The sequence below is a fragment of the Elaeis guineensis genome, chromosome 1 (assembly GCF_000442705.2).
Source record: "Elaeis guineensis isolate ETL-2024a chromosome 1, EG11, whole genome shotgun sequence".
NCBI classification, from domain to species: Eukaryota; Viridiplantae; Streptophyta; class Magnoliopsida; order Arecales; family Arecaceae; genus Elaeis; species Elaeis guineensis.
Genome location: NC_025993.2, coordinates 97763034 through 97835122, shown reverse-complemented (window position 1 = coordinate 97835122; position 72089 = coordinate 97763034). Strand labels below are relative to the sequence as shown.

General features: G+C 39.1%; 2 protein-coding genes across 2 annotated transcripts; both read right to left on the bottom strand.

The window, feature by feature from the left end:
- Nucleotides 1-48327: 48327 nt before the first annotated feature.
- LOC140856371 (uncharacterized) lies at nt 48328-49314 on the bottom strand. The gene has a single exon (XM_073253488.1). It carries the CDS (start codon nt 49312-49314, stop codon nt 48328-48330), a length of 987 nt encoding a protein of 328 aa, XP_073109589.1.
- Nucleotides 49315-63825: 14511 nt separating this feature from the next.
- LOC105061107 (UDP-glycosyltransferase 89B2-like) lies at nt 63826-65678 on the bottom strand. The gene has a single exon (XM_073257070.1). The coding sequence runs from the start codon at nt 65470-65472 to the stop codon at nt 64081-64083; it is 1392 nt and encodes a 463-aa protein (XP_073113171.1). The 5' UTR covers nt 65473-65678; the 3' UTR covers nt 63826-64080.
- Nucleotides 65679-72089: the final 6411 nt, after the last annotated feature.

Here is a 72089-nt window from a genome sequence, read left to right as displayed (position 1 = left end):
TCTGTGGTGATGATCGAATGCGAGGAGATGGGCTATGCTAGTAGAGGTGGAGCCAGGAGATCTTTGCGATGGAAAGATTGCCCGATGGAGTCGGTGGAGATGCTCTGGGCTCTTATTTTCATCATGATTGGATTCATTCTGCTACTCCTTCTTGGTGTGCCAATCTGTTACGGTCAGTCTCCAAGTGCGCCTGACTCTAGTGAAGAGTAACCTGTAAAAGAAGTCCACTGACTGGAGTTATATCCGACGGAGACCTTTCGATGTCTAAGTCAGTCAGAAGTGATGAACAGAATATTTTAAATAGAATTCGATAGAATATTAGCTCAGTAAAAGTCTCTTACCATCGCTATCCCTTTATCTCTTTTTTATAGGCAACTTAGGTGTAACCGTCAAACACATAGAGTCTCACTTTTTATGGCATTAAAGGGCAGTTAACCTCTATTATCGGGCCATAATCATAGAGTTAGTGGACAGTTTATGCCCACTAACAATCATGGTATATGGTTGTGACCCACGATTGTAGTATCGTGATTGTAAACAGTCGGTCATTAGTCAGTGGGTAATTAGTCAGTCAGTCATTATGATGCTGGTTCGGTCATAAAGATGCTGCTTCGATTATGATAGTCGATCGGCCATGATGGTCAGTCAACCATGATGGTCAGTCGGCCATTAGGCAGTCGGCTATAAAGATGCTACTTCGATCATGATGGTCAATCGGCTATGATGGTCAGTCGGCCATTAGTCAATCGACTATTAAGTAGTCGACCATAAAGATGCTGCTCCGATCATGATGGTCAGTCGGTCATTGGGCAGTCAGTCATGAAGATGCTGCTTTAGCCATGATGGTCAATCGCCATGAAGATGCTGCTTCGACCATGAAGATGCTGTTTCGACCATATCAGTCGGTTGTGGCAGTCGATTATGTCAATCAGTCGTGGCTGTCGGTCATGACAGTCGGTCATGTTAGTCAACTATATCAATTGGCCATGTCAGTCGGTCGTGTCAGTCGGCCATGTCAGTTGGTCATGCGGCAGTCGACCATTTGACAGTTGATAGTTTGACAATCGATAATTTGGCAGTCAGCCATTTAGTAGTCGACCCTTAACCAGTCGGCCGTTTAGCAGTCGATCATTTGGTAGTTGGCCATGATAATGCAGGTTCGGCCATGAAGATGCAAGTTCGACCATGATGACTCTACTTCGGCCATGATGATGCAAGTTCGGCCATGATGATCCAGGTTTGGCTATGATGACTGTGCTTCAGCCATGATGATGCTGGTTCGGTCATGATGATGCACATTCAGCCTTGATGACTCTGGTTTATTCATGATGATGCAGGTTCGGCCATAATGATGAGGTTTGGCCATGATGACTCTGCTTCAGCCCTTAAGCAGTCGATCATTTTGCAATCGATCGTTTGGCGGTTGGCCATGATAATGCAGGTTCGGCCATGATGATGTAGGTTCGGCCATGAAGATGCAGGTTCGGCTATGAAAATACAGGTTCAGCCATGATGATACAGGTTCAGTTATGATGATTGTGCTTCAGCCATGATGATGCTGGTTCGGTCATGATGATGCACGTTCGACCTTGATGACTTTGGTTTAGTCATGATGATGCAGGTTCGGCCATAATGATCAGGTTCGACCATGATGACTCTGCTTTAGCCATGATGACTCTGCTTCGATCATGATGACTCTATTTCGGCCATGACCTGCAGACTTAGAAAAAAAATGGGATGATCGATGAAGGTATTAAAACCTCACTTCATGAAAGCTAAATTATGAAAGTTTCTTCCCTTCCAGAGCCTCCCCTCTTGGGATCTCTTGGCTCTTCTTATATAGGTGTGGAGCAAGAAGCCGATCTCGAATCATGAGAAGCAAATCTGATTATCCCAATAATTCTTGATTTCTAGTTTTATTTTGTCCCAATAGTTCTTGATTTCTAGTTTTATTTTGTTAAGCAATATTTGATTCATCTAATGACGTGTCTGAACTTTGAAAATATGATAAACACTTGGCGTTCTGACATGAACGATCTGGGATATGTGTTTTGTGCAACATTGATGTCATCAGTTGATAGCTGATCATATAAGATCGGTTCTCAGTTGAGGTCAACATTCTGGTATTCTGCCAATCTCATCTCATTTTTACCTGAATTCTCTATGAGCTATGCTACAAATTAGAAGCTATGAAAAGTCATTGGCACGTGGATTATTCTGAATTGGTATTCAGTTGTAATAGCATTGATCTCCCCACACATGGACAGCTGGCTCTGTAACTAATTGCCAATAACCCATTACTCTGAGTCGAGTGGTTGCTAACTATCTAACAAATCTTCTCCTATAAAAAGAGAAGAAAGGAGAAAAAAGGACTCTCTTAAAATACTATCTTTGACTATTGTTCTTATTATCTTCTTCTATTATTCTCTCTCTCCGACTCTTACTAATTTAAGCATTGGAAGATCCTCTGCTGGAGAACCCCCTATTTTCTTCTCTAGCATGTATGGATTTTCTTTGCAAGTGATCGAGATCCTGACTGATACCTCTCTACTCCAAGTAGGCGAGCAATTTGAGCTATTCTGCCCCATCATACCCCATCGAAGAGGTGCAGCAATAATTTTATTGTTCTTTGCATTCTAGAGATGATTCTTCATTTCTAATTGGTTTTGATTTTTGTTTGGATTCTTGATATGCTTCTTGGTTACTTAATTTATTTTGTTGCAGTCAATCTCCTAGAGCGCTTGATGCCAGTGAAGAGCACCTGCAAAAAAAATCCATACCGACCAGAGTTGTTTCCGATGGAGATCCATCGATGTTTAAGTCAGTAGAAAATGATCGAATAAGAAACAGAATATCAAAATTGATAGAGTATCAGCCCAGAAGTGTCTTAACCCTTGTCTATTTCTTACCTCCTCTTTATAGGTGACTCGGGTGTAACCGTCGAGCATGTGATCCCATTTTTTATGGCACTAAGGGATAGTTATCCTGATTATCAGACTATAATTATGGAGTTAGTGAGCAATTTATGAACGATCGTGGCATATAGTTATTACCCACGATTGTAGTATTGTGATTATATATTTGACAGTCGATCATTTAACAGTCGACAATCGATTGTTTGACAGTCGACCGTTATGATTCTGGTTTGGCCATGAAGATGGTCAGTCGGTCATGACATAAAGATAGTCAGTCAATCATAAAGATGGTCAGTCGGCCATGATATGAAGATAGTTAGTCGATCATGAAGATGGTCAGTCGATCATGACATGAAGATGGTCAGTCGATCATGACATAAAGATGGTCAGTCGGCCATGAAGATGTTGCTTCAGCCATGATGACTCAAGTTCAGCTATGATGACTCTGCTTTGATCAGATGACTCTAATTTGACCATAATGACTCTACTTCGGTCAGATGACTCTCATAAGAGCTGAATTCTGAAAGTTTCTTCTCTTCTAGAGCCTCTCCTCTTGGGATCTCTTGGCTATTTTTATATAGCTATGGAACAAAGAACCGATCTCGAATATGGGAGCCGATGTAGAATCGAGGGGAGCAAATTCGATTGTCCCGATAGTTGTCCCCCACTTTCTAGTTCAAGGTGGCTTGATACATTGGATGAGGAGAGTCAGCATATCTTCTGTCATGACTTCGAGTCTCAATTTTATGGTCATTTTAGTTGATAATGATAGAATTTTTATTTTATTATTGGACTTTAGTCTAATTTTATATCCTTCAGTTCGTAGTGAAAAAATTTTTCTGTGTCATCTCTTTGAATGTGATCATCATTTGTCATAGATAACTATTGAATATTTTTTGATTGACTGTAGTCGAGTGGGCATATTCTTTTAATCGATTGTAGTTGAGTCGGTATATTGTTCCATCCGATCATAGTCGAGTTGGTAAATTATTCCGTCCGATCGTAGTCAAGTCGGCATATTGTTCTGTCCGACCGTAGCCAAATCGACATATTATTCTGTCCGATCATAGTCGAGTGGGCATATTATTCTATCCAACCATAGTCAAGTCGGAATGTTGTTCTATCCGACCGCAGCCGAGTCGGCATATTGTTTCATCTAACTGTAATTGAGTCGACATATTGTTTCATCCGACCATACTTGAGTTGGTATGTTGTTTCATCCGATCGTAGTTGAGTCGGTATGTTGTTCCGTCCGATCATAATCGAGTCGGTATATTGTTCCATCTGATCGTAGCTGAGTCGGTATGTTGTTCTATCCGATCGGAGTCGAATTGGCATGTTATTCCATCAGATCGGAGTCAAGTCGGCATGTTGGTCCTCTTGGGACTCATTTCGATTCAAAGATCGATATTTTTCTTCTTTGGCCCTTCGAGGCTTGAGTCAGAGCTTGTATTTATCATCAAATCATCTTTGAGCTGGAGCTCATATTTGTCATCGAATCATCTTGAGTCGGAGCTTATTGTATCATATTTCAGTTAAAAATATGTTGAAAATCAAACATATCGTTCTAATATATTATGTCATAAGGACAACTTTATTGAAGATACAATTATAGATTGTTGGCATTCCATGTTTGAAGGGCAATCATTCCACCATAGAGGAATATTATTGTAGATTGTTCTGTTGATCTGGAATATAATCATAAGTCATTCCATTGTAGAGGAGCATAGTTATTATTTGAAGAAACTTTCTGAATCATCGATCAGGATCGATTCATCATTTGGAGGGAGCTTTTCGTATCATCGATCACGATCTATTCGTTATTTGGAGAATCTTTTTGAATCATCGATCATGATCGATTCATTATTTGGAGAAGTTTTTCGTATTATCGATCACAATCAATTCATCATTTAGAGAAGCTTTTTGAATTGTCGATCACGATTGATTCATCATTTGTAAAAACTTTCTGAATCATCGATCATGATCGATTCATCATTTGGAGAAGCTTTCAGAATCATCGATCATGATCGATTCATCATTTAGAGAAGCTTTCAAAATCATCGATCATGATCGATTCATCATTTGGAGAAGCTTTCTAAATGTACATCGTCATTTTCCCTTATCAATCGTGTGGGGAGAAACAGGTGGCTATTAACACGTTGAGAGTGATGGGCTAAGTGGTGTGGCCAATCCTGCCAATGAGACTATCTTCAAGATTACGCCACCATCGATTATTAGCTATGTCAAAATGAGAAAGCCAATGATTGGCGGCGTCGATCTGAAGGAGCGATCAGTGATGGTGGGGCTCCCTTGATTGTTGCTGTGGAGCATGGGGCTCTATGTTCTAGCTCGGACAGCCTCTTTCCGTGGGAAGATCGCCAGCCATTGTTGATGGATATCTTCTGAGTTTTTTCTCTTACCATTGCTCTTTCAGGGTTTGTTTGCCCCCCTTCATGGTGTACCAATCTATTACGGCCAATCCCTTGGAGCATCTGATGCTGGTAAAAAGCACCTGCAAAAGAAGTCTATACTGACTGGAATTGTATCCGACGGAGACTCTTCGATGCTTAAGTCAGTAAAGAGTGATCGAATAAGAAGTAGAATATCAAAATTGACAGTATCAGGTCAGAAGTATCTTATTCCTTGTCTGTTCTCTTACCTCCCCTTTATAGATAACTCAGATGTAACCGTCGAGCATGTGGTCCCGCTTTTTATGGTACTAAGGGATAGTTACCCGGATTATTAGACCATAATCATGGAGTTAGTAGGTAATTTATGCCCATTAACGATCGTGGGATATAGTTATTACCTACGATTGTAGTATTGTGATTATATATTTGGCAGTCGGTCGTTTGACAGTTGGCAATCGATTGTTTGACAGTCGACCGTTATAATACTGGTTTGGTCATGAAGATGGTCAGTTGGTCATGACATGAAGATGGTCAGCCGACCATGACATGAAGATGGTTAGTCGGTTATGAAGATATTGCTTCAGCCATGATGACTCTGCTTTGGCCAGATGACTCTGATTCGACCATAATGACTCTGCTTCAGCCAGATGACTCCCATGAGAACTGAATTCTGAAAGTTTTTTTTCTTTCTAGAGCCTCTCTTCTTGGGATATCTTGGCTCTTCTTATATAGGTATGGAATAAAAGGCCAATCTCAAATATGAGAACCGACGTAGAATTAAACAGAGCAAATTTGATTGTCCCAACATATTCATTTCTTAGTTTTTTGCCCTTTTTTTGGATTTGACCGGCAGTTCTTGATTTATACTTTCTTTCGGGTGTTCTTTGGATTCTTGATATAGTTCTAGGGTTGTTGATTTCTAGTTTGGCTTCGGTGTCCTTTGGATTTTAGAGATGATTCTTGATTTCTAGTTCGGTTTCAGTTGGTTCTTATTTGTAGTCTGGTTTTAAGGTTATTTGATTTATTAAAATTTTTGAGGTTTTGATCATTTTATTTTCGTTTTTTGAACCCGTGATATGCTGGCTTTAGTTGGTGTACGTGAACATGGCTTTCACGCCGCCTCTCCCTCTCCCCTTACCCCTCTGCCCGAAAAAAGATGGAAATACTACATAAAGTTTCAAATGGACCTGCTAGAGTAAATGGAGGGGGTTGAAAAGTTTCCACTCGTACTTTTTTTTTTTTTTTTTTTTTTTTTTTTTGGCTCCACCGAAACTTTTAAACGTGTTAACTTTTAAACGTGTTAAACTGTGGTTGAAATGGTCCAAAAATAATGTTGTGGACTTGGCTCAACCAATAATTTTCATGGATAAGAAATCGATAACAACTAGAAAAATAAAAACAAAATATGCATGGAGATAAAGAGGCCGAGTTTTTTTTGGCTCCACTGAAACTTTTAAACGTGTTAAACTGTGGTTGAAATGGTCCAAAAATAATGTTGTGGACTTGGCTCAATCAATAATTTTCATGGATGAGAGATCGATAACAACTAGGAAAATAAAAACAAAATATGCATGGAGATAGAGAGACCGAGCAAATGGGCCAGCTTTTGCAAAACAACAAAAAAACGTGCACAAATATCCGACATTTCTTCGACCAGACTGGTGTTTTTCCTTCTCGGCTCAAGGCCGGCTTCAAAAAAAATTAATCTTTGATGGACTCTTCTATATGTTATCTCTAAAATTTTAGCCTAACAGGAGATACTTTTGACAATTGGATGCTAGTTAACAACTTCCTGCAAGTTTTATTTGTTAGACATCGCTTGCTTCACATCATAAGACCCAATTAGGGAATGATTTTGGAAAAAAAATACAGTAGATCATACCTTTTTCCCTTAGTTATAATACTTTATACTTTGTCAGAAACCTCATGTGCTATCTAATTAATTGCTAACATCCATTTCAGTAGTTCTATGAATACTCAAGACATCATCTTATCTAAGGACATCATAGTTTGGAAGAGCCTAACAACACATTTGCTACTAAGCAAGGAATTTCCCAAGCAATATAACATGCTACATTTGTCTCCTTAGTTTACCATCCAAGAGAAGACGGCACATGTCACAAGAATTTTCCGGTTGCTTTTCCCTTCCTTTGGTAGAGCCTGACCCTCTCCTTCTCGGATTTTCTTTTTTAAAAAAAATACTTCCTGTCATTAATCACTATTTTTTTTTTTAATTGACACTTATTGCTCACATTTTTAGCTAATATGCTTCCCAGTTCATCTCCAAATAGCTAAGGAGCTGATTAAGGTCCCTTTAATGATGGAACCAAGATGTCTTGAGGGGCAAGAATAGAGCTCTTTTCCAGAATAATAAAAAAAAAACTTAAATATCAAAATAATTCAAAACCAAACTTATTTACCAAACTAATGCAAAAAGAAAAAACGTCATTTTGAATGGCGTCTTTTTCCCTTCCACATTACCTTGCTTTTCCATGATGGCATCATCCCAAAAAAAAAAGAAGAAATGTCAATTGGAATGGCGTCTTTAAAAACACCATTTTGAATGGCGTTTTTAAAAACGCCATTCGCAATGGCGTTTTCAAATTTTTTCACAAAAAAAAAAGAGAAAAAATCGTGAAATAATGGAAAATTTTTTTTTTAAATTTGAAATTAATAAATAAATTAAAATTTTTAATTTTGATTGAAATTTAAAATATAAAGATTTGAATTTGTAATTCATTAAAAAAATTAATTTAGATTTTTTATTTCAATTTTTTTTTAAAAATGTCAAAAAAATCTTAAGAAATAAAAAAAAATTATCATAGAAAATAAAAAAAATGAGAAAGAAATTTGAAAGAAATAAAAATTTGAAATTTAATTGAAAAACATCATTCGAAATACTTGTCCTAAAAATTTTAAAAAAAAGAATTTTTAAATAATCAAAAAAAAGAATTATAATTTAAAATTTTAAAAAAATAAAATTTTAAAGATTAACTGAAATAAAAATGTTCTGGGATGCCCTGAGTCTGACCAAACTGCCGCAGGACACGATCGGGAAGATGCCACTCTACCACATCAAAACAAATAAGTGGCACCTTAGCAGTCCATATGTCGTGTCCAACTGTACACATCTGCGGCAGTATAGCCAATATCCCATCTGTATATGGCTCCCACAAAAACTGATATAATATAGTTAAAATAAAAAAAATTAGTAAAAAATTATAATAGATTATGAATACTGTAAATTGATATTTGTAAAAAATTCAAAATTTACCCGTCTAGATGTATCAACTAATGTATCCAACTGGCACCTATAAACCCGTGCCACTCTTGTCGATACGTGATGAACGTTGAATGCAACGTTCCATCTGTTTCACAATGTACTAATATTAAATAAATTTAAAATAATAAAATTTAAATAAAAAAAATAATATTTCAATACCTGTATCCTAATGGTCCGTCTAGTCTGAATGGAACATCAGGATCCTGCTGCTCTGATGGCATCTCGAGCAACTGTCGTCGTAATGGACTGATAGTCGGCATACGCTCCCATACCCAAATCTGCAAATTTCAAAAATTAAATAAATGATATATCCAATATAAAATATAATTAAATATTAAAAATAAAAAATTTTAATTCACATACCTGTAATAATACAAGATAACCATCAATCTCGCTCTGATCAGTATAGGAACCCCGACACATAGCTCGGTATAGACAAGCTAGTACTGCACTGCCCCAACTAAGTCGACGAGCGAAGTCTAAATCCTCTAATAATGGCAAAAATATCAACTTCATCTTATTCAATGAAGTATCAGGTAACAGGACACCACCTAACAATCGCAGCACCTGACTCCTAACATACTGCTGCACCATCTCCTCTAGTGCATCATCCGCAATATGAAAATGATGATAACGATCATCCAAACACTCAATCCTGAGTCGTGAATGATCAAAAAAATGTGCGTCGGGCTCAAACCCTAACAATCGCAAGCACAAAGCCTGCCACTCCGGAATGGTAAGTGTGGGATCAACTCTGGTAACTGGATCTCCATCAACTGGTAGTCCAGTAAGGATGCTGACATCCTGTAAATTGATGGTCGCCTCACCAAATGGAAGATGAAATGTGTGTGTCATTGAACGCCATCTCTCAAGCAAAGCAGTAATAAGACCAACGTCCATCTGTATACGACCGATCCGATATACTCCATAAAATCTCAGATATCGTAAATAATCTAACACTCTATCTGGGATGTCCTCTGTCCTCCAGAAATCTGCATCAGATCATCGTAGATGAAGATGTCTGGACTCCTGCAATAAAATATAATAATTAGATAACGTACATGATTTTTAAAATAAAAATTTAAAGAGTAAATAAGATTGTAATGCTTACGCCGCCATCTAAAATAGTCTGTGATCGATGGTGCTCCTGCAATGTAAGAATGCTGCTCTCTCGAGGATCGGGATATCGTGGATCGTAAGCCATAATACGCTGTCTCAAGCAATATTATCACAGATATATTAAAAAAATAAGATAATATATTTTAAATTTTTTTTTAAATATAATATTATCACACAATACAACTTAAACACAAAATTCAGTTCATCCCAACATATTAAACACGTAAATTCAAATACAATCTCACAGTAATTCATAAAACAATGACAAAAATAAATTTTCGAAGCTTTCAATTTCTTCCACTGCTTGAAGTTGAAGTATGTTGAAATATCCTAGGACAGCGACGATGATCATGACCTTGTTCCCTACAAATACCACAGTGGTTCTTATTTCTTATTTGCCTATCATCCATCTCATTTCGTAGTCTCGTTGACTTTGGTCTACCTTTCTGCTTCGGTCTCAAACGATGATGATCAGGCATACATTTGAACATATGTGTATGCATCCAATAATCTTCATGTGGTAGTGGATTGAAATTACCGCTCCAAGCATTCATATATGCTGTAATTGTATATGCATCATCCACAAAACCACTAAAATGTACAGCAATTTCTTGACACACAGCTAAAACATGTGAACATGGATATTTGTACGTGCTCCACTTTCCACAAGAATATTTTCTTTCAGCTAATGTAACAGTATGAGAATTTCCTCCACCTCGTAATCCTCCGCTTGCTCTTCTCGTAAGCACTTCATATATACCTCTTTGAAGGTTGAATGCTGTTACTCGGTGCTGGTTAGCCTTAACTTGATCTTCAGCAATTTTAATTGCAACATGAGGAGTAAAAAGATTATTTGGATTCTCCTCTACATATCTCAAGGCTTGGGCATGCCTCGTATTGAAATATTTGACAAGACGATAAAATGTCAGTTGAACACAAGCTGTAATTGGCACATTTCTAGCTCCTCGTAAAACACTGTTAAAAACCTCCGATAAATTTGTAGTTAAAACACCATAGCATAGGCCATCATCATGTGCCAATGTCCACTTCTCCTTTTCTATCTCGGACAACCAGCTCCAAGCTTCTTCATTCACTGTTCTAATCCTACCCATGATAAAATTGAATTTACGAACTTGATGAGCACTTCCTGCTTGCCAAACTACTCTTTTCAGCTACACATTTTTAAAATGAGTGTTGAAATTACTGCAGATATGTATTAAACAGTATCGATGATAGGCACGTGGTGAACTCCATCCAATAGACTCATCTGCGATGGCATTTAATATACCTGGATGCCTGTCAGAAATTAAGCATATTCCATTTCTATCTTTAACGATATGTGTTTTGAGCTGGAAAAGAAACCAACTCCAACTTGCAGTCGTTTCCTCATCGACAATTGCATATGCTAATGGAAATATCCCATTCTCTGCATCAATGCCTGTTGCAATTAACATCTTACCTTTAAATTTTTCATACAAGTGCGTGTCATCAATGCTAATTACAGGACAGCAGTGCATAAAACCCTGAATAGATGGTTCGAAAGCCCAAAAAATATAATTTAAAATGCGAACATTGGAACTCCCAGCTTGAAAAAAATTCCATGAAACAACTGTACCAGGATTTGCATATTGAAGTGCAGCCATATAATAAGGTAATTTAGCATAAGATGGCTCCCATTCTCCATAAATATCAACCAATGCCTTATGCTTTCCACACCAAGCTTTCCTGTATGATACTGTATATTGAAATTGATCATTAACGGCTGCCACAATAGCTTCAACTTTAACACCGGGATCTTTCTCAACAATATGTCGGACTAATGTGCTAATCATCTTTCCACTGACATGTTTGTGGTCTCGACTCAATCCCGTAAACAAACAAGTGTGAGGACCCTCATATTTTGTGATTTGAAAATATCCATGTTTTTTCAACAATGCAGCACGAAGCCTCCATTTACAATGCTGAACATTATCTGATGATGCGCATCGTACGGACCATAATTTCGAATGCGACTGAACTACATTGTATGTCCGATGCTTCATAATGTGATAAAGATCAACAGCTCTCCTTACATCATTTTTACTCTCAAACATTAAACCTTTAGAAAATTCAGTCATCGAAGAGTCCCAAAATTGATTGTCAGAATTCAATCTTCGACCAGCACTAACATAACCACCATCATCTAAATTTATATCATTAAAATATTGTGGAGGTTCGTGCAAACGAGATTGAGATTCTTCCACATTAATATTAGCTTGAACATCTTCATCATCATTCTCATCTTCATCATCATCATCATTACTGCTACTGTCCTCATCCATCCAACTGTCTTCATCTTCATTTTCATCTGACTCAAAACCCAGACTATCAGAATTTATTCCACCGACTACCCAATCATCATTTTCTATATGAGTGTCGTCTCCCGCACTTACCACTACTTGTATCAAAGGAGAAGTCACCATAGCAGAAGACACAGGAGAAGTCACCACAGCACTTGGAATAATTGGACAACTAGGACCGGCAGTAGTGGAATGTTGTTCTGCAAAATCGGCCTCAACACTATCGATTTGTATCATAGGAGTTACGAAAGATGAGGAAGGCCCAACATTATTATCCGCTTGAGTTAAAAACCGACTATGGTATCCAAAGCTTGGTACATCTTCTTTTTCAATATATAATTCTAAAAATCGATATTCTGAACATTTCAAAGGAAAGGTCAGCACTTCTTCGACATCATCATCGTCATCAATTGGAACCAAGATATATTTACTCTGCATTAACTGTCCCGACAGATTAGGAGATCTCCATTTCAATTTTATTTCATATTTTTTTTTGTCTACAGAAATACTACTGTATAAATGATCCAATAATTCTTGACGTGATAATGATGAAGATATTCTAATCATCCGATTTGCAGGGTGACTATACTGCACACCAGTTTGGTCATTCTGTATCATGCCATCATAATACAATAAAACACGAACTCGAGTACTGGCCATTTTCTCAAAAAAACCTACAATAAAATCAAGATTAAAATATTTAATATTATTAATTATTTTATCATTACAAAAGATTTACATGATACATGCATCATATCATCAACAAATAGGTACAGATAGATCCTATCCCATTCGAAAATTGCATTAATTCTATAGATTAATTACATTAATCAAACGATACGTAAAAAGGACCGAAAGAAATTTTGGCAGCATTTTCCCTTAGTTCTCCCCACATGACTCAAAATGTGTGAGGAGAACTAAAGAAAAATACTGTCCGAAATTTCTCTCGAACCCTCCGCATATCATTCGAATAATGTAATTATCTATAGAATTAAATGCAATTCCCAAACTATCCAAACTGGTCAATCAATTGACCAATGTATGTATTTTACGATATCCATATAAAAATATATATTTCATATATATTTTATACGGATAACGTAGAATATTATACATTGATCAATTGACGGGTCTACGTTTTCATGAAATGCAATATATTTAAAAATTTAAAATACAACTGAATCTAATTAGATAAAGATAAAAATAAAAAAAATTAATGAGATAAAAAAAAATGAGCGTCGGAACCCGTGGGCCCCACCGTCATCGCAGCCCATCGCATCGGGGCCATCGCCACGCAGGGCCGCCGTCAGGGCACGCGGCCCCACCGACCGTCTGGGGCCCACCGTCGAGATGCGGGGCCCACCGCCAGGAGAGGAGGGGGCCGAGGACCGCCGCCGGGGCGCGGGGCCCGCCCCGACCGCGCGAGGCCCACCACCAGGGCGCGGGGCCCGTCGCCGGCCGTCTGTGGCCGGCCAAGGAGAAGGGAGAGAGAGAGAGGAAGAGAGAGAGGAAGAGAGAGAGGAGGGGGCTGGGGCCCGCCGCCGGGACGCGGGGCCCGCCGCCGGCCGTCTGTGGCCGGCGGCCAAGGAGAAGGGAGAGAGAGAGGAAGAAAGAGAGAGAGGGGAAGAGAGAGGAGGGGGCCGGGGGCCACCGCCGGGACGCGGGGCCCACCGTCGGGACCCGCGGCCCGCCGCCGGTCGTCTGTGGCCGGCGGCCAAGGAGAAGGGAGAGAGAGAGGAAGAGAGAGAGAGAGGAAGAGAGAGAGGAAGGGGCCGGGGGCCGCCGCCGGGACGTGGGACCCACCGCCGGGACGCGCGGCCCACCGCCGGCCGTCTGTGGCCGGCGGCCAAGGAGAAGGGAGAGAGAGGAAGAGAGAGAGAGAGAGAGGAAGAGAGAGAGGAGGGGGCCGGGGGCCACCGCCGGGACGCGGGACCCGCCGCCGGCCGTCTGTGGCCGGCAGCCAAGGAGAAGGGAGAGAGAGAGGAAGAGAGAGGAGGGGGCCGGGGGCCACCGACGGGATGCGGGACCCACCGTCGGGACCCGCCGCCAGCCGTCTGTGGCCGGCGGCCAAGGAGAAGGGAGAGAGAGAGGAAGAGAGAGAGAGAGGAAGAGAGAGAGGAGGGGGCCGGGGGCCACCGCCGGGACGCGCGGCCCGCCGTCGGGGTGCGGGGCCCGCCGTCGGGGCGTGCGGCCCGCCGCCGGCCGTCTGTGGCCGGCGGCCAAGGAGAAGGGAGAGAGAGAGGAAGAGAGAGAGAGAGAGGAAGAGAGAGGAGGGGGCCAGGGGCCACCGTCGGGATGCGGGACCCGCCGCCAGGATGCGCGGCCCGCCGCCGGCATGACTAAGAGAAAAAGAGAGAGAGGGGAAGAGGGAGAGAGAAAGAGGAAGAGGGAGAGAGAGGCGGGAAGAGCTCACCGCCGCCGAGACCTCGCCGCCGTGCCGCCGGAGAGACGCCGGAGAAGATCGAGAAGGGAGAAGGAAGAAGGAGAAGAGGGAAAAGGAAGAAGGAGGGGAAAAAGGGATTTGGGGAGGGGAAAACACCATTCTCTATGATATTTTCTCTTTTTTTTAATTTCTTTAATTATCTATTTGTAATCTTCTAATAAATAAATTTAATTAAATAATAAAAATAATAATTTAAATGATAATTTTTAATTTAAATTAAAATTAAATTTATTTAAAATTTATAATTATATTTCCTATTTTATTATTATTTTATTATTTTTTTTATGAATTTTTTTTAAAATTTATTTTAAAATATTTATCATTTGAAATTATAATTTCAGTTTTCTTACATTTTTATCTTTTTAGCATTCTATTACGTATTCTTTTTCTTTAGTTAAAAAAATATTATTTTTTCTAAAGTTTAATTTATAAATTTTTTTTTCACATTTTTTCACATTTTTTAACTTTTTAATGTATTTATTTTTTGATCAAAATTTAATTCAAATTAAAATTTAACTTTTTCTTCCATTTTTTTTTCTTTATTTAAAATATTTTTTAAATAATAATGTTTAAATTAATTTAGTTATTTAAAATATTATTTTTAATTTCAATTACAATTTTAATTCTTATTTCTTAAAATTAAAAATTATAAACTTTGTTATTCAATTACAATTAGAATTTCTATTTTTTTTCAATTCTTTATCTTTTTATGAAATTTTTTTAGGCGATTTTTAAATTTTATTTGGAAATTTTTTTAATTAAATTAATTTTAATTTGAGAAAATAATTTTAAAAAATATTTTTATTTTAATTAATCTTTAAAATTTTATTTTTTTTAATTTTAATTTATAATTCTTATTTTTTGTGACTTTTTAAAAATTTTAACTTTTTAACTTTTTAACTTTTCCTCATTTTTTAACTTTTTAATGTATTTATTTTTTTATCAAAATTTAATTCAAATTTAATTTTTTTAAGTCACATTTATAAAATACCCTAAAAAAGAAATTGTAATTAATTTAATTTAATTTTATTCTTTTATGATATATTTTTTCTAATCTAATTTATAATTTTAAATTATAATTTTTATTTCAATTAATCTTTAAAATTTTATTTCTTTTAAATTTTAAATTATAATTCTTTTTTTTTGATTATTTAAAAATTTTAAATTTTAAATTTTTTTTTTAAATTTTTAGGACAAGTATTTCGAATGATGTTTTTCAATTAAATTTCAAATTTTTATTTCTTTCATATTTCTTTCTCTTTTTTTTATTTTCTATGATAATTTTTTTTATTTCTTAAGATTTTTTTTGACATTTTTTAAAAAAAATTGAAATAAAAAATCTAAATTAATTTTTTTAATGAATTACAAATTCAAATCTTTATATTTTAAATTTCAATCAAAATTAAAATTTTAATTTATTTATAAATTTCAAATTTAAAAAAAAAATTCTCATTATTTCACGATTTTTTTTCTTTTTTTTTGTGGGAAAATTTGAAAACGCCATTTTGAATGGCGTTTTTAAAAACGCCATTCAAAATGGCATTTTTAAAGACGCCATTTCAATTGGCGTTTCTTTTTTTTTTTTTTTTTGGATGATGCCATCGTGGAAAAGCAGGATGACGTGGAAGGGAAAAAAACGTCATTCAAAATGGCATTTTTTTCTTTTGCATTAGTTTGATAAATAAGTTTGTTTTTGAATTATTTTGATATTTAAATTTTTTTTTATATTATTCTGAAAAAGAGCTCTGCAAGAATAGTACCCACTGAGATATATGCCCATGCTTCAATGCAAGGGTCTTTTGTTTTTATTTAAAGAGTTCACCAAATTATAAAAGCTTTTATTTCTTAGTTAGAATCTTTATTTGTGCTCTTCAATTCCTGCCGTCCATCATCCACATCTCTATCAATCATGGATGATTAGACAAGTTTGAGACAGAACATGTGCTAGCTTTTCTAATCAATCAATAGTAGTTCCCAACACGCAAAGGATATGTGATTTGAGGCTGCTTCTCCAATTCAAATGTGTAGTAGGGAGTCATGCAATATTTTTCTGTGCTATAACTACAAATATTTACACCAAATCTCTCTCCCCACCCCACCCTGCTTTTTCAATATAATCCAGCATTCTGCCATTATAACTTGCACAGCAAAACACTAGATCTTATATGTAAATTTAATGTGACTTCTTTTGTTGGTTCAAGTGGGGGGCATGTACCCCAATAAAACAAAACTACAAACAAGAATATGGAACTCTAGCTGTGTCAACTGAAACCAAAATCTTTATTTCAAAAAGTAATAAAGAAATAGAAGAAAAATCTATATTAACCATCAGCCTAGCTAATATACCCGTCGGCTGATTTCCTTCCTTGCAACAATAAGTAACAAGAAAGAAATCCAAAGAGTTTAAAAAATGTTTCAAATCCAAAAGTAGTGGGTGAAGAAACTCTACTTTAATCAACCCTGAGACAATTATAAATATCAGAAATCCATTTAATAACCACCGTTGAATCTCCCTCTAGCTAAATATCTTTGAACTTGAAATCGTGAACTATTATGACCATAATACTCCATGCCGCTTGCAACTCTACCATCAGAACAGTAGCTATTTGAGATCGCTGTACTCCAGCACGTAATACATTGCCTTCATGATTCCTCATAATGTAACCCATCCTTGCAGTACCTTCATTCCAAGAAGTATCAAAGTTTACTTTAACCAGGCCACATGGATGGGCTACCCAAGAGACCATTGTTGGATAAGGATTAATCGAGCTCATCGAGCTGCAGGTATCCCAGTGCTATAGATCCATAGCTTCAATCAACATTGACATATAACTAAAATATTCTTCGACAAGACAATGCGCAAAATTAAAGGTGCCGATAGGATTACTCTTTTTGTTTTGGAAAAGTTGCTCATTTCTACTATTCCGAATTGACTAAGCAGTATAAGTTACTAATGTTCTGTTGAAATCCTTGGAGGAACCAACCGAGCATATCTGTATGAGTAGTTGAATGAAAGTAATAGAAAAATTATTTTGATAATAACCATACAATGCAGCCCGAGTTTGAGCCGCATGAGAACAATTAAAAAGATAATGTTGCAAGTCCTCTATTGATGATTGGCATAAGTCACAGAGAGTACTTTGAGCAGCAATAAGTCCCCCTTAAGAAATGTCTTGCAAAGAAGACGACCCGAACCCAATTTCCACATGAATATTTTAACTCTAGGTGCCATGTTCAATTTCCACACCCATGCAAGATTCTTCCTCTCATGTTCATGTTGGTCTTGCTGAACAACTCTGATCACATCTTTAATCCTCAGTTGAAATGATCCTAAGCATTCCAAACTAACCTGTCTTCACATTGACTTTAGGAAGAGGAACTTCCTTGGTAGTTTGAGCAATATCGAGCGGAAAACTTTGTTCCAAAAGTTTAGAATCCCATCTTCCATCCAATGTAATTACTTCTAAAACTTTCCGATGATCCATATATATATTGCAGTGGATGGCAATAGCCATTTGGTTCAGTGGGACATTAGTGAGCCATGGCTCATATTTAAAAAATAATGCTATGACCATTATCTACTTACCATGAGAAAGAGTGAGTTACCCACTTCGCTGCAGCGCATATATTCCTTCATAAAGGTAAAGCTCCTCTTTTTATACGATAATTTTTTTTTCCAACCAAGAAAGTTGTATTTAGATGTCACCAGTCTGGCCCATAGCATCTTCCTATTAAGAATGAGGTTTGCTGCTACTTTTACCCACACTGCATCTCTACAATGTTTAATTAATTGCATCCCAAGACCACCTTTGATCTTCTTTGCACAAATGTTCTCCCAAGAGATAGGATGGAGCTTCTTAGAACTCAGATCATGACCCCAAAGAAACGCCTTAAAGATTTTCTCAATATCATTCAAAATAGACATAGGAATTGGGACATTAGAAAGAAGGTAGATATAGCTCGAGTTTAAAATAGATTGGAGCAAAGTTATCCAACTAGCTTGCCATATGTGCTTCCATCTCCATCCATTTAAGCGCTTATGGATTTTGCCAAGGAAAGCGTGAAAGTTGTGATGTTTGAGTTTCTCACTAGATAGCAGCACACCTAGATAACTCTCAAGTACCCCCCTTGATTAGAACATTAAACGTTCCAAGTGATTTGATTCTTCGCTCTTGAATCAACACTATCGGTAAACTAGATTTGAGATTTGTGCACATTAATCTTCTGTCCCGAATGATTGCGGTAAACCAATATAGCTTGCTTGAGAATGGCTACATTTTGAACATTCGCTTTTGCAACCAACAATAAATTGTCAGCAAACATCAAATGAGTGATGCAAGGTCCACATGGCCTTGGTTGATTGCCTTTAAGAGAGCCATTTAGAGCTAAAATCTGCAAACTCCTGGATAACATATCAAACCATTGCAAAGGATATCCATTAATCAACGTAGAGAATGAAGGATCATAAATGCAATGTATAATCCATTTAATAAATTTAGAGTGAAATCCATAATGGTTAAGCACAGCTGCCAAGTATTGCCATGAGATACCATTATAAACTTTCTCATGTCTGCCTTTAGCACCATCAAAGCCTTTTTCTTTGGAGCTCTGTACATTGAGTGAAAGATTTCTTGAGCTAGCATTATATTATCTAAAATATTTCTGTTAGGAATAAAGGCTCTCTATTCTACTGAAATTAAAGTGGGCATTAAATACTTCATATGATTGACTAGAATTTTGGTAACAAGCTTATATAAAGTGCCACACAAACTGATTGGACGGTAGTCTTTCACCTCCTTCAGTCCTATCTTTGGGATGAGTATTATGAATGTTGTTCTCCAAATTTCAGGCATTCATGCAATAGCAAAAATTTCTTTAATAGTGACTACCACATCCATCTTCATAATAGGCCAAAATGATTTGAGGAAGAGAGGTTGAAAGCTATCTAGACCCGGAGCACTATCCGATGGAAGCTGAACGAAGGCCTGTTCGATTTCCTTTTCAGAAACCATTGAGTAAGAATATCATTCTGCTGATTCATAATACCAACATCTAGATTAGGAAAAGCAGGAGGAATCAAAGATGGCGGAGATTTCCATTGGCTTGAGAAATAATTCACAATAGTTTATCTTATTTCAGCTTTCATCCATAGTGAGCTGACCATCAGCCTTATTAATCCCTCAATTTTATATCTCCTTCTTCATAAGATTGTAGTTTTATAAAAGAAATTTGTATTTGCGCCTCCATTTTTAAGCCATTTTAAATAAGATTTTTGCTTCTGTTGGGATATACCGACTGACCTCTATACGCCGACTTATCCTTGGACCGGTCCGACCGACGTCCGACTCTACCCACCAGACCGACGGACGACTCCGACAATGACTGTCGACAATGGCTGCCGACAATATCCGGCTGAAGGTATGCCGGCCGAACAGACCCATACTGTTCCCGACCGGCCGAACGGTCGAACCCATATCACCGACTCACTATCGAGGCTGGCAGCCGACGTCCGACTTTCACAAGGCACCAGATCAGCCGACGGTGTCTCCGAGTCACCACCCGACGATCCGACAACCGAATACCGACATACAGTCGGCCAGCCCGTCCAAATGCCGTACCACTGCTATGGGCTGTTCTCCTGCCAAAGACATGATGTACGACCGTCGTGGCGCGTTGTCCTGATAAGGACATGGGTTAATGACCTGACAACCCATGCCGATTTGACAGCCCCCGACGATTTGACAACTCCCCAGTTGTCTGCACCATTAATGGCGGGACCATACCGTATTCTACTATAAAACGGGGTAAGGCAACAGTCTTGGTAAGCTTTCTCAAGCATGGGTAAGCTCTCTGAAGTGCCTTTAAGCTCTTGAGCTCTCTAACTCTCTCCCCCTCTCGCTGAGTTCCACTGTTGCCTAGTCTCCTCTCTGATTTGACCGTCGGAGGGTCTTCGTCGGAGGCATCTTCAGTCAGTGAGGACTTTTTTTGCAGGTGCGCGACCCCAACGATCGGATGACGGGGGGATTGGCCGCAACAGATTTGGTGCGCCAGGAAAGGGGTCGATAGAGGTAAGATAGCGAGCTCCATAGAGCTTGAAAAACCTCTTGAGATGACGAAAATCAGGACTCAGCGATCGAGAGCTATCGGATCGGCGAGGCACTCTTCCCGTCAGGAAGAGGCCCCTCCTTTACCCTCCATAGCGGAACCCAGCTCTCTGCACCCGGTGGTGACCACGGAGGTGCAGATCGCGGCGATCGTGCGGCAAATGACCGTTCTGACGGACGCGGTCAAAAACCTCCAACAACAACCGACCCAGTTGTCGCAACTGCCAGCGGAATAGCCGGCGGCGCACCCTATGCCATCCAGAAGCATCCACCGACGCCTGCGTCAACTTCTGTCTCCTCCTCAAGAGCAGCCGTCTCAGCACTCCCACCGAGAAGGGGGGAGGCGGCCGCGGCATGACACCCACTGATCTCGGCGTCCCTCTCCTTCCCAGCTGGAGCGAGCGAGGAAGGAGAAGCGACCACGGAGACCATCCGCCTCACTTTCAAATTCGTCGAGAGGTTCGACCCTGGAGTTTCTCAACACCGACGGTTGGACGACTACGAACGCAGGTTCAAAAAAATCGACCGTCGGCTTGCCCAGCTCCAGGCGGATGGTCAGAAGTCTTCGAACGACGTCGACTTTCGGACCACCCAACCTCTCTCCCGATTTATCCTCGACAAACCGATCCCTAGTCGGTTCAAGATGCCTGATGTGGAGCCTTACCACGACTCCACCGACCCAGTTGACCATCTGAAGAGCTACAAAGCTCTCATGATAATTCAAGGGGCAACCGATGCCCTCCTCTGCATCGGCTTCACCGCCACGTTTCATAAAGCTGTCGGGGCCTGGTACTCCGGCCTCCGCTCAGAATGTATCCACTCCTTCGGGCAGCTTGAGCATTCTTTCGTAGCCCATTTCAGCACCAACCGGAAGCCACCATGAATCTCGGACAGTCTTTTCTCCCTCAAGCAAGGAGAAAATAAGACGCTCTAACACTTTGTGGCCCGATTCAATGCGGCCACACTTGAGGTCCAGAACCTCAACGAAGATATGGCTATCTCGGCCATGAAGAGGGGGCTAAGAGAATCCCGATTCACATATTTTTTGGACAAGATCTTTTCTCGGACGTATGCCGAATTGCTGGAGTGCGCGTATAAATACAAGTGCGCAGACGAAACAGCTTCCGACCGACGTCTGACCGAGGGCACAAGCCAGAAGGAGAGATGAAAGAAAAATTTAGTTCAAATCACGTTTGCTATTCTTCAATAAAAAGTGAAAGAATAGTTCGCTGTGTGCCCACCATACAGATAGAACCTGGTTGCTTAATGCATCTTATATCATCATACCAGAAAAAAAAAAAACTGCTATTCCAGTATTGCAAGGGCCAACTGTTTTGCAACGAAGGAACCAAAACCAGCAGCAACAAAGAAACCCAAACTCAATCAGTCAAATCAATAAACACCACATTTCAAGCAATAAAGGTACCATATGTCACGAGTTCTTTTCCAGAATAATACAAAAAAAAACTTTAATACCAAAATATATCAAAACGAAACTTATTTACCAAACTAATGCAAAAGAAAAAAATGCCATATTGAATGGCGTTTCTTCCCCTTCCACGTCACCCCCCATTTTCACGGTGGCATCGTCCCAAAAAAAAAAAAAAAAAAAGGAAGAAACGCCATTTGGAATGGCGTCTTTAAAAACGCCATTTTGAATGGCGTTTTCAAATTTTCCCACGAAAAAAAAAGGGAAAAATCATGAAAAAATGGGAAAATTGGTTTTTTAAAATTTTAAATTAATTAATAAATTAAAATTGTAATTTTGATTGAAATTAAAAATATAAAGATTTGAATTTGTAATTCATTAAAAAAATTAATTTAGAATTTTTATTTAAAATATTTTTTAAAAGATGTCAAAAAAAATCTTAAGAAATAAAAAAAAATTAACATAGAAAATAAAAAAAAAGAGAAAAAAATTTGAAAGAAATAAAAATTTGAAATTTAATTGAAAAACATCATTCGAAATACTTGTAATAAATTTTTTTTTAAAAAAATTTAAATAATAAAAAAAGAATTATAATTCAAAATTTAAAAGAAATAAAATTTTAGAGATTAATTGAAATAAAAATATTATTTCAAATTACTTTGTCAAATTAAAATTAATTTATTTTAAAAATATTCAAAAAAATTTGAAAAATAGGCTAAAAATTTTTTATAAAAACATAAAAAATTGAAAAAAAATAGAAATTATAATTGTAATTGAAGAACAAAGTTTATAATTTTTAATTTTAATAAATAAGAATTATAATTTTAATTGAAATTAAAAATTACTTTTTAAATAACTAAATTAATTGAAATATAAATTTTTCAGAAATATTTTAAATAAAAGAAAAAAAATACGTAATAGAATATCAAAAAGATAAAAATGGAAGAAAACTAAAATTAAAATTTAAAATTATAAAAATTATAAATTAGATTAGAAAAAATATATCATAAAAGAATAAAATTAAATTAAATTAAATATAATTTCATTTTTAGGGCATTTTATAAATGTGACTTAAAAAAATTAAATTTGAATTAAATTTTGATAAAAAAAGAAATACATTAATAAGTTAAAAAATGATGAAAAGTTAAAAAGTTAAAATTTTTAAAAAGTCATAAAAAATAAGAATTATAAATTTAAATTTTAAAAAAAATAAAATTTTAAAGATTAAGTGAAATAGAAATATTTTTTAAAATTAATTTCTCAAATTAAAATTAATTTAATTAAAAAAATTTCTAAATAAAATATAAAAATCGCCTAAAAAAATTTCATAAAAAGATAAAGAATTGAAAAAAAATAGAAATTTTAATTGTAATTGAAGAACAAAGTTTATAATTTTTAATTTTAAGAAATAAGAATTGAAATTATAATTGAAATTAAAAATAATATTTTAAATAACTAAATTAATTTAAATAATAATATTTAAAAAATATTTTAAATAAAGAAAAAATACGTAATAGAATGTCAAAAAGATAAAAGTGGAAGAAAATTAAAAATAAAAATTAAAATTATAAAAATTATAAAAAAAAAAATATTTTATAAAAGAATAAAATATAATTAAATTAATTTCAATTTATTTTTTCGGGTATTTTATAAATGTGATTTAAAAAATTTTAATTTGAATTAAATTTTGATCAAAAAATAAATACATTAAAAAGTTAAAAAATGAAGAAAAAAATCATAATTTTATCAGATATGATTCTGAAGTCTCAAAAGCAAGAACAAAAGATGTATAATCTATTAGAGGCAATTTCAATATTTTTGGAAGCGTATTTTGTAAGAAAAATAGATTTATATTTTTTAGTCGACCCCATGAATCGACTCATGGCTAAAAGAGTTTAACGGCACGCAAAATTTTTGGCTGCCACACTCTGTGAGTCGACCCCTTGACTTTCTTTCTGGTAATTTTTATTTTTTAAATTTTTTAAAAAGAGAGAGAGAGAGGAAGAGGGAGAGAGAGGAGGCAGCTCACCGCCGTGCTGTCGGAGAGACGCCGGAGAAGAGAGAAGAGGGAGAAAGGAGAAGAGGGAGAAGGAGAGAAGAAGGGGGGAAAGGAGAAAACGCCGTTCCCTTCGGCATTTTTTTATTCTTTTTCTTTTTTTTTTAATTTTTTTAAATTTTTTTCATAATTTGTTTAATTTTTTTTTTAATTTATTAAATTTTTTAATGAGGATAGTAATTTGAATGATAATTTTTAATTTAAATTAAAGTTAATTTTTTATTTTAAATTATAATTTCTATTTTATTACCATTTTTTCTCTTTTATTTACTATTTTTATGATATATTTTTTTAATTTAATTTATAATTTTTATAATTTAAAAATATAATTTTAGTTTTTTTTCATTTTTATGATATATTACGTATTCTTTTCCTTTACTTAAATTTGTAAAGGAAGAAGGAGAAGATCGAGAAGGGAGAAGGGAGAAGGGAGAAGGAGAAGGGAGAAAGAAGAAGGAGGGAAAAAAAGGGTTTGGGGAGGGGAGAGAATGGCGTTTTCTCTTTTTTTTTATTTTTTTTAATTTCTTTACTTATCTATTTGTAATTTTTTAATAAATAAATTTAATTAAATAATGAAAATAATAATTTAAATGATAATTTTTAATTTAAATTAAAATTAAATTTTTTTAAAATTTATAACTATAATTTCTATTTTATTATTATTTTATTATTTTTTTATAATATTTTTTTTAAAATTTATTTTAAAAATTTTATCATTTAAAATTATAATTTCAGTTTTCTTCCATTTTTTTCTTCCATTTTTATCTTTTTAGCATTCTATTACGTATTCCTTTCCTTTACTTAAAAAAATATTTATTTTTTCTAAAGTTCAATTCAAAGAGCAACATTTGATATATTATAATTTTTATAGTCCTTTCAGCATAACGTTTTCTCTCCTAATGTTCTGAGACATGTTCGAGTATGTGTATCCATATGCACCAATCATAATATCCAATCATTTAAAATTAAATAATATAAAATGAAATCAACATTTAATATTATTCAATAGAATAAAAATGTCAAACATACAAAAAAAAAAATAATACAACAAAAATGTAAAAATACTAAATACAAATACAACAAAGACTAAGTCCCACAAAGACGTCGCGGCGCCCGTGGTCGCTTGGACCTTCTCAGGAAGGTCTTCGCCGGCTGCTCCTGCTGTGATGGCTCCTCTCCTATATCAGTGGAGGAGATCTGCTGATCATGCTGCTCAGGAATAACTGATGCTGTCGGATCATCTACGGACTGAGAGACCTGTTCAACTCTCTCATCTGGATACACGGATGGATCTGAAAAAAAAGTATCATACTCATGTGGCCAACTGGTACCCGGTGATGGCATCTGGGGGATGTAGGAAGAAGAAGATGCTGCCATCTGTGGATGAAAAGGCGGTGGCATCTGTGCAACATCAAATGATGACATATGCGGAATATGCGGTGATGGCATATGTGAAGCATATGGTGATGGCGTATAACTCATATCTGGCGCCCGAACTGCTCCATACCAAGGCGCACAGGTATGTAGATCAACACCAATCGCCACCAATGTTCCGGAACCTGTTCTCTCCATCTCCCGCAGTATCTGAATCCGCTCGTCCTCATCAGTCGTAGATAAAGCACGATGAGCGTCCAACACGAGATCCGACATAGAATCAGTCTATAAAATAAAAATAGAACAGTTAGTATAAAACAATCAGTATAGTGTACAATATAAAACAAAAATATAACACAAATAACATGAAGTAATTTTCGTAATCTTACCAAAAGACGTACAGTAGAACTCTCGCCCTCGTATCCAGAAACTGCATACTGAGACTGTCCAATGACTCGCACCGTAATGCTAAAAAACCAAGCCATGTAGTCATCAGTATATGAACGGTCTCTCAAAATAGGATCACCATGAACAATGTGATCTCGACGTGCATCCCAAATATCGATGTACTGTGCATGTCTGATACGCCAGTCGATACGAGCTCTCCCTCGTTGATCGATACGATGAAGTCTCTGGCTGGTATCAAACTGCTCTGGGATGCCCTGAGTCTGACCAAACTACCGCAGGACACGATCGGGAAGATGCCACTCTACCACATCAAAACAAATAAGTGGCACACTAGCAGTCCATATGTCATGTCCAACTGTACACATCTGTGGCAGTATAGCCAATATCCCATCTGTATATGGCTCCCACAAAAACTGATATAATATAGTTAAAATAAAAAAAATTAATAAAAAATTATAATAGATTATGAATACTGTAAATTGATATTTGTAAAAAATTTAAAATTTATCCGTCTAGATGTATCAACTAATGTATCCAACTGGCACCTATAAACCCGTGCCACTCTTGTCGATACGTGATGAACGTTGAATGTAACGTTCCATCTGTTTCACAATGTACTAATATTAAATAAATTTAAAATAATAAAATTTAAATAAAAAATAATATTTCGATACCTGTATCCTAATGGTCCGTCTAGTCTGAATGGAACATCAGGATCCTGCTGCTCTGATGGCATCTCGAGTAACTGTCATCGTAATGGACTGATAGTCGGCATACGCTCCCATACCCAAATCTGCAAAATTTAAAAATTAAATAAATGATATATCGAATGTAAAATATAATTAAATATTAAAAATTAAAAATTTTAATTCACATACCTGTAATAATACAAGATAACCGTCAATCTCGCTCTGATCAGCATAGAAACCCCGACACATAGCTCGGTACAGAGAGGAGGGGGCCGGGGCCCACCGTCGGGACGCGGGACCCGCCGCCGGGGCGCGCAGCCCGCCGCCGGCCGTCTGTGGCCGGCGGCCACGGAGAAGGGAGAGAGAGAGGAAGAGAGAGAGAGAGGAAGAGAGAGAGGAGGGGGCCGAGGGCCACCGCCGGGACGCGGGTCCCGCCGCCGGGACGCGCGGCCCGCCGCCGGGACGCGCGGCCCGCCGCCGGGACGCGCGGCCCGCCGCCGGGACGCGCGGCCCGCCGCCGGGACGCGCGGCCCGCCGCCGGGACGCGCGGCCCGCCGCCGGCATGAGAAAAAGAGAGAGAGGGGAAGAGGGAGAGAGAAAGAGGAAGAGGGAGAGAGAGGGGGGAAGAGCTCACCGCCGCCGAGACCTCGCCACCGTGCCGCCGGAGAGACGTCGGAGAAGATCGAGAAGGGAGAAGGGAGGAGGGAGAAGGAGAAGAGGGAGAAGGAGGGGAGAAGGAAGAAGGAGGGGAAAAGGGTTTGGGGAGGGGAAAACGCCATTCTCTATGGCGTTTTCTCTTTTTTTTTTAATTTCTTTAATTATGTATTTGTAATATTTTAATAAATAAATTAAATTAAATAATCAAAATAATAATTTAAATGATAATTTTTAATTTAAATTAAAATTAAATTTCTTTAAAATTTATAATTATAATTTCTATTTTATTATTATTTTTTTATTTTTTATGATACTTTTCTTTATTTATTTTAAAATAGTTATCATTTGAAATTATAATTTCATTTTTCTTCCATTTTTTTCTTTTTAGCATTATATTACGTATTCTTTTCCTTTAATTAAAAAAATATTATTTTTTCTAAAGTTCAATTTATAAAATTTTTTTTCACATTTTTCCTCATTTTTTAACTTTACACTGTATTTATTTTTTGATCAAAATTTAATTCAAATTAAATTTTTCTCCCATTTTTTTTCTTTATTTAAAATATTTTTTAAATAATAATATTTAAATTAATTTAGTTATTTAAAATATTATTTTTAATTTTAATTACAATTTTAATTCTTATTTCTTAAAATTAAAAATTATAAACTTTGTTCTTCAATTACAATTACAATTTCTATTTTTTTTCAATTCTTTATCTTTTTATGAAATTTTTTTAGGTCATTTTTAAATTTTATTTGAAAATTTTTTTAATTAAATTAATTTTATTTTTATAAAATATATTTAAAAAATATTTTTATTTCAATTAAACATTAAATTTTTTTTTTAATTTTTAATTTACAATTCTTATTTTTTGTGACTTTTTAAAAATTTTCACTTTTTAACTTTTTAACTTTTCCTCATTTTTTTTAACTTTTTAATGTATTTCTTTTTTTATCAAAATTTAATTCAAATTTAATTTTTTTAAGTCACATTTCTAAAATACCCTAAAAAAGAAATTATAATTAATTTAATTTAATTTTATTCTTTTATGATATATTTTTTCTAATCTAATTTATAATTTTTATAATTTTTAATTTTAATTTTAGTTTTTTTTCATTTTTATCTTTTTAATATTCTATTACGTATTTTTTTTCTTTTATTTATAATATTTTTTAAAAATTTATATTTAATTTAATTTAGTTATTTAAAATATAATTTTTAATTTCATTTACAATTTTAATTCTTATTTCTTAAAATTAAAAATTATAAAGTTTGTTATTCAATTACAATTATAATTTCTTTTTTTTTTCAATTCTTTATATTTTTATAAAAAATTTTTAGCCTATTTTTCAATTTTTTTTGAATCTTTTTTAAATTAATTATTTTTAATTTGAGAAAGTAATTTTAAATAATATTTTAATTTCAATTAATCTTTAAAATTTTATTTTTTTTAATTTTTACATTATAATTTTTTTTTAATTTTTTAAAAATTTTAAAATTTATAATTTTTTTAAAAAATTTTAAGATAAGCATTTCGAATGATGTTTTTCAATTAAATTTCAAATTTTTATTTCTTTCATATTTCTTTCTCTTTTTTTTTTCTATGATAATTTCTTTTTTATTTGTTAAGATTTTTTTTGACATCTTTTAAAAAATATTTTAAATAAAAAATCTAAATTAATTTTTTTAATGAATTACAAATTCAAATCTTTATATTTTAAATTTCAATCAAAATTATAATTTTAATTTATTAATTAATTTCAAATTTTAAAAAACTAATTTTCTCATTTTTTCATGATTTTTTTCCCTTTTTTTTTGTGGAAAAATTTGAAAACGCCATTTTGAATGACGTTTTTAGAGACGCCATTCTAAATGGCGTTTCTTGTCTTTTTTTTTTTTTTTTTTTTTGGGACGTTGCCACCGTGGAAATGGGGGGTGACGTGGAAGGGGAAAAAACGCCATTCAAAATAATATTTTTTTTTTTTATATTAATTTGATAAATAAATTTCGTTTTGATATATTTTGATAAATAAATTTTTTTTTTATATTATTTTGAAAAAGAGCTCCATATGTCTCAGATCAACAATGTAGCGGGAGCCAAAACTGCAAGGCATGACAGCCATTATTATAATTATTGAGAAAGCATGCTTCCCCGTGATTGATCTGGCACCATGTGAACCGCAAGGACCACCATGCGTTGTTCCAATGACCTCCTGCCACGTTGGATGGCTAACCAAGTTTCCCATATCGTACATTCCCTCTGCCCTGGACCGGATTCTTGATCGTACCTTCGGTGGTCCTCGTCAGTTAACCAGCAGCCGACGTCCTCCGTATCCCTTCCAGCAACAGCCCACGTGTCTCTCGCATCAGCACCAGCGCGTCCCGTAACGCAGGAAAAGTTTTCCCAGAGACGGAAACGAGGTGGTCTGATTCGCGATAATTTGTGTACTGCATTGCCGCATCAGCATCTGGTGGGAACTTGTGCAAACAAGATAAATAAAAAAAATAAAATAAAATAAAAATTATCTTTATATTTTAATTAAAAAATTAATTAAAAAATTTTCTTTTTTATACCAATAAAAAAGACTATCTAGAATTCAAAAGAATGATCTAGAATGCTAGCTAAGCTGTACAGATTAAAAAAGGATTCATAGCAAATCTTTCTCTTTTCTTGCCAGCTAAAATAAGTAAGTAGATCAGCTGGATAACAAATCTTTGACGTCCTTTTCTTGCTAGCTAAAATAGATGGATATTGTTGTCCTTTTTTTGCTAGCTAAAATAAGTAAGTAGATAACAAATCTTCATCTCCGCTCAAGCTAGAGGCTGGTGAAGATCAACCAGACTAAGCTTGGACAATATGAATGTAAAGGCAGCAGTAGACAAAGATTTAGTGAATACATCTGCCAATTGAAGACGAGATGGAGTGTGAATAGTTTGAAGAAACCTGTTGTTTATATGATCTCGAACAACATGACAATCTATTTCGATATATTTTGTACGTTCATGGAACGTTGGGTTGTTACTGATGTGAATGGCAGTTTGATTGTCGCAATGCAATGGAATGGGAGTATGGAGGGAAATCTGAAAATCTTGAAGAAGAAATGAAATCCACTTGAGCTCACAAGCTGTGCTGGCCATGCTTCTATATTCGGCCTCAGCTGAAGAACGACTCACAGTCATTTGTTTCTTTGATTTCCATGAGATAAGAGCAGAGCCCAAAAAGATATAAAATCTCGTGATTGATCTACGGCTTGTTGGACATGCTGCCCAGTCAGCATCGCAATAAGCTTGAAGCTTGAAGGATGATACTGCTGGAAAAAATACTCCCTTGGAAGGACATCTTCGTAAGTATTTGAGAACTTGTACAACAGCTTGCTAGTGAGGAATCCTTGGTGATTGAAGGAATTGACTGAGTTGTTGAACAGAGTATGTAATGTCTGGTCTAGTCAGACTTAAGTATAATAATTTTCCAACAACTTTTCGGTACTTTTCTGGATCTGGCATTAAATCTCCCATATTTGGTGATAAACGAAGAGCTTTTGCCATGGGAAAAGGGGCATGTTTAGCATTAGAAAGCCCAACATCTTGTAGCATGTCAAGTATATACTTGCGTTGGCTGATAAACAAACCTTCTGATAATCGAGCAAGCTCAATACCTAAGAAGTATTTAACATATCCCATGTCTTTAATGGTGAACTCAGCATCAAGAAACTTCTTAGTGGAAAAAATGGAATGCTCATTTGTACCGGTGATAAGGACATCGTCAACATAAACAAAAAGAGCTTGAAAATCATCTCCAGAGGATTTGATGAATAGACAATGATCAGAAGATGATTGAGTGAAACCGAACTCCTTGAGTTTGCTTGTAAACTGTTTGTTCCATTGACGCCCCGCCTGTTTCAACCCATAAAGGAATTTAATAAGCTTACACACCTGGCCATTGCATGCCTTTGTATAACCCTCCGACGGTATCATATAAAGATCTTCGTCAATGAAACCATGAAGGTATATATTGTTGATATCAATTTGATGAATAGGTCATTGTTTGGCTGAAGCAATAGCAAGAAAAATGCGCACCGTAACTATTTTAGCATCCGACGAAAAACTGTCTATATAATCAATTCCTTTAATCTGGTTATAGCTCTTAGCTACTAGCCGGGCCTTGAATCTATCTACTGTGCCATCCGGCTTGTACTTTATATGATATACCCATTTCGAAGCTATGGGTCTTTTTTCTGCTGGAAGTTCAGTCAACTGCCATGTATTATTGCGCTCGAGGGCATCCAATTCTTGATTCATGGCTTGAACCCACTGGACATCATTCTTAGCTTGATGATAAGAAGATGGTTCCTTGACACTTGATACATTAGCAATAAAAGTAAGATAATCATGATTAAAGGTAGGAGCAGAAATAAAATGGTTATGGAGAAAAGATGTACCAACAGAACCATCTTGATTAGGAGGTAAAACTATTGGTAAAGAATTGTCATGTGTAGTTTGTGCTATAAAATCTTGTAGCCAAGCTGGTTTTGAGGCCGTACTTGTACTTCTACGAAAAGGTGCAATAAGAGATACAATAGGTGGTGTAGGACATAACTCTTGATGAGGTGATGGTGGTGGACACTCAACTGGAACATTAAAAATAGGGGTGGAAAAATCATTTTGTGTAGTCACAGGTATGATGGGTACAGAAATTGTGGATGAAGGATATTGACTAGATGATGAAATGGAAGGCTCATGTTTATAAGGAAAAATGGACTTGTGGAAGACTACATCTCTTGACATAAATACTGTGTGTGATTTGATATCATAGACCTTATATGCTTTGTATCCAGATGCATATCCAAGAAACAGACATTTTGTAGCTCGTGGTTCAAATTTTGTTTTGTGTGGCTTGGTGTTGGTGGCAAAACATAAACAACCAAAGACTCTAAGGTGTTTATAATCTGGTAATTTGTGATATAAAACTTCGAAGGGTGTTTTTCAATTTAAAACCGAGGAAGGTAATCTATTTATTAAGTAGACAGCTGTAAGTATGGCTTCACCCCAAAATTGTTTATGTAGATAGGAATGAAATAAGAGTGCTCGAGCTACCTGTAACATATGCTTGTGCTTTCTCTCAACCACTCCATTTTGTTGAGGTGTGTGAGGACAAGATTTTTGATGAAGGATCCCTCGGTCTTGGAACATAGATTGGCAAGAGGCATTGATGAATTCCAAGCCATTATCTGTGCGAATGAATTGCACTTGTTTCTAGAATTGTGTTTCTGTTAAATTCAAAAACATAGTGAGGTGAGATAGGGTTTGGGTTTTATCTCTCATTAGGTAAGCCCAAGTTGTTCTACTAAAGTCATCTACAATGGTTAGAATAAATCTTGCTCCAGTGATTGTATGAATATGATATGGTCCCCATAAGTCTACATGTATCAATTCAAACACAGTTTTACTAGAAATTGTACTGATTGGAAAAGGTAATCGCTGCTGTTTTGACAAAGGACAAACTTCACAAGGTAGAGAATCTTTAATAGAAATATTGATATTTGGGATTTTGAACAATGTAGACTTGGATACATGACCTAAACGTTCATGCCATAGAGCACAAGAGTTTGTGACAGACTGAACATTATTGCAACTTTTATGAAAAACAAACTGTGAAGGAGTGTGTGTGAATGATGAAGAATCAAGCTTGTATAAACCAGCATGTTCTTTTCCAATAGCAATTATCTCCTTAGTCCAATGGTCCTGTAAAGTACAATGAGAAAGAAAAAAATAAACCATAGTATTAGTAGATTGTAGAAGTTTACTGACTGAAAGAAGATTGTACTTGAAAGAGGACACATACAACACATCTGTGAGAGTTATTTTTGGATGTAAAGAAATAGTGCCTATACATGTGACATTTTGTTTGGTCCCATCGGGTAAGTATATGGGTGAGGGGTTAGGTGGTTTATGTAGTTGAGAAAATATTTGTATATTTGAGCATATGTGGCTGGTTGCACCTATATCAACTATCCAGGTACCAATATTCTCATTACCTTTGCTAAGAAGACACCAATGAGGTTCATTACCCACAAAGTTCGAATAATTGGCAGTGTTTGGCTCCATGGTCACCTTCCCTTTCATATACTTTGCTATTTCTTGCTGAATTACGGTGGACAGATTAGCGCTCCGATCATTTGGTTGAGATGGAGGATTGAGTGGATCATCATCCATAGGGGTTTCATAAACTCGTGCTGTGTATGCCCGATTCTATTGATTAGCACATTTTTGCTACAGCTCCTTGTACCAATCTGGGTAACCGTGTAGTTTAAAATATGTGTCATGCATATGACCTTGTACCTTGCAATGGGTACAAAATCGATCCTCTTTTCTAGCAAAGTCACACTTTTTGTTGCTACTAGAATTTTGACTTTTTTGAATATTAGCCTCTTTTGTACCTTCATCCTTCAATCCTTTAACCATCATTGCCCCTGCATGATCCATCGAATCTGAAGTAGAGAGAACTTCACGCTGTTTTTTAACACGAAGCACCATAGAATATGCTTTATTCACGGCGGGTCATGGATCGAGCAGCAAGATCTGGTTGCGGACATGATCGTAGCTATCATTCAAACCCATAAGAAATTGTATCAACCTATCTTCATTCTCAATACTTGCAACAGTTTTTGCAGCCCCACATGTACAGATCGAAAAATTTCTCAAGCAAGATAACTCATCCCAAAGCTTTTTCAGCTTTGTAAAATATACCATCACCGATATATTTTCTTGAGAGAACGAGCTAATTTCTCATCTAATTTGGTAAAGCAACGGGCCATTGCTTTCACCAAATCTTTGTTCAAGTTCATTCCAGAGTTCACATGCAGTAGTTACTTTCACCAAATCAGAATTCGAAAGGTTGTAAGGATCGCCAGTAGAAATTCTGTCGATCTGAACGTCGGACTGAGCTTCTTCTTCCATGAGTTTTAATCATCACAAAACTTAGAATATTCTAGGCCACAATGATCATGGCTCTGATACCATGCAAACAAGGCAAACAGAGAAAGCTAAAATGAAGAAAAAATTATCTTCATATTTCTTGATTGAAAAACTAATGAGGAGGTTCTCTTTTTTATACAAATGAAAAGGACTATCTAGAATTCAAAAGAATGATCTAGAATGCTAGCTAAGCTGTACAGATTAAGAAAGGATTCGTAGCAAATCTTTCTCTTTTCTTGCCAGCTAAAATAAGTAAGTAGATCAGCTGGATAACAAATCTTTGACGTCATTTTCTTGCTAGTTAAATAGATGCATATTGTTGTCCTTTTCTTGCTAGCTAAAATAAGTAAGTGGATAACAAAACTTCAACTTGTCATGTGGAAGGGCGGAGGCCCAAATTTTCCTTGTCGAAACAACAGCACCGAAAACAGACAAACCAGCTCCCGGAGCACTCTGGCGATTTCACAAAAGACCAGAAAACCCATGCTTTTATCGATCGTTTGTACTCAAAAGGCATTTTTATTCGATCACTGCTGCCCTATTCTTGGCCGTCCCATTTAGTATGGATGCTCTGATGATGTCGGGACAATCGATTGCAGTCCATTATGTACATGGCTGGTACACTAAATATCTCAATTTACAGAATCATTTTCATATTAAAATGAATTGCTGAACCCAGCAGGCCCCACCACTGATAGACGGGTCTCGCCCCGATGATGGAGTGCGAGACCGACGCATCGCAGGTATGACTCCTACACCCCTCTCTTCGCTCCTCGTGAGCAGATCCTGATGGAGATCGAAGGAGCGGAATATCTACGACGGCCTCGGTCTCTAAAGGCAAAGGGCCTCGACCAACGTGGCCCAATCATCGAACCGACGGCTCGATCATCGAATCCACAGCTCGATCGCCGATCGTCGAATCTACGGCTCGATCATCAATCGCCGAATCTATGGCTTGATCGTCGATCGTCGAACCGACGGCCTTGACCTCTGAAGGCAAAGGACCTCGACCAACACGATCCGATCATCGAACTGATGGCTCAATCATCGAATCTACGGCTCGATCGTCGATCGTCGAATCTATGGCTCGATCGTCGAATCTATGGCTCGATCGTCGATCGCTGAATCTACAGCTCGATCATCGAATCTACGCCTCGATCATCGATCGTCGAACCAATGACTCGATCGTCGATCACCGAACCAACGGCTCGATCGTTGAATCTATGCCTCGATCATCGATCGCCAAACCAACGGCTCAATCACCGAACCAATGGCTCGATCGTCGAATCTACATCTCGATCGTCGAATCTACGCCGAGCCTACGGCTCAATCACCGAACCGACAGCCTCCACCTCTGAAGGCAAAGGGCTTCGACCAACGCGGCTGGCTAACTTGCTGACTTAGCTTCGACTAAGAAGGGCAAAACGCCAAGACGACCGTAGTTCGACTTGCGACATACCGACTTGGTCACGATCGATCGAAGGATATTCAGTTTGCCACCGTTTATCATACATCTCGACGTATCACGTCCGACCAAGGGTCGGACAGTGGATATTCGATTTGTCATCGTTATCTTATCCGAATACGTCGGACACTACTCGACTATCAGATTCTACGATGGAGATCAAAGGAACGAAATATCTACGACGGCCTCCACCTCTGAAGGTAAAGGACCTCGACCAACGCGGCTGGCTAACTTGCCGACTTAACTTCGACTAAGAAGGGCAAAATGCTAAGACAACCGCAGTCGCACTCGTGACATACCGACTTGGTCACGATCGGTCGAAGGATATTCGGCTTATCACCATTTATCATACGTCCCGACGTGCATGCCCGACCAAGGGCCAGACAACGGATATTCGACTTGTCATCGTTATCCTATCCGAATACGTCGGATGCTACTCGACTATCAGACTCTACGGGATGATCGTGTCGACATACCATGTTCGGGGATTGACCAACATCTGACCTAACGTGCATGCTCGACCTACAGTCAGGACGACTCTCGACCATTGGATCCTATGCAACCTGTACGACAGTCAGGACGTCGGACTGCGATCGGGGCTTGCACTACCCTTAGCACGGCGCACGCCACTGACTACTTTGATCGACTACGTTGGATCCTACCGAACGTCCTAACGAGGTATGTTGGAGCTACGACCTATACTCTCGAGAATGGCTCGGCAAGACAAACACTTTGAACCGCATGCGGGAAAAAGTTTGAAAAGTCTTTGATTTTATTTAGTTGAAGTGACTTACAAAATTGGGCCGAAGTCTGATTACAAAATGGAGCCGAAGCTCGATTACAAATATCAAAAATGAAACAAAAATAAAAGAATACAAAAGTGACGGAGCGGACACTCCGACTATTCGTCGGAGTCGACTTCTTGCACTGGGGAGAGCTCGGGAGCAACCGGTGTGCCCGCTCGGGTCAGGGTGGGATCGGAGGTTGGAGCCGTCTCACCTTCGACAGCTCGTCCTGTCGGCAATTGGTCGGCCTCCTCCTCTGCGGCTTGGTCCTCCGACTCTGGAGGGATGATGCTGCTCAGGTCAAGCTCCGGGTGCAGACTCTGAATCGCATCTCGGACATCCTTATACCCCACCCGATAGGAGGCAAAGCCACTCTCGAGAAGCTCCTCCCGGTACTCATCCGAGCCACGAAAGTCCTCCACCGCCCGGCTCAGCGCCTCTTTGGCCGACCTTGCCTCCGCCTTCGCTATGTCGGCATCGGCTTGGGTGGAGGACAAGTTCTTCTCGACCTTAGTCAGGTTCTCCAAGCTAACCTGAAGCTGTTTGCACTCGGCCTCAAGCTCCCTGACGTAGCCATCCCGCTCACGCTGCAGCCGGTGAATGGAGCGGGTCTTGCGTTGGACCTGCTCGCAAGCCGACTGAAGTTCGGCCTCCGAGGCAGCTAGGCCGTGGTGAGTCGGAAGATCTCCTCCTTGAGCCTAGCCTCGCGGTCGACCGACAACTTCAGCTGGTCCACCAGCGTCGCCTTCTCAGCTTCGACGATTTCGGCCCTATTCTTCCAGGTCGTCCGAACATCGTCGAACCTTCGGTATTCGGTCTCCAGCTCGGACATATTATAAATCAACTACAAGTAGAAGGCCGGTCGTCAGAAAAATAAAATGATGAAAATAATAATGAAGAAAGAAGAAGAAGAAGAGCTCACCTGGATCATGGTCGGGTAAAAAGAAGAGAGCATCTCGATCACCGACCGACTCCTCAAGAGCTCCCGATCAGTCGGAAGAATGGTTGCCTGACATAACCTCCTGACCAAGTCGTGGTTGGCCAGGACCGATGCTCCCTCAAAGACCCGAGCGTCGGACGATGCGATGCGGCCCGCCAACCTCGAGTCATCCACCGGCACCATCGGAGCCTTCCCCCGATCAGTCGCCCAGGCCCGAAGATCGGAGAGGGATGAAAAACTTGAACTCGACTGAGTTCCTCTCGAGGGTGCGACGGGAGCCACTGTAGGTCGTTCGGGCTCATGTGCTTCGACCCAAACCTCTTCCATGGGCGGGGGAGCCGACACTCCTTCGGCTGCCCCCTCTACCGCCCCTTCCTCAGATAGCACCTCAGGTGGCATGGCCAGCGCCGGCAGGGCGATGACTGGCTCGAAGCCCGATGCCCGTTCGGGGTTGGGCTGTGCTGCCGCCGTCGCAATGTCGGTCGGAGATGATGTCTGAGGCCTCTTGGGGGACTGTGAAGGTCCGGCCCCAGGCATCGATCTCTTTCTCACCGCATGTTGTCGAATGTCGGTATCTGTCAGTCTTACTCTCGACGGCATGCCTTTAATTTCAACAAAGGATTAGCACAAGTCCGAAGACGGATGTAAAAACCAAAAGATGATTGACAGACCGAACAGTACCTAAGTGGGGAACCAAACTCAGGCCGGCATCGTACAGAGCTTGCTCGGTGATGAGCTCTCTCTGCTTCAGCACCGACACATCCTTTAGTCGGTGAAAGTCCTCTCGGTCTCCAGCCTCCACCCGACTGTTTTCGTTCGGCTGAGTCCGAGGGTCGCCCCAGCGAGAAGAGAACCCCCAAGGTAGCGAAGAACAAGCAAAGAAAAATTGGTTCTTCCATCCGTGGATCGACGATGGAAGATCGGTGATGAACGAAAGACCCTTCCGAGGATTGAAGAACCACGACCCTCAGACTTTCGGGTGGGGTCGGAGGATGAAGAATGCTCGGAAGAGAGAGATACGGAGAAAGGTCGGCAAAAGCCGACACAACAAAGCAAAACTGATTATCAACCGGACTAAGTTCGGCGCTAGTTGCGCCGGACAAAGGCCGTAATAATCCAAGACATTTCGGACGAACTCCAGAATCCGAAAGCGAAGACCTGCCCGAAGATCCTCGACATAAAAGGCCATCTGACCCAAAGACGGGTTGTTAACCCGACCCTCAACCCCAGGGGTGAAGAGTTCGAACTGCTTCGGGATACCGTACTGCTCCCTGAGCCGTTCGACATTCGGTCCCGAAAGTGAAGAAGCCTCCACCTCCAGGGTCGATCGGGAATCATCGGTCGGGTTCCCCGACTGACTTCCTCGAGGAGAGGTTCTAGCCATAATGCTATCCCCAAGAAGGAGAACAAAAGAAAAATACCAAAGAAGAAGGGATGCAAGGAGACAAAAATGAAAAAAACTTTGAGAAGAGCTTTCGAAGGAGGACGAAAACGACTACCTGGAATCGGGAGACAACTCGACAGAGCCTCAATGCCAGAAACAGGGCAGCAAAAAATGAAGTTTTGGATGTAAGTGGCCGCATATATATAAGGCCCTTCGACGGTCGAGATGAAAGCACGACGAACGAGAATTTTTCGGATGTCGACACGTGGCAGCGCTTGGGCCCTTCTTCAGTCCGATGATTCGACACACCTGCCCCAAATTGAGCCACGTCGCCTCCATCCGCATGAGCGGTTCCGGCCCAATAGTCCCCTGACACGTGGTGGAAAAACCACATCTCGGAATTAATTAACCGACGGCAATTTGCATTCCCAATGAGACGTCTGACACCGGATCGTCCACTGGTATGGTCGCCAGAGTCGGGGCATGACGTGATGGAAAATCACTCCTTTCATCCGAGGCCATCGCCCACGTGTTCACGTGGGCCAACACGACATCGGACTCAGGAGTGGGGGGCAACTATTGAGATATACCGACTGACCCCGATACGTCGATTTATCCTCGGATCGATCCGACCGACGCCCGACTCTACCCACCAGACCGATGGACGACTCCGACAATGGCTGCTGACAATATTCAACCGAAGGTTTGCCGACCGAATAGACCCATACTGTTTTCGACCGGCCGAACGGCCGAACCCATATCACCGACTCACTGTCGGGGGTGGCAGCCAACGTTCGACTTTCACAAGGTACTAGATCAGCCGACGGTGTCTTCGAGTCATCATCCGACGATCCAACAGTCGAATACCGACATACAGTCGGTCAGCCCATCCAAATACCGTACAACTGCTATGGGCTGTTCTCCTGTCAAGGACATGCAGTACGACCATCGTGGGACGTTGTCCTGCTAAGGACATGGGTTAATGACCTGACAACCCACGTCGATTTGACAGCTCCGACGATTTGACAACTTCCCAGTTGTCTATCCCATTAATGACAGGACCATACCGCATTCTACTATAAAACGGGGTAAGGCAACAGTCTTGGTAAGCTTTCTCAAGCATGGGTAAGCTCTCTGAAGCGCCTTTAAGCTCTTGAGCTCTCTAGCTCTCTCTCCCTCTCGTTGAGTTTCACTGTTGCCTAGTCTCTTCTCTGACTTGACCGTCGGAGGGTCCTTGCCGGAGATATCTCCGGTCAGTGAGGATTTTTCTTGCAGGGTGCGCGACTCCGACGATCAAACAACGAGGGGATTGGCCGCAACAGCCTCCAATAATTTCCTGCAACCTCAAAAGTTTATCATGTTCTCTGACTTTCCTTGCAAGGGTGATTTGGAAAGTATGGTTGGTTCCATTACAGGCCATGTCCCCCTCTTGAAGTTAATTTACTAATTTGGTTCTCCAACTTTTCTGCTTTTGAAAATAGGTTACCAACCACTTCTTTATTCCATCTGTGCGGAAGTATTCTAGTATTAGCAAGCATCCGATACACCACCATGAGAAAGATTTTTCATTGCCTTTATGTCCCTATGGCTTGCTTAACAACCTCTCAAATCCCATCACACGTGAGCCAAAAACGTTCAAATTCGAAAGGAGTCTTCTTCTGTATGATGGTGGATTCAATTTGAAGCAATAGTGAGCAATGGTCAAGACCCAATTCTAGCCAAGTGGAATAGCTTAGATTGCGGAACATATCTATCCAAGAAGGCATTGCCAACGCTCTATCAAGACGCTCCCATACTCTTGCTTATCCAAATCGGTCATTACACCATGTAAAAGGAGCACCATTAAAATCATTCCAGAATTACTAGTGAAATTTCTGAAGTAATGGACTTCTCTGGTTTCTTTAAACGTTTTACCACCCTGCTTCTCATCACTAGAAACGACGACATTGAAGTCACCCATTATCACAAGTGGATGGCCCAAGGAAATAAAAGTGTCCACCATGTCCCAAAGTTCCTGCCTTCAAGTACCCAACGTGCTTGCATAGATCAAACCAGTTATCCAAGGCTTACAACAATTCACTGATACAACTCCAAAAATTGCTTGCCTATTATTTGAATAGAAATCAACACCTTGTAAAATCTTAGGCCATGCAACCATAATGCCATTAGAAAGACCCACTGATGGGATTGCAAGACTTTTCCACTGATTTCCAATACATTTTTGTATTTTTTGAACAGAATCGCCGGAGATCCTCGTCTCCAAAATACAAAAGATATCTGGGTTATGTTTTCTGACTAGACTATGAAAATTATTGAAGAACGAAGGCTTGGCCGCTCCTGTGCAATTCCAGGTAATAATATTCATGGGTTAAGATAAAATAGAGGAAGATGATACCTCAGCATTAGTATTCTCCCTCTCCACAAGTTGCTCTGTTTTCGATGCTTGTTTTCTGGTTGAGTAGTGGTGAGAACATATTTTCAACAAGTCTAAAGATGAGTGGTCATGATTTGGTTTGGAGCTGCATTCACCCACCACGTGAGAAATTTCCTGACCTGAGTGAAACACGCTATAAGGCTTATCAGGAAGAATTGGCATTTGATTACCACAGTTACTCAAAAAGAGTGGATGAGACAGTATTTTGCATTGTGGGCACTTATGTTGAAGGGCTGCTGCTCACCAATTCTCCAATTAAATAGGGCTGGACAATTCTGCACTCCTCAATCAAAGATGCTTTTGGACAATCTTCTGTAACCAACACTTTGGACATAGGCGTCCTCTCGCAACTTATCATTACGTATATTTTTTAAAATATTTAAATTTATATGAATATTTTTTTAAAATTGATATTTATATGGATATATTCATAAAATATTTAAGTTATATGTATATCTTTTTTTTTTTATTTTTTATATATGTACCAACATCATCTAACATTATTGGCTCAAGTGTATAAACCTTCATGGCCACATGTTTCCTATGATACAGATATAGCACACAGTTCAGTGAAATCAAACTACCTATCTAAGCTATATACTAGACTTATCTAACTAGAATACCCTTATTTAAATTAATGGTTTAAAATTAAAATAACTAAAATGCCCTTGCAAATAAATGCGTAAAAAAAAATTATAAGGTTATATATGCAAATAGCAATTTTATGAGGATATTCATGCAAATTTGAATGTTTGGAAGGATATATATGCAAAAAATCTTAAATGTAAATATACCTTGCTTAATTCATTAATTTTTTCTTTATTCTAATGAATATACTTAATTTATTAACTTACATAGATAAAAGAATCTTTTTATTACTTGACATATTAAAATTATTTTATCTAAAAAATAAACAGATACAACCATCCATGTTTTTCTAATGTATATAATATATTTATGAGAAAGGTGTCTAAACCTGATATTAGATGGATTGCTTGTACATTTATACAGAATGGATATAGTTTCGATTTGTGCATTACACAATAATAAAAATTTACAATCTTTTTATATTTTATTTTAAAATTTTTTATCAAAAATATCTTTGTGAACGTATAAGATATATCATTCTGTATGAAATATAAAATCATGTCTACTATATATATTAAATCATATGAAGAATTCTTGAGAGAACATAGGTCACATCAGCAGGATCGAGCCAGACTTTTCTAAGTTTTTTTTGAGATTTTGCGAAGTTGTTGCTAGGGATGATAGTTGGACGGCTCTTGAAGCCACCGTCAGCAATGTTGAGCACCTTTCCTCAACTCCTTACTTCACCGTTGGCATCTCTCTTCCCTTCGTCGAAGATCTTCTCACTATCGGACTCAGTCCCTCTCATTGCCATTCCTAAGGATGACCAATTAAACTCTCTCTCCCTTTCTTCATCAGAGACCTCCTTGGTGTCGAACCCATAATCCCTTTCATTACCACTTCCAAGGACAGCCAGCCAGACTCTTCTTCTCTTCCCTTTATTAGAGATCTCCTCAATACCAGATTCATACTCCTGCTCATCAGCACCACAAAGGATGACCAGTCGGGTCCTCCTTCCATCAAACAATGCCAAGCATGCCGCCTTAGTTTTGCACACCGAGCCAAGCACTTCACTAAAGTTTTTCACACTTGATACTTCATCAAAGTTTTCCACACCGAGTAGTTGTCAGAGTTTGCCTGTTGAATGTTTTATCAGAGTTTGCCTTGCTGGATCAAGAAAGACTAGACGGGCCTATTTTCTAGGCTTTTTCACTCTTCTTGAGCCTTTAGATTTGATTTTGCAGTAGTGTTAGAAGAGAGCAATAGAACAAGTAGGATATTATAATAGGTTCCTTGTTTTGAAATATTTGGAAGGTACGAGAAATGCCAGTGCTATCATTTTTTGAAGCCAAGAAGGGGTTGTTCGAGGATATAATTAAGGCTTGGTGGTGGCATGCATGTATGAAGCTAGCTCCCTCTTTGAAAACTCTAGAAAGTTGCATAGGAAGAAACTATGCTGGCTTTTAATTTCTATTATTCTCCTTACTGTTAGTAGCTTAGTTTTGATTTATAATATTTTTTATGATTTTTTTTCTTGTTCACTTCTTCTCTCTCTTATCTTTGTCTAAGAAATTTCTTGTACTTATTTACTGAATGATTGAAGTTCTAATGAGCTATCCCATCATTGCCTAAAAATATAATATAATATAGTATTCTAATATATAATATCATTATTATACTGTTAAATTATGTAATATGTTATTACATTAAAGAGTAAGAGGATCTAAATCCATCTAGATGATACCTTCTTAATTATTAAATTATAATTTTTTATGTGTATACCCTCTTAAATATTCAAATTTGTATGAATATCTTTATAAAATTATTATTTATATATTAGTCTTTATAAATTTTTTTTTATACGTCTATCTATAAGGGTATTTTAGTCATTTTAATTTTAAGCAGTTAATTTTTTTAATGACGTTAGATGATGATGTTGGTACAAATATAAAAAATAAAAAAAAAAAGAGATACCTAAAAAATAAGTATCTTATGAAGCTATACATGTAAATATCAATTTTAAAAAGATATCTACATAAATTTAAATATTTAAAAAAATAAATATAAAAAAAATTATAATTAATTAATTAATTATCTTTTCCGTTTGTCGTCCTTAAAGAGATCGGGGTCACTTGATGATTTTAATTCTCCACCATTATTTCCATATCATCATACATCTGATTTAATTCCTCATCCTCCAGTGTTTGGAGTGCAGCAAATTTTGAAGGGCCAGCTGTGAATGTAACCGAATCCCTTCAACTAAAACCGTCTTTGCCACTTGGTGCACTAGCATTGGCTTGATTGGAAACAGATTTCCCATTGTTGCTGCACTCCCAATTTTACCCCTGTACCAGACGCAAGATTACAGTCCGTCTTAGCCGTGCCACTGGAGGTTTTCCCGTCTCATCTCTGTACGTAGTCTCCACAACCATCCAAGGTCCATAGAGCTTCTTTTCTGACTCCTTCAATTACTTCGCCTCCTCGCCAATGATGTGGGTGCATTCATCTTCACTATGGCCTACTCTATCACACAAATAGTCATCCTCGAATGGTTGCCACATCCTTCGGCCCTTTGCGATAATATCGATCCCAGGACGAAGCGGATTGTTAAGATTGACTTGTACACAAGCTTTGGCCTATCCCCGCCCCAAGAACCTCTTCGGTGTAATTGTCAATAAACTTCGAGATGCCTGTTGATGCAGCTATTCGTAGTAGCATTTTCCTCTCCCACAATTTCACAGGGAGGTCAGGAAACGGACCCACAAAGTAGCCATCCAAATGGAACCAACTCCGGTGCTGAAGTTTGGCCACCAGGGTTCAAGAGCCAGTACCTGGCTAGTGACCGTCCGAGGCCCATGCGCAGTCGCCCAAACTCCATCTTCCTCTATTTGAAAATGGATGATCATATGACCTGCAGACGGGGGAACAATTTTGAATTCCTGATGAAAAAGAGAAGGAGATATTTATTTTTATTTTTTCTTCTTACAATCAAGAGTGCGTACAAGGACCTATAAATACAAATATGTAGACCCAAATATAGATAGGGAATAACAAGAATATGCCAGAGAATAATCAAGAATATGCTAAGGAATAAATCCCTGGACCTTTAATTGGATAGTTTTCCAATTAAATTCAATCCTTCCAATACTCCCCCTCAAGATGAGGCGAAGATTTTTCGAAGCCCCATCTTGTCAATCAATCCAGAAAAAGACACTGAGCTAAGCCCTTTGGTTAGAATGTCTGCCACCTGATCAGAAGACCGAATATAGGTAATGCAGATCTGATCCTGATTAATCTTTTCCTTGATAAAATGACAGTCAATCTCGATGTGTTTAGTACAATCATGCTGTATTGGATTGCTTACAATCTCAATTGCTGCTTTGTTATCACAATACAACCGAAGAGAAAATTTGTTTAGAAGTTGTAATTCCCTAAGCAACTTCTGAAGTCAAAGTAGTTCACATATGCCTAGAGCCATTACTCTATATTCAGCTTCTACTGATGATCTAGCCACCACTGACTGTTTCTTACTTCTCCAGGTAACTAAATTACCCCCTACATATGTACAATATCCAGAAGTAGATCGCCTATCATCCAATGACCCAGCCCAATCTGCATCAGTGAATCCCTCTACCTAGAAGGTGTTGTGTTGTGAGAACAACAAACCACGACCAGGACATCTTTTCAGGTAGCGTAATACTCTGAAAGCTCTCTCCATGTATGATTCTCGTGGATCATGCATGTATTGACTGATGACACTGACAGCATAGGCTATATCTGGTCTTATATGTGAAAGATATATCAACCTTCCAACCAACCGCTGGTACCTTTCTCGATCAACAGGAGCTCCACCATCTGTCACTGTTCGATGATTCTGATTTATTGGAGTAGTAGCAGGCTTACACCCCAACATCCCAGTCTCGAAAGCAAATCTAGTACATACTTTCGTTGTGACAGAAAAATACCTTTGGATGATCGTCCAACTTCTATGCCCAAAAAATATCTTAGTGGACCCAGATCTTTTACCTCAAATGCTTGCTTTAGTTTTTTTTTGAGTTGTTTAATCTCATGATGGTCATCTCCTGTTATTACAATATCATCAACATAAACCAAGAGTATAGTTTTCTTTCCCTTGAGATGCCTATAGAATAGAGTATCATCTGCATTACTCTGTTTATATCCCATTCCTTTTACAGTCCGACTGAATTGATCAAACCATGTTCGAGGAGACTGTTTAAGGCCATAAAGTGAGCGCTTTAGTTTGCAGACTTTTTCAATAGTTGCTCTGGTCTCAAATCCTGGTGGTATTTACATGTATACTTCCTCCTGAAGATCTCCATGAAGAAATGCATTCTTCACATCTAACTGATATAATTCCCAGCCAAAATTAGCAGCATATGATATCAGTGTTTGAACAGAGTTCATCTTGACCACTGGAGCAAAGGTTTCATCATAGTCTACTCCATATATTTGAGTGTAGCCCTTTGCTACTAGCCGAGCTTTGTATCTTTCCACCTTGCCTTTTGGAGTCTGCTTTATAGTGTACACCCATTTACACCCTATAGGATGCTTACCAGCTGGTAGAGTGACCAGATCCCACGTCTGATTTTTGGATAAAGCAGTCATCTCTTCTAACATTGCTTCCTTCCACTTAGGTTCTGCCATAGCCTTTTGTCAGGTACTAGGAATACAGACAGAGTCTAATGCAGCTACAAAGCTTTGATAAGATGGAGACACATTCTTATATGAAACATAATTAGCGATATCATAACAGTAACGAGCAGGAGGAACAATTGAGCGAGTACCCTTCCGTTTTGCAATAGGAATATTAAGATTAGAAATGGAAGGAGTAGTACAGATATTGTTACCATTAGGAGACTCTGGAGAAGAAGCTTCAAGCGGTGGAGACACTTGGGCAGTTAGTGGTGAATGCACACTGGACTCTTCTTCACTGGACTCTTCTTCTTTCTCAATACTAGGCTCCCTCTGAACATCATTACTATGATACTCCTCCTGAGCATCAGAATTTTTTGGTGTGTATAGAAAATCACCCGGAAGAAGTAATTCTGGTGTCTTATTATCAGATAGACGACTTTCATAATAAGCTTCAGTTTCTCGAAAAGTAACATCCATAGTAACAAATATTCGCCGCTCAGGGGGATAATAGCACTTGTATCCCTTTTGAGTAACAGGGTAACCGACAAAGACACATTTTAATGCTCGTGGATCTAGTTTTCTTACTGAAGGCCTATGATCGTGAGCAAAACAAACACATCCAAAGACCCTAGGAGTGACTACATAATCAGTAGACCCTTTCAAACATTGTATGGGGGACTTAAATCTGAGTGTTCTTAGAGGCATACGATTGATCAAGTAAGCCGCGGTCAAGACAGCCTCACCCCACAAAAATTTAGGAACTTGCATGGTAAAAAGTAAGGATCGGGCTACTTCCAATAAGTACCGATTTTTTCTTTCGGCAACTCCATTTTGAGCAGGAGTATCAACACAAGTGGTTTGATGAATAATTCTGTGAGTGTGAAGATACGCACGAAACTCCTGATTAATATATTCTGTGCCATTGTCAGAATGTAGAATTTTAATTTTGACACCAAACTGAGTACCTACAAGTTTATGAAACTCTTTAAAGCAGTTTAAAACTCTCATCTTTTCTTTCAATAAATAGACCCAAGTCATTCGACTAAAACAATCAATGAAGATAAAAAACCACCTATGGCCCATGAGAGTATTAGTACTACATGGTCCCCATACATCAGAGTGAATTAAAACAAAAGGTTTAAAACTTCTAATTTCAGATATAGGAAATACTGCTCTGGTGTGTTTAGCCAACTCACAATGATCACAAACTAACAAATTTTTATTGTATTTAGTTGATAAAGACGGAAATAAGCGACTAAGAATTGAAAAAGGAATGTGACCCAACCTACGATGATGTAACATAAGTTCTGAAGTGGCACCTTCAACAGACAATGCATACCCCGTCAAAGAAGAATTCATATTTTTTTCATCAGTTGATAGATAATAGAGTCCATTGTGCAATCTACCACCCCCAAGTATCTTCCCCATTTTCAGCTTCTGAAATAGACAATGAGAAGGCCAAAAAGTGACAGAGCAATTCAAATCTCTAGTAACAGAGCTGATAAAGAGTAAATTTGTAGGAAAGGATGGAACATGCAATACTGATGATAATCTTAAACTAGGAGTACAGTCAATGGATCCTTTTCCTGAGACAGGGGTAAAGGATCCATCAGCTATTCGGACTTTGTCATGTCCTGAACATGGTGAATAGGAAATAAAACTATTAGATGCCCCTGTCATGTGACTGGATGCTCCTGAGTCTATTACCCAGGAGTTGGATATTCCGCAAGTAAATGCATGTGATAATTTATATGGAGTACCTGAGTGTGCAACAAGAGAAGAGTCAAGATATCCGTCCTGATGGCTAGACTGTTCCAGAGTAGGTGTAGTGTTAGAAGATGATTCATACTTTTCCATCATTCATCGGAAGGTCTAATACTCCTCTGCAGATAAGCTGTGTATAGCACTCTCGATCTCTTCAGAGAGATTGGCTTGGACAGGTCCACGAATATGATTCTGTCCTCCAGTTCTTCCACCACTACGACGACCACCACGGCCCCAACTACTATGCCCAGGCTGATTTGGGCGGCCATGGAGATCCCAGCAAAATACCTTAGTGTGCCCAGGCTTTTTACAATGAAAACATACTTTCTCACCTACCTGCTGTGGCTGTACAGTAAGAGCTGATCTTACAGAACTATTGGAGTCAGAAGTCACTCGTCGCTGTGTCTCCTCGCTTAAAACAGTAGAGAAGACTTGACCTAAAATAGGTAAAATATCTCTGGCGAGAAGCTGAACTCTGACAGATTCATATTCCGGATTCAGACCATATAGAAAGTCCTGAACCCGTTCTTCTTCTAAATATTTCTGAAATCCATCAACATCGATGGAGCATTGTGGAACAAAAGTTCTATAATGATCAGCTTCAGACCAGAGACGTTTCAACTCGGTGGCATATTCAGTGATAGATAAATCTTCCTGACGAAGCTGACGTAATTGAGAACGGATCTCAAATGCTTGAGCAGAATTCTGCTTGTGTGAGAACATTTGGGCCACCGTCTCCCTGACTTCCTGTGCAGTCTCCAACAGTTGCACACTTCTGGCCACATTCGATGTCATGGTATTTAGAAGAAACGCCAGAACAGCAGAGTTCTCCATTCTCCATTGAGCCATATCCTGCTCATTATTAGCAGGTTTCCTCTTTGTGCCGGTGAGATATCCCTCCAAACTTCGTCCTTGTACAAGTAGACGAGTGCTCCTCTCCCATTGTAAATATGTCGCTGGGCCATCAAGTTTTACAGCCACTTGAAGAGCATTCAGCGATCCACTATCTCTTGACGAACCCCCTGATCGAGTGGCAACTGTAATAAGCCGATCCAATAGACCTTCAAGATCTTGCATAGTAATTGGATTGGCCATACAGACAAAATACGAATGATAATCTCACTGGCACACTATCAATGAATCACAACACACATGAATCACCGGAGACACAATATCAATGAATCACCAAACACACGAATCACCAGACACACTGTAACTGCAGGCTTCTTAAGTATCTAGCCATAAAAGTCTCTTTTTTTTTTGTTTTATTTTTTTTATTTTTTTTTTGTTTTATTTTTTTTAAATAAATAAAAGGTTAAAAGAAAAAACTGTGATTTTATTTGTTACCGATTATGTATCCCGTGAAGCACGGGATTGTCGAGGGTGATGCCGTCGCCGGTGACACCGTCGGCAAGGAAGACGATGGTTGGTGTCGGGGATTCGACTGTGAAGAGGTTTTGGTGGAGGCGTTAGAGGGATTTCGGGGCTGCGGTGGCGAGCTGCGGATGGACTCGGCGGAAGCGGAGGCTTCGGAGGGATTTCGATCGGGAAGAAAGGGGGCTGCGGTGACTGGGAAGAAAGGGGTTGCGGATGACTCGACAGAGGGCAGCTCGTGGAAGGATCGGACGGCGGCGATGGTCCGGTAGAGCACCAGGAGCGAGATGCCATGGTTGGTGATCTGGAAGAAACCCCAGTCGTGGGAGGCGACGTGGATGAGATCGACGGGTCGATGGTGGGGATGATGGGCTCGGCGGAGGCGGCCGGGGAGGAAGGGAGCTGCGATGGCTGTGGTGGCTGCGGTGGCAGCGATTCGCTGTGAATCAGGAGGAAGAAGGAGCGGTGGCGACGGTAGAGGCGGTATCAGCAGTGGAGGGAAGAGAAAGGTTTTAAGAAGGGGGAAAAAAATGGAAGAGAAGGGTTTTAAGAAGGGGAAGAAAAAAATGGATCAGAACCTGAGTGCTCTGATACCATGATGAAAAAGAGAAGGAGATATTTGTTTTTATTTTTTCTTCTTACAATCAAGAGTGCGTATAATGATCTATAAATACAAATATGTAGACCCAAATATAGATAGGAAATAACAAGAATATGCCAGAGAATAATCAAGAATATGCTAAGGAATAAATCCCTGGACCTTTAATTGGATAGTTTTCTAATTAAGTTCAATCCTTCCAATAATTTCCCTACCAAGTTCCAGCTTAGTTTTAACCCCTTGCGAAGGAATTCAAGAGGCAAAACCTTACTTGAGAGTTTGCGAATAAATGAATTGCTCCACTTCTTGCTCACTCCATCAATTTCGTCGTTTGTGAAGACAATGGATCCTGAAAATTGCTGTTGAAGTCATGATATTTCTTCTTCCGTGACCTGTTGCATATCCCGCCTGTATTGACAACGTCCTTTGTATCTTTTGCATGAAAGAATGATGGATCTTATTTTACGACATCAAGTGTTAGATCGCGCCTAATACGGATTCAAAGCACTCTAATAATTTCTCAAAGGAACAGAGGTTGTATAAATAAGGATTCCCCTTCTTTTGGATGGATCCACCATTAGATCGCAAAGCCATCGCTTCAAGAGCTATGCAAACGGATGAATAGAATATTTCGGAATAATTTTAGAGTGTGTGGGATGCAATCCAATGGTCAACATCATGAACGAAGATTAACCATTCTTTCATGGGAAAGATACAACTCGAATCTTGAGGGAAGAAAGATGTCGCAGAGGAACTCTAATGGCAACGGTGATTGGTTCAATGGGCGCATGCCAGTAGCATCGCCCGCTTGTTTCCAGGTCAAACATGGCACCAGGTGATTGGCTCAACTTTGAAGAACCTACCCTCATGAACTGCTATATTGTACAAGGAACTGACCGAGGGATAGGAAAAATTATTGGTTGAACCAGATGTACTGCATCATTTTTGGATCAGTTCAACCAAGGCTTGACACATCGCAAACATTGGTGGCAAGAAATAGAAATGGCCGATGGAAGCCAACAAAAGAAATCAATTGCGATTTCTGGTTAAACCATTTGAGCTTTCTCCTCAACCATCCGATCAGCAAACCAACCCACCACCATCTCTTAAGATTGTACCGTTATCACTGTCTCCTGTTGTGGATCTCCACCTTAGCCTCGACTAGATATATCCTCAGCGTCGACCGAACTTCGAAAGATGGACCGGATCAGACGACACATCTACAAAGGACCCAAATGTTGCCGGACGCCATACTAAACCAGTAGTAGCTGGTTCCTCGACTTATACTGAGGAATTCATCTCAGCTCGGGATGGACTACTTCAGGTCGGCTAGAACCGAACTACAGTCGGATAACCATCATTGACAGAATCCGCCTCTCCAGCAAATTGAAAAAGTTCAGATAGAGAAGAACTCTTTCGCGATCAAATCTTTTCCAAAAAGAAAGAATTCTCGTCAAGTCAATCTCCACATAAAATTCGGAAGGCAATCAAGACTCCAAGACGTGTACGACTCTGACTCCTCTATAAATAAAGAGACATAGAGACCCTCAAAGTAAGTTCTCTACTCCCACTCTCTTCCTCTCATTATTTTTCATCTCCTGACTTGAGCATCGGAGAGTCTCCATTGAAAAGCACCTTGATGGAGACTTTGCAGGTTTTCGGACAGAGCTCCAATAGTTGTATCATGATTATTTTTAGCTTGATGGTCTGACCTCAGGCGTGGAGATTAGGAGCAACACCTTCCATTCGATCTATTCCCTTCTATTAATCCATCAAGAACCCCATCCATCCCACCTCCATAAATGGAGGCAAGATGGAGGCTCTACCATCCCACTCCCATCTCCCTCCCTCCCCCCCCCTCTCTCTCTCTCTCTCTCTCTGGAAAAGTTTCTTGCAAGGCAAGTCAAGTTACCATGAACAACAAGGCGGAAATGAGTATGGACAAGGAGGGGGACAAGAAAAAGAGAGATGTACTATACTACTGGAGCGGCCACAAAAGTTACTACAAGATCGGTGTGGTCCGCATAATTAGAAACCACATCTTCGAGACCACATAGTTCCCTTACTTCCAGATCCCCGAAGCCTACCATCCGAGGCCACTATATACATGCACATGACCTTTTTTAGATCCCTTAAAGAAACGGATTCAAATGATTCAACCAAAAATAGCGATTGGTTACCTAGTTAGTTTTCATCAGAGATTTTTTTCGACGTGAGCTTTATCAACATTCACTGCCAGTTTCTACTCCAATTAGGATTTTATTTTTAGTTAATCATTAATTTTAATGACTTTAGAACTCCACTAAATTATTCCTTGAATATTCTATTTCAAATAAGACTCTATCTCTAAAGCCAATCTATTTAATTTAGAGTTTGTATTTTAACAGATTTTTGATTTTTGAGTTCAGATAGGAGTCAAACATCCCACCTATATAATCTCTATTTAAAAGGACCATTGACGTCTCCTTTGGGATGTCAATCTATAAAAATTATTCAACATGCTCTAGAAGGAATTCCTGGAGGTCCCTATGAGAATTTAGAAGTTCGACACTTTGATAGAGCAAAAAATTCTGAATGAAATGATTTTGAATATAGATTTATTAGTAAAAAATCTTTATCTAATTTTGAAATTGTCGAAACAAGAACTTTATGTCAGAGTAAAAGCCCCAAGAGGAGAATTAGAAATTTATTTGATAGGGGATAATAACATTTTCCCCTGGAGATGGAAAATTCGTCCACCCGATTTCATCAATTTGCAAATTCTTCCTCAGCTAGTTAAAAGAATGAAATTGGCTGATATCATGACGATACTAGGTAGTATAGATATCATTATGGGAGAAGTTGATCATTGAAATGATAATTGATAAGAAAGAGAGAGAAAAGATTATTTTTTCATGTGAAGACTCTTTCACAAGGTGTCTTTGTAAGTTTGGATCTTTTTTTTTTTGAATAAATTTATTTTCTCTCAACTTTCATAATTATTTTTTTGCTCTCGATTATCTATAATTTTTTTTTTCATGTTTGGTGTTTGCTTTGAATCTTGGGTTGGTATGATCGATCTATTTTAGATAGTGTGTTGTTCAACGTAATATTAGAGCTATAGATTTTGAGATTGGTGATCAATATATTTATGGCTCTATATGATATCAAAGGTATAAACTTGAAGAGTGGTCGAGCAGTTTGCGACTTTAATCAGATTTATTCGAATCATAATTTTTGTAGCAGCAACTTGATTGTTTGTGGTTCCCGTATTTGTAGCTCAGCTATGGTGGAAGAGTTTTCAGTAATTCATTCTATAGTGGTGCAAGCATGTGGACTTTTGTTTGATGATTCAAAAAATAAATCATTATAACTGATGCTACCTATAGAATAGCACATTACTCAGAGTAGATTGATTGTGCTGGCCCAAGATCTAGAATAAAAACCAATACAAAAAAATATTTATAGGGGATCATGAGAAAAAAATAATTATGGAAGAAAAAAATTTTGAAGAGAAAAAGATAAATTTATTCAAAAGAAAATAAAAGTCAAAACCTCACAAAGATGCCTTACAAAAGAGTTTTCATATGCAAAAATAATCCTTGCTCTCTCTTTCTTGCTACACACTTTTGTACACTCTTATATTTTTTCACACCCAAAGGAAACACCAAATATCTCTTTAAATAAAGCATCATATTGGTGGGATGTTTAGCCCATACCTGAGCTCAAAAATTAAAAATCTATTAAAATACAAACTCAAAACTAAATAGAATAACTTTAGAAATAGAGTGCTATTTGAAATAAGATATATAAGAAATAATTAGTCCTAAAGTCATTAAAACTAATGATCAACTAAAACGGAAACATAATTGGATGAGGATTTGGCAATAAATCTCAATACTATTATCTTCTATCTCATTAGGTTCTAAATGTCTAGCATCACCAACATTAATATAAGTGTTTTTGTTAATCCCATATCTCCTTGTAAGTTGCACAACACCCGTTATCCAATGTAGAAGGCTATTGTCAAATCTTATTTAAAAGGACAAAATTTATAGAATATCTTGGATAAGTCAGCAATGATGCCCTCGTATACTCTCAACAAGAAGGTTGCAAGAAGGAAGTGAAATTTGAAATCTAGAAAGATAATGTGGATTAGTTAATTTTCTATCAATAGAAAAAATTATCTCCATATTCAAGATATAAAGAAGCAAGCATTAGTTAGTTGGGGTGAGATGCACCAAAAAAGCATTCATTGTACTAGATCAAGTTCTAGAAAAGTGAGACATCCCAAACAAAAATTACTTGAAGAGTAGATTCTGATTCCAGACTTTCTCAAAAACCTAAAAAAAGAATAAAATTAATTTAAAGATGAAGATTTGAAATATGAGAAGTTTGATCAAGTAGAGACTAGACAAACTTCTGAAGACTCAAAGCATAACAAAGTTGATCAACTTAAGGATCATTCAAGTATAGAAAAAAATCTTAAGCAAGAAAAGCTTGATGAAGTAAATGTTGCATCATAAGAGATCATTATTAAAGAATTTATTAATTTTAAAATTGCTCAGGAAGAGTCAGAGGATACAACAATTAATTGGGTTATAGAGATTCATCTTGAGGAAACAAATCATATGGAAGAGTCCTCTGTGAATCTATCTAAGATTTGGATGTTTCATATGAAGATTTAGTCGGCCATGAGCATAAAAAGCTGACTAATTTTGAAGCAGCTTTGGCGATCAAGTAGCAAGAAGATGCTTGGTAGAGATGATTTTTGTTGTATCTTGGTGTTTGATAAAAATTCCGATACATCGATTAATTCTGAAAGTACTCCAAAATTTAGACTATTAGAAAACTCTATATATGAAGATTTTATTTCATTTGTAGATGCTAATTATATGCAGATACCTAAAGCTGCTTAATGGAGGTATATGAATATAGCCAAAGTTTTACTTCTAATTTTACTTATGTACAGGCAATGGTCAATGCTCACAATTATTTTAATCGATAATTTGATATTCATTAGAATAAATTGGAAGCTCGAAGGAATCTCAACATATGACCATAGAGTTAGTGTCGAGAGAAATTGTAGGATATCATTGATTTAATATTTGCATCAAAGAGGGCAAGTCAGTAAAAGAATTATTGTTCAAGTCAATAAAAGAGTTCTGCTATTCAATTATTAGTTTCATAAATTATTATATATTGCTGTTATTGCGGTGTTGGGGGAATTTTGGAGTGGGCCGATAATATGAAGAGATTGACAGATATCCAACCTATTAAGTCCGTGCCAATATGCCTCAGCCGCACCAACAGTTGACCATAACTCGCTCGTCCAAGTTTGATAATTTTGACTAAAGACTGTCCGACCAAGAATCCGATCCTTGGTCGGCCAACACTTAGTCTGATCCATGGTCGTCTGACTCTTAGTTCCAACAGCTACTCGGCCAGCACCTAGGATCGATTTTTGATCAAATAGCTTCCTCTCTCCCGTCTGTTAGTCGTCTGTAAATTTTGATGACCTCCGATTGGATAAAGCGCAGTACAATTTCGAATCGACTGGTATCTAGCATCGAGCCCTAGTCAGGGCGTGCCTCTCTTTTACTCTCGCTTGATTTATCGACAGTATGGAATCTCGACCATCGTCTTGCATCTAGTCCCTAGTCGTGTAATACCAACCTTTGGTCAGCCAGTATCTTTAACTGATCCCTCATCAAGCGGCTCTCAACGCCAACCTTTGGTCATCCATAATTTGATGTTGACTCATAGTTAGCCAGTATACAGTTCAGACTCATCATCGACCAACATCGAGCCCTGATCAACTTGAACCAACCAAATCAAAATTTAAAAAATTGACACCATTTAGATAACAACCATCAAGGAGCAAATAAGGCAACCATGATCTCCATGATGCGAAAATCTCTCAAACAGTTGGCGTGTTACGCAAAATCTGCTTCAAATCTCGCATAATCGTGCCAACCCACCTGCCGACTATGACTTCGATCTCTGTCTATAAAAAGAGAAAAAAAGAGGGATCCCAGGTACGTAATAATTCTAAGCCCCATGCTCCTCTATCTGTTGGTTCTACTAGCTGACTTGAGCGTCGGAGAATTCCTGTCGGAATATTTTGCGATCTGGACTTTTTGCAAGTACACCATCCAGAGGCTCTTCTTTACATCTATAACTCCAGCGAATCCGGCATCAATGAACTTTAGCACAAATAATTGACGCTAGAGGAAGGGTCCATCCCAAATCAGAGGAGCGCAAGTCTAGGACAATATCACCATGCCACCAAAGAGAGCAGTAACTTTTCGCCAAGCATGATCCCATAACATTGGCACAGCAGCCTTACAGTAAGAGGAGAATCATGCCAACCAATTGGTCCTGCCACCTTTGGCGGAAGTCTTGGCTCCCCCACCTACAGCAATCATGGTGGACCAGTTCAATCTGCTTTTTCAGCAGGTCCAAAATTTGATGGTCGTGGTCCAAGCAATCCAGGCCGCTTCTGTGCCATCTCATGTAGGGCAGGTACCATCGTTTGTGGTGCAGACGGTTCCTCCACCACCTCCCGTGGTACGATCTATACCGGATCCACCTCCAGCGGACTTTCAGCATATAACACTGCTGCCTCATGCTGAAACAGTTCCACCACCTCCACCTGAGCAGTCTCGAGTTTCGAAAAGACATGCTACTCATCAACATCGCCCCAAAATCCCAAATCTGAGAAGACGACGCTCCCTTAGCTCCCAATCGGGGCATGATTCAAACCCGAGCCATTGGTCTCCTCATCAATCAACAGCTCGTGCTGCTCGAGATCCTAAAGTCGAACGGAGGCTCTAAGAGTTGAACTAACAGATTGAAGCAATCCATAACCACACCTCTCCACCACCTGATGAGTTTGATCGTGCTCCACCTTTTAGCTCTAAAATAATGCGAGAACCACTACCATAACATTTTCAAGTCCCTCAATTGGATATATATGATGGGAGCACCAATCCTACTAATCATCTAAGGAGATTCAGGGCAAAAATGCTCCTCCAAGGGGCCTTGGATGCCATCCTTTATCGGACCTTTCATCGACTCTCAAAGGAGCCGTCCGACATTGGTATTCTGATTTAAAACTAGGATCGGTTCACTCTTTTAGATAGCTGAGCCGAACTTATTTCAATCATTTTGTTAGTAGCCGTTGGCAGCAGAAACGGTCTGACTTTCTCCACACCATCAAGCAAAAGGAGGGAGAAATAATACGTTCTTTTATTAATCATTTTAACTTGGCTAAATTAGAAGTGCGCGACCTTGATCAGTCAGTCGCAATATCAGCTCTCATGAATGGGCTACAAAAGAACGACCTCAAGAAGTCTCTGATGAAAATCTATCCCCGTGACTATGCTAACATGCTGATCCGAATAGAGAAGTATGCGCGAACGGAGGACGTGTTCGTATTGAAAGTTACCAACTCTTCTACGGCAGAGAGAGAAGCACAGCAAATCAGGAAGAAATAAATCATCAAGATGGGAGGAAAGGCCTAGATGACATCAACGAACTTTAGCACCAACATGCGGCAATGATGGCAATGACTGCTATGGCATTTCATGATATTGACAAATTCAGCATTGTTGGTATGAACTTTACAATGAGAAGTATTGAGATTCATTATCAAGTCATACTCCAATTAGAATTTCATTTTTAGTTAGTCATTAGTCTTAATGACTTTAGGACTCTACTTAATTATTCTTTATTTTTTCTATTTCAAATAGGACTTTATTTTTAAAGTTACCCTATTTAATTTAAAGTATTTATTTTAGTAGGTTTTGATTTTTGAGTTTAAGTTGAAGTCAAATATCCCATCTATGTGATCTTTATTTAAAAGGACGGTTGACATCTCCTTTGGGGTGTAGGAAGAAAAATAGAAGAGAGATTATTTTTGTATATAGAGTCTCTTTCGTAAAATGTCTTCATTTTCTTTTGAATAAATTTTTTCTTTCATAATTATTTTTTTCTCATAATTCTTTGCAAATATTTTTTCATATCTGATGTTTGTTCTAGAACTTAGGCCGACACAATTAATCTACTTTAGATAACATGCCATTCTATATAATTGAATTGATCCAAAAATGATATGGTGGATCTGATTCAACCAATAATTTTTTGGCTGGACAGGGAGCGGTAACAACTAGATAGACAGGAAAAAGGATGCACAAAAATAGGGCGTCCAAGAACATGTGCAAGTAGGAAAGGAAAGAAAAACACAAGTGGCAGACACTTCTTCATCTAGACCAGTGTCTTTTCTTCTAGACCTCAAGACTGGCTTCTAGCAACTTTAATTAATTCATACCAAAAAAAAAAAACAACCTTAATTAATCTTTGATGGACTATTCTATATGTTATCTCTCAAATTTTAGTCTAATAGAAGACACTTTTAAAAATTTTCGTCGCAAATGATCGGAAAATCAAGTTTCTCGCAACGAAACAAATATTTCGTCGCTAAAAATTAAATTTTTGACGACGTAATTATTTTCGTCGCAAAAAAAAATTTAGCAACGAAAAATTTTTCCGTCGCCAAAAAAAAAAATTTTTTGCGATGAAAAAACTTTCGTCGCTAAAAATCAATTCTAGCAACGAAATTTAAATTTTCGTCGCAAAATATTCAAAAATTTTTTAATAAAATAAAATTTAGCGACGCAATAGTTTCGTCGCTAAATATAAATAAAATTGATCGTAAAAGTCTTTTTTTTTTAGCAATGAAAAATCAATTTCGTCGTAAAAAATATAATTTTTTGGCGACAAAATTTTTTTTTGTCGCAAAAAATAAATTTTTAACTACGAAAAAAAATATTTCGTCGCCAAAAAAATGATTTTTTACAACGAAAAAAAATTTCGTCGCTAAAAATGAACTTCTAACAAAAAAAAAAAAAATTTCGTTGCAAAAGATATAACTTTTTGCAACGCAATTTTTTTCGTCGTAAATACCTAATTTTTGGGGACGAAATTTATATTTCGTTGCAAAAGCCTACTTTTTTGCGACGAAAAATATTTCGTCGCTAAAATTTCGTCGCAAAAAATCAAATTTCTTGTAGTGTTTGATAATTGGATGCTAACTAACAACTTTTTGCAAATTTTATTTGTCAGACATAATATGATTCACAACATAAGCTGCATTAGGCGATGATTTGGGAAAGAAATATAGTAGATCATATATTTTCCCCTTAATTATAATAGGTCACACTTTGTGAGGAACTTTTTGAGTTAATATGCCTCCCCAGCTCATCTCTAAATAGTTAGGGAGCTGATTAAGGTCCTTTCGCTGATGGAACGAACAGTCCGGAGAGACAAGAATAATAACGGATAATCCACTAACATATACATTCATGCTTCAATATAGGGGTACTTCATTTTTAATTATAGCGATCACCAAATTATAAAGATATCTATTTTTTAGTTTGAATCTTCATTAGTGCTCTTCAGTCCTATCATCGGAAAAATTATAGTATGCATCAATATGGCCATATACGCCACCAATGACCAAGGTATATTGCTATGAGTCAATCATCAAGACGAATGCAGGATGAATAAAATCCACACTAACATGTCTCGATGATTTCTGGCACATACCAGCATGGCAATACATGTAGTGCATGCAATAATTTCTTTTATCATTCATCATATACAGATCTCTCAATAGTCGGTGATTATATAAGTTTGAGAAGATATATGTGATGCTTTTTCTGATCATTAGTTTCCGATACATAAAAGATGTATGATTTGGGACTCAACTTCTCTCATTCAAATATGAACTATATAAAGGGGCATGGAATATTTGTCTATATTATTATTATAATATTCATACCAAATCTCACTCCATATCCTATCCAACTTTTTCAATACATGTAGCATTCTGTTATTATAACTTGGATGAGCAAAATTACTAGATCTTGCACCTCAATATAATATGACTTTAAAGAAAAAGAAAAAGATAGTACTTCGTCATGCTCCTGATGGCATCTGGGACTAAATTAATGCTGACTTGATGGTTATATATCCAACCATCCTTAATGTAACATACACCATGCGGTAGGTCGAAATTTTCACATGCACCAAATTAGTATCCCATGACATTACTCAACAAAAGCTTCAAAGCATGCAAATGAAAAATATTATATAGAAGTGCTAACGGCTTGAATGAATATATCATCAGAAATTTCTCATTGGTCACCAGAAAACAAAGAATGTCACCATCTATTTCTCCATGTTTAACCATCTTGCTAGCATGAAAAGAAACTTAAAAAATTGAGATAAAAGGGGTTACTTGCAAAATTAAGCTTTAAAAATTTTTGAATGTTCGCATGGAAGGCCAGTCAAAATCAAAGTGTAGGAAGGATAGAATCCAAGTAATTGGAATCTACACCCGGTGGGTTTTCCAACTCAACCAGTTAATTAGGACCTCAATTGTGATTTTTAAAATTTATAGATAATTTGTTTGAAAAAAAGATATCTATGAGTAACAGAAAATACAACATATAATGGTTTTCTTAGGATCCCTCACATGTAAAGCAAAATATGAGATTTGGCTAGTTTTCACTTAATAGCTTCTTGCAAGGGAGGGCTCTCCATGCTCCGCACTCAAGGCTGGTTTGTTATATTCATGAAATACCAACTAACAAAAGGAAATCATAAACTGTAATCTGAATTATTTATCAGATCATCAATCAAAAAATTTCTTTTAAGTTGTATATATACGATCTTCCCAACCTTAGCCTCTCATAGCTGGTTTGGCTGACCTGTGTTGCAACTATCTTTCAAAATGAGCAAATTAAACTTTACCAAAAAAATAAAAAACAAAAAAGGTCAATAATCAGAATCATGGTTTCTGATTATTTGATATTGTACCTATTCCCTTCAGTATCATATTAATCTATGGTAATTCTAGGTTAGGGATGCGAACTATATAATTAACATTAATATTAATAAGCTATGCTTGATCTGGTCCCAAGTTCGGTGGACCTCGTGATAGATGTCCCATAAAACCAGACATGAATCCAAGCATCGTGTAGTCTAACAATACCAAACCAACTTCAACCAAAGACGGATCTTTCTCTCTCTTGAACTTTTAAGTTCTGCACGTGGAATAGATTAGGTCACTCACTAATCATGCTAGATCGGCTCCACCGTTTTCTTTTCAAATCTTGAAGAAACATACAGATGGCGTTTGATGACCCAATTTGGATCATCGTGGTGATCTAAGATTACTGGTGATCCAAATCCTAAGATAATCTAATCTGTAGTAATCTAAGATCATTATGTTTGATTTGCCATAGTGCAGTAATTAAAGATCTTCGGATATATACAAGCTACTTGTTTGATATGCTACAAAAATTCCAGTTCACCAACTATATAATATTAAAAGTATCTTTGATAACTTGTTTGGGAGTTGGGATTGAGAATTGGGATAGAGAAAAATTTAAAACAAAACCAAATAAATTTTTCTTCTTGAAGAAAAGATTTCCTTCTCTTCTGTGGAAATGATGCCCTCTTTCTAATCAATATGAGGACAAAAGAAAAGATTTTTTTCTTCCGTGGAGATGATGTTTCAAGTATCCACGTACATTCCTTCTCTTCCATGGAGAAGACGCCTCAACTACCCACCCCATGTGCGCGCAAAAAATATCACAGCAAAAAAAAAAAATGATTTTCTCTTCTTGAAAATCTCTCAATCGTCAGAATATTTTGGTTAACATGTGTTAATATTTTAATATAAGATCACCGTAATAAAGTGATGTTGGATATCCATCCTCAAAATAGATTTTCTATCACCGTATTGAACGGTGATTTAAGGAGTGAAGGTGATTTGAAATCACCGCCACGTAGAATCACCATGGTGCAACCAAATAAAGTGATCTTATGACCTCCACCCACATCATCCTTAATCTTGGATGGATCATCTCATACCAAATACCCCCATAGGGAGAAAAGGAAAGAGAGAGAAGGAGAGGGGGAGTGAGAGAGAACCACCCAATGTCATATTATCGGAATCTGAATACTTGGAGATGCATCATTAGGCCATTCATTAATCATGCCACAGCAGCTTCACCATAAGTTTTTCTTTTTAAATTTTACAAACAGACAGAAGAGAGAGAGAGAGAGAGAGAGAGAGAGAGAGAGAGAGAGACTCATCCAATATTACATTTTCCATTTTTTCAGATGGAGGGGAGGAAGGCTTGAGGTTGTATGATAGCTTTTTGAGAGCAAGAAACTTACTTGTATTGTCATTATATCGGATGATTTTTTTTGGTAGAACATTAGATCGGATGATTTGAGGCCACTGCTGAACAGCCTCAGAAATACCATGGTTGTTCAATGACTGATTTGGTCAAAAGTCTGATGCCCAAGATGCAAATGGTGCAGCATTAACAAACACTTCATATTCAACGGATTGTGCTATGTATCTCCATTTGGGCAAGTTTCCAGGTTCAAATTTTGCAAGGTAACCTTCTGTCCACGACAATATTCCTCAAAAAATAATAGGAAGTCGACACAGTTTTTTTTAAATAAAAAAAAGATCTGTTGTTTTCTTTCCAGCAATAGGGCCTCTTATAATGTAATAATTTAGCATAATTCTTCAGTGTTCTGCCAACTACCACCAATAGGCCTATTTGTTTCATGCTAACTAAGGTATATATTTTCCCATTCCATCAAATTGGTTGTCCTTGTAATTGCAAATGAGCTCAACACAAGCCAATTATTGTGCTATTGGAGTTTATCTTCGTTACATCAAAAGGATGTTCGATTGACAGAAGTTGGGTCTGAAATTGGAATGAAAATAAAAATGAATAATTTTCACTGTAGCTGTTTGATCAGGGAGGAATTCTATTTTCATTTTGATTCCAAAAAGAATAAAATTTTTCAATCCTCCAAAATCCAATGCAGATTCTCCTCTAGCATTCTAATATTATTTCGATTCTAATACTAATCATGAATCAAATACGTCGGAGAACATAATTATTTTGATTTTCATTTCAATCCATTTCAATCCTGATTCTAATTTCAATTAATCCTAGTAGTGAACCAAACAGATCCCAAAAATTTTCTAGTGTAGCTTAGGATTCATCAGAGTTCCAAGCTTGGATGCTAACCACCTAAGCTGAGGTCATGTTATTATGGGTCCAGGTCATATCTTTGATACAAAATAACGATTCACCTTCTTTTATAAGGTTCACTATGATGGCTATTTCGAGATCTATATAAATAGATAGAAGAGAAAAGTTAAAGTACTTTACGATTTATATAATATATGATCCAATGATTAGCACTATGAAAAAAGATCAATCATTCTTTCACACAAAAGATACAACCCTACCCCTTGCAGCCCATCATAAGTTAACGGGTACAGAAACACCGTACGATTATCACATGATCTAGAAATTCGGTTTGAGCTGGGCCCTCTTTTTTGCCACGCCAAATTCTAACCTGAGCGGAAGCTATTCATGAACACTTTCATAATTTAAAGCCCTATTTTAGTTCAAACTTACTTTTCTCTGCTCCATTTGAATTATTCAAACTTTAGATGTTTTTGCTCTACGGAAAAAGTCAAATTATTTTGTCCTAACAAGAATTTAACGAAATATAATGTTTCTAAGGCATCTTATACACTTCTTTTAGAATTGTGCGAAACTCATAACATTATTCGCAAAATGAATTTTTTGCAATGCATGATGTCTACACAGCGACTTAGCACAATAAATAATAAGAAAAGCAGAAAATATATAATTTAAACTTTGTGGCTGCATCACTTAGGTTGAACCAAGTTCTGGTGCAAGCGAAGCCAACATTTATTACCTTAATTGGAAGGTACCATTTTCCCAAAAGGTTGCCCAAGGATTCAAATTACCGTGGCGGCTTAAAACAACCAAAATATTTCATTTGACCCGGATCTTGGAAAGCTCGGCCACCAACCCCTCCAGATCCTTGTACGAGCTTCCCCCGCCTTTTACCGCATCCAAAGCTCTTCGACTCAGCTCCTTTGCGCGCTCCCTCATCCCCTTCCCCGACTCGCCCAGCGACTCGGCCACGACGCGGGCCAACTCGTCCGCGTTCGGCACCGCGTCGGCATCGTCGCACAGCGCCACCCCGACCCCGGCCTCCTCCACCACCAGCCTTGCGTTCCAGAACTGGTCCGCGCCCATCGGCCACGTCAGCATCGCCACCCCCGCAGTTACAGCTTCCAGCACTGAGTTCCACCCGCAGTGAGTCAAGAACGCGGCCACCGCCCGGTGTCCCAGGATCGCCACCTGCGGCGCCCACCCCCGCACGACCAGCCCTCGACCCGCTACGCGCCCCTCGAACTCCTTCGGCACCACCGTCGCCTCCGTCGCGCACCAGATAAACCTCGCCCCGCTCCGCTCCAACCCTTCAGCCAGCGCCGCCGCCTGTGGCGGCGCCAGCACCTGCTGGCTCCCGAAGGCCACCAGCAGCACAGACCCCTCCGGGCAGCCGTCCAGCCACGTCATGATCTCGCCGACGGCGGCGGATGCCCCACCACCGCGCTCAGCGGGGCCGTCCGGCGGGGCCAGGGGCCCCACCGCCCAGACCCGGGGGTGCCCCAGATCGTTCCGGTGGTGGTCCAGATAGACCCGCTCCAGGTCGGCGAAGGTGTTGACGACGAACCCCCAGCTCGCGATGTTCTTTAAAAATCCCTCCTTTATGAACTCCGAGAGCGGTTCTCCGACTATGTGGGTCCGGTAGAGAAAGGAGAGCTGGTGCCGGGGTAAAGCAGGGGAATTGGGGATTTCCGGGAAGGAGATGGGGCAATCGGGGTCGTCAGGATCGGATCTTTCGGGCATCCGGCGCCAGAGGACGTGTAAGACGGCGACGACGAGGGCACCAGAGGGGGAGAAGACGAGGCGGGGGATGCCCAACTGGGCGGCGAGGTCGGAGGTCCAGCCGAGGAAGAAGTCGGAGATGATGGCGGTGGGGGGATGGGGAGTGGAGTGGGCCCAGCGGAGGAGGGGGTCTTGGAGGCCGGCGAGGGCGTGGGTGAGGGGGCGGAAGAAGGCGAGGGGTAGGCCCTTGGCGTTCTCGACGCCTGGGGGGAGAGCCGGATAGTCAGGGAACGGGAGGACGAGGGGGACGACGGTGGGGGAGCGAGAGAGGAGAGGGTCGAGAAGGTGCCGGTTCTTGGTAGTGACGGCGATGGTGACGGCGAGGCGGGCGCGGGAAGAGAGGAGGTGGACGAGGTCCAGGAGGGGGAGCATGTGGCCCTGGGCTGGGTAGGGGATCACCAGGACGTGGGGTCCGACGGCCTCGCCCATCTCTCTCTCTCTCGTCTGGTTCTCTCTTAGAAGTGAAGAGAGAGCTGGCAACAAAGGCTTCGTTCTGGCGACGGTGTTTGGGGACGGAAGTGGGGAGTTGCAAAGGGGCCGAGTCACCGGCTTTGAAAGTCGATGGTGAAAGTATGAAGCGTTGGCGGTGGCCGAATAGAGCCGTCTTTTCGGACCGCCGTTGGATTCCACGTGGATGATTCAACACGTCACCTTTGGGGGGCAAGTGCGCGAGATAAGGATTCCCTTCCTTCGCACGCATCCACCATTGGATTGCGCTACGGTCGCTTCCAGATCTATACCAAAGGATGAGTGAAGATCTTATGGATGCCTCGAGATTTGTGTAGAATGCGATCCAATGGTCGACATCGCGAGAAAAAAAGATCAAGTCGTGTGATACAATCTGAACCCCGACGGGGGAAGGAGGAGGGGAATGAAAGATTTCGGCGAGGATCCTGCGGATGGAGACGGCGGTTGGTTCGGCGCGCGTAAAGTGGAACATGCTATAACGCTACCCTCTTGCCCGCTCGTTTCTAGCTCAAATGTGGCATCAAGTGATTGGCTCAATTTAAACATATCTGCCAATTACCAACAGCCATATAGGACAAAGAGTGGACCAGCTGCGAAAACAGGAAAAAGAATGTACAAAAGTACGAAGACTGAGAAAATGGACAAATCCGTAAAATACTTAAAAAAAAAAAAGGCACAAATAGCGGACGTCTTTTCAGCTGGACTAGTGTCTTCCCTTCTGGGCCTCAAGGCCGGCTTCAAACAAAACTAATCTTTTTTTATCAAAAAAAAAAACCAAAAAAAAAAAAACAAAACTAATCTTTGATGAATTATTTTATATGTTATGTCTCAAACTTTAGTCTAACGGCAGATATTTTTGACAACTGGATGCCCTCTGACAACTTCCTGCAGGTTTTAATCGTCAGACATCACGTCATTTGCATCATACCACTGCATTAGGCATTTGAAAAAAAAAATATTAATTTTATCCTCAAATTATATTTACTAACTGACAATATATTCAAATTATTCATAATTTAAAATAGATCCATCATATTACTATATTTAATATATTTTTTAGATGATAATTTAAATTATCTTAGCAATGTACATTATCTTTCGGAGAAGATGGCTATCCAGATTACTAATCCTTTGACAATATTATCAAAAAAAATATTTAATTAAAATTATTTCTAAAAAAATTATATAAAATTCGTTTCTCCGACCATGATGGCACCACTGGCGGAGGCTAGCTCTACCACTGTCTTTCCCTCCCTCCATCCTAATGGACTTCTCTGATTCCTCCTACGATCGTGGAGACAGCAACAACAATAAAAAAGAGCGTGGGCTTCTCGCAAACTCTAAGAGCTCTAAGAAAAAGGTCCTCGAGCAAGAGCCCAAGGTCTTCCAATACCGTGCCGTTGCCTCTCCGCTCTCCCCGCAGCTCTCCGTCGCCTGCATCCCATGCCTCCTTGGTCCCTCCATCCGAAACAGGGACAATCCTTCCATCCCAATGGGCTCCTCCCATTTCTCCCACTGTTACGGAGACGATAACAATGGTGACGATGACGAAGAGAAGCGTAGGCTCCTCGCAAACATCAAGACCTCAAAAGAGAAGGTCCTTAAGAGCTCGAGGTCCTCCCATGTTGTGCCTCTGCCTCTCTACTCTCCCCCCAACTCTCTGTCGTCGACATCCTATGCCTCCTTGGCCCCTCCAACAGGGTCTAAGACCCTCACCTCATCCCAATAGGCTCTTTCTATTCTGCCCACGGCAGTGGAGATAGTAACAATGGCAACGATGATGAAGAGGAGTGCAGACTTCTCGTGAACTCCAAGATCTCCAAGAAGAAGGTCCTCGAGCCAGAGCTCGAGGTCCTCCCATGCCGTGCTGCTACCTTTCCTCTCTACCCCTAGCTCTCCATTGCCGGCACTTTGCACCTTCTTGGCCCCTTCATCCGAATCTAGGACTCCTGCAACATCCTTCTCCTCTCGTCTCTTTTTGTGTTTGCGATCTTGTCTAGAGACCTTATGGACTAAGCCACTGAGGTGCTCCTTATTGCCTATGGCGAGTGCGAGGCTGGCCTGCGACTGGATCTGGTCAGTGGATGATGGCCGATGGTGGGGCTAACCTTCAAGAGGGAGCTCCACGACAGGGCTTTGGCTATGTTCGAGGTATGAGGTTTACTTCCATGTGCACGTTGTCGTTAGATCGGGGAAGAGCCATTACGGCCTTTATTTGTACCAAACATAAAGTAATTTGACCTAGGAGTGCTTTGAAAATTTGATTTTATATTGCTGGTAATCTAATTATCATACCAAATATGTCAATCAAGATTCTCAATAATTTTATTGCAATATTATCTACATGTACCAAACACAGTAATCAATATTACTGCAAATTTAATAGTGACAATCTATCTTATAGGTAAGCCATATTATCTTTCAAGATTATCTGGCGATGCACCAAATGCAACCTTAGTAATTATAGGTTATAATTCATGAGGGACCTTATATGCTGTCTAATTAATTATTTTCAGCACTTGTAAATATCCATTTCAGTAGTTCTACGAATACTCAAGACATCATCTTATATTCAGGCGGATTGAGGAGGTGGAAGCAAACATCTTGGAGCTGCAGATGAGAGAGGACTAGAGGATCTCCAAGAGCATGACCTAAGGTTGCTCCGACATAGATTGTCTACCCACCACTCTCTATTGAGGCAGCAGGAGACGATGTGGAGGCAGAGGTCCAGGGTTCAATGGATCAAAGAGGATGATCGAAACACTAGATTTTTTCATCAGTCGACGATGATCCAAAGGACGGCCAACTGCATTAGACAGTTGAGGAAGGAGGATAGCAGAGTTATGGAGGAGAGTGAGGAAATCAAAGGATAGATATTTTAGTTTTTCAGCCCTCGCTAGATCGCTCCTCTAGGCAGTAAGGATCCCCCCTGGAGTCTCAGCTGACTGAGCGAATCTCTGATCAGAAGAACGAGGCCTTGGCTCGTCCAATGTTTGTTGAGGAGGTGTAGAGGGCCCTCTGATCTCTCAGATAGGATAAAGCCCCTAGACCTGATAGATTTCTGTCGTTCTTCTTCAGACGGTACTGGCCGATTATTGGCGGGGAGGTTGCTGAGGCTGTGCAGGTGGTGTTTGATTCTAGGGGCATCCCGAAGGACTGGAAGAAGATGCTGATTACTCTCATTTCGAAGAGACCTGATGCATCCACTCTGAGTTATTTCAGGCTGATCAGCCTGTGCATAATGCTTTACAAAATGTGTGCAAAGGTCCTGGTCGGACATCTGAAGTCGATGAATCCTCGTTTCATCAGTCTGGAGTAGGGCACTTTTATTGGAGGGCGCTGTATCACCAATAATGTCTTGCTCGCTCAGGAGTTCATGCATGATTTACAGCATCCACCCACCCACCAGAGCTTGATGGCGATCAAGCTGGACATAGAGTGTGCTTATGATCGGATGAGATGGTCGTTCCTGCACTAGACACTCCTTGACCTTAGCTTCTGTGGTAGATAGATCTCCTAGATTATGGACTATGTGGAGACCCCAAGCTTCACCATCCTGATCAACGATACTCCAATGGACTTCTTCCAGTCAACTGATGGCCTACACCAAGGGTGCCTTCTCTCCTCCTACTTGTTTATTCTATGTGTTGATGCTCTCTCTCACTGTCTCCAAGGAGTGGTCCAGCAGACGGAGCTTGAGCCCCACTGGCCTACCCCTGGGAGGTTGTCTTTGTCACACCTCTTTTTTACAGATAACTACCTGCTCATTGGTCGGGCCTCACCATAAAATGTGAGGTACTTTGCGACTATTATAGAGGCCTATTGCAGGGCATCTGGCTAGTTGGTGAACCTTCACAAATCTACGATCACCTTCACTCCAAGAACTCAGGCCCGGTGAAACAGATGATCCATGAGAGACTAGGGATCCCTGAGCAGGCAGAGCCCCTCATCTATCTGGGGTTTCCCATCATGGGGTAGAGGCTCTGGAGGACTCAGTGCAGGCCGATGGAGCAGAGAATCAGGGAGCATCTCAACGGCTGGCAGGCCAATACCCTTTCCATGATGGGGAGGACTACCCTGGTTAGATCGATGCTGAGCTCCATTCTAGTCTATCTCTTGACAAATACAATGGTGCCATGCTCTACACTCATGAGTCTGGAGTAGCAGTTTCAAAACATCTTGTGGGGCTCTCGGTAGGGGGCAGGGGTGTTCATTTGCTATCCTAGGATGTGGTGTGCCAGTCGGTGAGTGATGGGGGCCTTAAGATCCAATCTCTACTGGTTAGGAGGGAGGCCATGCTCTCCAGACATGCAGCCAGATTCCTTATGTAGCCCGATTGTTTGTGGAGCCATGTGATGAGGGCTTGGTACGGCAACTGGAGCCAGAGGTCCCAGCTCCAGAGTAAGCATGGCTGCTCATTCGTGTGGAGAGAGATTTGTACGTGCTCATGCCCCTACCATTGCGGCCCAGGTTAGGTGGCTGATTGGTGATGGTGCTTTGATCAACGTAAGCCAAGAGGCTTGGATATCCAATTTATCGCTCTTCCGATGGCTGACCTTTGTCAGCACCAAGGTGGACGACCATTTTCGGGTCTACAACTTGATCGATGATGAGGGCAGATGCTGGAAGAGGTAGTTGGTCATCCATCTGTTTAGAGGACAGCTTACTGATAGGATTCTCACTATCCTAATTTTTGTCTATCGGAGTCATAATGTGAGGATGTGGAGGCGGTCGTGTCGATCTATGGTGCCGACTAGGGACCTTGCCAACTTGCACAGACTTATGCCACTGAGGAGGATCGATGCAGCATGGATTTGGAGGGTTGAGGCTCACCCCAGGGTCAGACTCTTTCTCTGAAAAGTCGCATGAGATAGATTTCCAACGTGCACTCTCCTCAGCGATAGAGGTATGAAGATTCCACCCGACTACCCCATATGCGGGTTAGAGAAGGAGTCCGCAAGCATGCCCTCTGCTGTCCCAGAGCGGACTTGATCTAGAAGATGGCGGGTAGTCAGTCGTGGGATGCGAGCACTGGCCCTGGCTCCGTCCCTTTTTGGAGGCCATTAGGTGGAGTGCTGGTGATGGGCCATCTAAAGATTGTTGGCTAGTGTATATTGCCTATCAAATCTGCTTATCTCATAATAGCTTTATCTTTGATGCTGAGGTTGTGCCTGTTAGGTGCATCCTAGAGCAAGCTTGCTGCTTGGCTACAGAGTATCACCACTTCAAATCTATTGGTCTGACCTTAGTCGACCTGAGTTTTTAGGACTCTCTGGCTATGCTTGTAACATCTCAGAAGTCTCTATTCATTTCTTGAGAGTCTCCACCCTCTGGGTTTGTTAAGATCAACTTTGATGGCAGCATCAGAGATGGTAGAGGTGGTTTAGATTTTGTCATTCGGGATCCAAATTTGCGGATGCTGGTTATTGGGGGCTCACCACTTTATGAGGCATCCTACTCGATGCTGAGCTTCATGCTGCATGGGCTGGTGCCATTTATGCAATCCGAGAGCTGCGGGCACGAAGGATTATTATTGAGAGGGATTCTTTAACAATTATCAGCTGGATCCAAGAGGGGACCAAGCACGACGAGGCCACCCGCCCCTCGACGATATCTAGAGGGCCACTAGTGAGTGCATTGCAGTGTCTAGCCAACATGTATTTCGGGAGGCCAACAGTGTAGCAGACTGGGTGGCATCTTTTGTTGCTGAGCATACTGAGGAGTGGAGATGGCGCCAGGGCGACGACTGCCCGGGGGCCCTAAGGGATATTCTTATTTTTGATTTCTTGGGTTGCTGTTGGACTAGACTAGTCTGAATGCTTGCTTGTACCAAAAAAAAAGTCATCATCTTATCTAAGGACATAATAGTTTGGAAGAGCCTAAACAACAAATTTGATGCTAAGCAAGGAATTTCCCAATCAACATAACATGCTGCATATGTCTCCTTAGTTTACCATTCAAGAGAAGAGGATGTATGTCAAAACGAAATTCCCATTGCTTTCCCCTTCCTTTGGTAGATCATGAATCCTCCCTTCTCGAAAGTTAGGAAAAAAAAAAGTTCCAGTTGTTAATCACTATTTTATTTATTTGTTTTTGAATTGACACAGATTACACATGTTTTGAGGTAATATGCCAACCCACCTCATTTCCAAATAGCTAAGGAGCTGATTAAAGTCCCTTTAATGATGGAACCAAGATGTCTTGAGGGTCAAGAATTATAATGGACAAACCACTAAGATATATGTTTATACTTTGGGTTTTTTTGGTTTTATTTAAAGAGTTCACTGAATTATAAAAGCTTTTATTTCTTAGTTTGAATCTTTATTTGTGCTCTTTGGTCCCTATCTTCCATCATCCACATATCTATCAATTGTGGATGATTAGACAAGTTTGTGACAATGAATGTGCTAGCTTTTCTAATCACTAGTAGTTCCTAGTGCATAAGGGATATATGATTTGAGATGACTACTCCAATACAAATATGTAGTATTGAGAGACATGTAATATTTTTCTATGCTATAATTATAAATATTCACATCATATCTCTCTCCCCACCCCACTCAACTTTCTCAATGAAA

Coding starts and splice junctions, on each gene's coding strand:
- LOC140856371 (XM_073253488.1), bottom strand. CDS start 49,314: ATGGCCAATCCAATTACTATGCAAGATCTTGAAGGTCTATTGGATCGG.
- LOC105061107 (XM_073257070.1), bottom strand. CDS start 65,472: ATGGGCGAGGCCGTCGGACCCCACGTCCTGGTGATCCCCTACCCAGCC.